The sequence below is a fragment of the Melanostigma gelatinosum genome (assembly GCF_949748355.1).
Source record: "Melanostigma gelatinosum genome assembly, chromosome: 18".
In the NCBI taxonomy this organism is placed as follows: Eukaryota; Metazoa; Chordata; class Actinopteri; order Perciformes; family Zoarcidae; genus Melanostigma; species Melanostigma gelatinosum.
In genome coordinates, this window is record NC_136651.1 from 2653596 (window position 1) to 2725075 (window position 71480).

At 44.7% G+C, this 71480-nt stretch overlaps 3 protein-coding genes across 4 annotated transcripts; 1 reads left to right on the forward strand and 2 right to left on the reverse strand.

The window, feature by feature from the left end:
- Nucleotides 1-2791: 2791 nt before the first annotated feature.
- Nucleotides 2792-48121, reverse strand: ap3b1a (adaptor related protein complex 3 subunit beta 1a). 2 transcript variants are annotated; one of them, XM_079288781.1, is made up of 27 exons: nucleotides 47864-48121; nucleotides 42380-42455; nucleotides 42173-42247; nucleotides 39712-39807; nucleotides 39419-39579; nucleotides 38126-38192; nucleotides 33292-33474; nucleotides 33000-33155; nucleotides 31897-31994; nucleotides 31713-31767; nucleotides 31555-31626; nucleotides 31067-31129; nucleotides 30836-30968; nucleotides 30601-30710; nucleotides 30313-30489; nucleotides 29167-29353; nucleotides 28249-28379; nucleotides 26711-26849; nucleotides 26051-26228; nucleotides 23729-23876; nucleotides 21962-22010; nucleotides 21197-21300; nucleotides 14155-14383; nucleotides 12310-12394; nucleotides 10790-10887; nucleotides 9445-9583; nucleotides 2792-3685 (listed from the first exon to the last, which is right to left on the reverse strand). In XM_079288781.1, the coding sequence occupies exons 1-27, from the start codon at nucleotides 47980-47982 to the stop codon at nucleotides 3532-3534; spliced, it is 3282 nt and encodes a 1093-aa protein (XP_079144907.1). In that variant the 5' UTR covers nucleotides 47983-48121; the 3' UTR covers nucleotides 2792-3531. The 2 variants fall into 2 exon arrangements, with proteins under 2 accessions (XP_079144907.1, XP_079144908.1); XM_079288782.1 differs by lacking the exons at nucleotides 21197-21300; nucleotides 21962-22010.
- Nucleotides 48122-48830: 709 nt separating this feature from the next.
- LOC306792536 (secretory carrier-associated membrane protein 1-like) lies at nucleotides 48831-58274 on the forward strand. Its single transcript, XM_079289744.1, has 9 exons — nucleotides 48831-49005; nucleotides 51666-51743; nucleotides 52249-52356; nucleotides 53099-53210; nucleotides 53682-53810; nucleotides 54505-54664; nucleotides 54756-54857; nucleotides 55455-55572; nucleotides 55687-58274. Exons 1-9 carry the CDS (start codon nucleotides 48949-48951, stop codon nucleotides 55834-55836), a joined length of 1014 nt encoding a protein of 337 aa, XP_079145870.1. The 5' UTR covers nucleotides 48831-48948; the 3' UTR covers nucleotides 55837-58274.
- Nucleotides 58275-60256: 1982 nt separating this feature from the next.
- Nucleotides 60257-70032, reverse strand: lhfpl2a (LHFPL tetraspan subfamily member 2a). The gene is made up of 3 exons (XM_079289754.1): nucleotides 69959-70032; nucleotides 65768-66549; nucleotides 60257-61319 (listed from the first exon to the last, which is right to left on the reverse strand). Exons 2-3 carry the CDS (start codon nucleotides 66186-66188, stop codon nucleotides 61063-61065), a joined length of 678 nt encoding a protein of 225 aa, XP_079145880.1. The 5' UTR covers nucleotides 66189-66549; nucleotides 69959-70032; the 3' UTR covers nucleotides 60257-61062.
- Nucleotides 70033-71480: the final 1448 nt, after the last annotated feature.

Below are 71480 nucleotides of genomic sequence, written 5' to 3' on the forward strand. Positions count from 1 at the left end.
AAAAACAAAATGCCGAACTCGAGGCTTCAAAAACCGCTTTGACGTAACCGGTTATTTTATAGCAGACAATCAGGCCTTTGATTGAATAATATGTGAACTTATCATTTTATAGTGAAGAGGAAACTTGTGCAGTATTTTCACAGGATATCTTGTTGTGTTATTTACATAATAATGTGGTTGGTTAATGTGAGATCATGTGACTAACTCGTGCAGACGGCGTTTTCTTTGCCAGACTACGTGTGACAACAGTTAAGAACGACGCTGTGGTTAAAAGCAAAGTCAAATTGCTCCGAATAAACGGAGTAAATCCATAACGTATCAGCGTGGACTGGCAGGTCTGCAGCTCGAGATGCTGATCAGAGACACGCTGGCTAATGAGAAGTTGCTCTCAGTGTTCAGGTCAGACAGGCGTTTCCTCAGCTGGGGATCCTCTGCTTTTACCCCCCCACCCCCCCTCCATCCACCCTCCTCAAACACAGACCGTGATAAGACCAACTGAACAGGCCCATCATGTCACTGTGCTGCAGCCCAGAGAGGGAAAGAAATCAAGCTGTCACTGGGAGAGGTGAAGGGGAGGAGAGGCAGCACCCTCTGCTCTCTCATTCCCTCCCCAGAGCCTATTATAGCAGGTGCCAACACGGGGAGATGGATCACACACACACACACACACACACACACACACACACACACACACACACACACACACACACACACACACACACACACACACACACACACACACACACACACACACACACACACACACACACACACACACACACACACACACACACACATCATGCATCTATCGGCATGAGGACACCTTGGGTTGAGTTTGTTGAAACTCTTTCTCTGATCTACACTTTAAAACAAGACTTACAGCCGGGCTAGAGAGGCTGTAGAGCTATATGCTAATATTAGGGGTGTAACGCTTCACAAAACTCACGGTTGGGTTGGGTACGATACAGTGGAGCCACGGTTCGGTTCAGTAGAAAACTAAATGCCAGAGAAACTTACTTGATTTTAAAATATATTTATTCATTACAACCGACATAAAGTTATTCTTTGCCTTTGAACAATGATGGAACTATACCTGAGTGACCCGTCTTCTGGGGCGTCTTCTTAGCAACTCATAAGCACATAAGCTGGTAAAACGTTTGGCTTAGGTCAGCGTGTTAGGATGCTAACATTTGCTAACAACTAAGGCTGATGGTTAGCTTTTGCTTTGTCTATGAGAAAATGACTCTACTTCTCTCTTGATTTATTACCTCAGTAAACATTGTAAACATGAGTTTATGTCTCAATCTCTAGTTTCAAGTCTTCTTCAATACAGCATGATGTTCATTTAGTACATTATGGTCCATTTAGAGTCACACAGACCATAAAGCAGGGGATGCTTTAGGGCGGGGCTACACGGTGATTGACAGGTCTCTACGTCACTCCTCAGTCCAGATATGCTCACTTCCGTTCACTGGTTGGAAAAAAGTCAAGATGGCGACGACCAAATCGCCGAACTCACGGCTTCAAAATGACCAGAGAGAGAAATAAAACTAAAAATAGGTTCTCCTACATATGGTCCTCTGCCTGCACAAATCTATTCAAACCGTTTCATGAAAACGTGTCGCAAACTGTCACAACGGTGTTTTTTGTTGTCGTTTATCCATCACACCCCCGATGTGTGAAGGCCTTAAGATGGTCAACATTATACCTGCTAAACATCAGCATCTGTAGACTCTTACTTGTGTCTTTGGCTTACTTTAATGTAGAAAATGTGGCATATATTTATTTCTGAAGAGTCCAGATGTTTTCTGTATCAAAGCCTTATAACAGTGAAACAGTGCGTGGAGCTGTTTTCTTTCTCCATTTGTGAAGTATCTTGTAAAATGTGCAAATAAGTTTGAAAACCTTCCATGTGGCAGTGGATCTGTATGATGTGTGTGTGTGTGTGTGTGTGTGTGTGTGTGTGTGTGTGTGTGTGTGTGAGATGGGAACAGCTGGCTGAGGGAATGAGTACAGAGGGAGAGGTGATGGATGCGAGTGGAGCTCCTGTGACAGATGAGCTAACAGGTGTTCACCACAGCCCTCAGAGAGACGCTATTTATGAGCCGGAAAAGACAGCCAGCCGCAAAGCACACCACGCCACCGGCCTCTCAGAGAGGCAACACATCACGGACACGTCTGCACAACTGTAGTCCACCACGAGCAGCAAAGCAGAGCCGTCTTTAGGCTCTTTAACTTTTAGCTTTGCTCAACGTTCTCGCTGCAGAAAGTCCTCATTCATCTTCTATGAACATTGAATAAAGCACAGAAAGAATCCTACTTTGCTGTTACCGCTCTTCATAGCAGCAACACGAGTCTCTTTTAAGTATGAATGTTAGTTTATAGCAGGGAACAAAGAAAACACAAACCTTTGTGTTTTCAATGCGTCTGCGTCTTTTAATTCACTGAAGAATAACTCAGGGCAGATATCATTTCCCCCATATTCCATGTACTGTAGTACTCCACATTCAAGTCTATTATTCTATTGATTCTACTTAGTTTCACCTCCAGTCTGTCTGTGGAAACTCTCTTAATGAGCCCGGATATCGAGTCTCTTCTTGCCGACAGATTCATCTCAATCACGATGTCATGAGTGCACGGCCAATTAGCAGAGCTCGTCACTAACGACGTCGTGTTTCAGCCACGTTGGTGTAAATGACGATAAATCACAGCGTGTTGGAGACGCCGTCAGGTAAAAGATATATCATAGAGACAAATATGTATTTGAATAAATTCACTCTTTATTGTTCAGGCAAAGCGGTACAAATAAAAACACCTTGTTGATTTAAGTCTAACATACATGTTTTGGTTTTTCTAAATAACATTTTCACGTAGAAGGCACTTTAACAAATGTGGTTTTTGGGGTAAAACTACATCAGGGGCAGAGAGTCTCGTTTGGCGTTTATCATGTGATGAGGTCGACATTTCACGGTGAAATCCTTCTTTTTCTAGTTTTTTCTTGGCACTAAAGTCCATCAATGCAAACCGTCTCACACATCTCAACCTGTAGAAACATCGACGAGGGTCAGACGGTCGAGTGGAGCAGCGATGTACTCTCTCACAAACATGTACGTACAGCTGCTTGTACTGAATAATGTTCGGTCAAAACCAGAGACCAGTAAATAGTAACCGCTGAGGTAAATGACCGGTTGGTCCGACACGATTGGATGGAGGGCGACGTATAAAGGAGGTTAAATGTCACATTTTAACTTCTTTGATGCCTTCTGTGCTCTTAAAGGGGGTTCACTACTTTACTCGAAGACTTTCACAAAGTTATTCCTGTGATTCAGGACAATCCTCCCAAAAACCTCGGCCCATAAAAAAAAAAAAAAGAATAGTTTCCAGTTAATTCTCCGTGAGTGACACAAGATCAAGCTCCGTATTTCGGATAAAAGTGCTTGAATTGTCCTCAATCACAGAGATAAAATACGTGAAATCTTTAATGAAGTGTGGTTCCCCTTTACCTTTACTCAAGGGAGGAGGGAGGGCTCTCTACGCCAGGGCGAGGGCTTGTTTGAGGTCTCGGAGCAACATGGACGCCATGACGCTCTTGTCTGTGTTGATGGTGAGCAGCGCGGCGGAGGACTCCTTCAGCTCCAGCGAGACCAAGACCAGGGCTCCGCTGCTCACCGTCCGCCCGGCAAACCTGCAGGCGAGGAAGAGAACGTGGGTCAGCGCCACAAAACCCAGACCACAGACTGACACTGAGCGTTAACGGGAGAGTTCACGCAACGGTTTTCAATGGAACTACTTTCTACCAAAGAAATAGTTCCCATAAAGACTGTTGACAGCATGCTCTGTGGGTCATCTGCAGGAGCAGGTTTTTCTGGACCATTAGTGTGAAACCTGGCTATTCCTATGGATTTGGTAGATACCAAAACTCCTCCAGCAGGGCCTCCAGACCGGCCCACCGTGGACAGACCCAGATCCTCCAGCAGAGACCTGGTCCACTGTGGACAGACCCAGATCCTCCAGCAGAGACCTGGTCCACCGTTCATTTCATTCATCTTATGTGTTTAGAATATCTGCATCAAATATAAATGTGAAAAACTTGTCTGGGTTCACCTCGGTTGAAGATATCAAACAGGTTTTTATATAAAATAATAAACATATTTCAACAATTGATCATCACGAGGCAGGAAGGTCGTATTTGTAGACTGAACTAAGCTCACTTCATTACTTCGATTTGATTATATTTCTATTTGATTATATTTCTATTCCTGTTATACGGACCATGAAATGAAACAAAATTCTCTTTATCGATGAAACCTTTCCACATAAAACACCTGATGGTACATCAATGAACAGTTAACGTAGAACACAAGGTGCTTTAATGAAGAGATGAATGAGTTGCCGGCCTGCACACTTAACTCACATTTCTCCCCCAAACCCGTAAATCCTCTCGTTGGAACATTCTCCAACACCTCACACCTTGTAATGACTCTAAATGAGTGAGTGAGACAAAGACGGAAAACGATGCGACAGGAAAAATAGAGAGCGGAGCAACAGACAGTCCATTATTCCAGCTGACTGAAGAGCCGTGAGGGGCGGGACACGCCCTCCATGTCACTCAAACCGTCTTTAGCCTGTTTTTTTATGGACTGTGGCCGTCTACGAGTGTGCGGGAAGCCTCTGGACCAGTATGGGGGACGCCCCCCACCCCCCCTGTCCCACCGGCTCCCTCCGGACCATCGGGAGGATTCTTGGTCCCCTGTTTCCTTGGATACTGTCCCTGCAGACCGGGGCCAAATGTGGGCACACATGGTCCCCATTGAGAGCGCTAACAAGAGGCAGACAGGGGCTATGACCCAGCGTGACCCTCTTTGAGGAGCGACGGAGCCGAGCGGCGCCCCCCCTGCATCTCCGGGGCCTCACGTGGCCGACTCTCAGCCATCTGCCTCCATTTAGCACTACATCCCCGCAACAAAGACCCCCCCCGTGGCAGCCTGCTTAGGCCTGACAAACAGCCCACAAAGAGCCCCACTTAGGCCCGACCGAAGCCCGTGAAGAGCCCCCCGCAGGACGGCCTGTGGGCAGAGCGGCGTGCTGCGCGGCAGGAGCGGCTAGCACGTCCACCAATTAGCACGCACACGTTAAAGAGGGTGGTGGTGGTGAGGGGGGGGGGGCATGCATACACAATGAAACTGGCTCACAAACCCAGTGTGTCTGGGTGCGTCTCTGGGGAGCTGCTAAATTACCATCAACAGAGGAGAGGGAGTTTATCAGGAGGCTCTCAGGGAGGAGAGAGAGTCCTCCTCGGGCTTAATTAAAATATTAGCCACTTCAGCAGGAAACACAAGCCATTCAAGAAGAGGGTTCATTTCTCTCAAAAACATCCAGCCTCTTTGCTTCTTTAAATAATTCAGGGGTTGCATGTCAATTCAAAATGACTAATTGTGGGAGAAGTAAAGACGCGTCCTCTGCCGTGCTTCGCTCCAACCTTCAGAAGGTGTTTTATTCCCGTTCGACACGAACATGAAACACGAGCGTGTAAACACGAGGAACATCCGGTTCCCTCCGCTCTGCCCCCGCTGTCAGCAGCTTAAGGTGTCTATGGGGTCCCTGTGGCTTTGCTAATGGATTTAGGATATAAATCTATCATTTACTCGGCCAGTTAACACTAGCCCGAGGCGGCTTTCATTCCGTCTCAGGAGACGCCGCTCTGGGCTGTTGTTCATGTGTCGCAATAAGAGCGAGTGAAAGAAACAACAGCGCTCCGATCGCCTTTGATTTCCGGGCGCATTTTGCTTTGAACATTCTCGCTTTTGCGTTTTCTGTGGTACGAGCAGATCTACGTCATCATCTAACACAACATGGGGGCATGTTTTGGGGGGGGGGGGGGGGGACTAGAAAGGGGGACAGATTAAGGACAAGCGAGCTTTAAACGGGTCATTGGTATTCTCCTGCACTCTTCACATGCTGGGCTAAACACTGGATTAATTGCAGTGTATGGAAAGAAAAGCAAAGCATAACCCTGGACTTAGAGCAGGCGGATTGGCATCGATCGGCGGGGCTGCGGCTAAGCATCACTCTCCAATTATCTGTGGTTCTCCTCAGTGCAGAGAGCCTGTGTGTGCCATCTGCCTCCCCTCCACCCTGCCACTGCAAACACAAAGTGGGCTTTCACCTTTACATTCGCCCTCGCATCGGAGCCGACGCAGAGGATTCTGCAACCGAGAATGCAGGACTTAACCCTGTGGTACACGCTCGACCGGCTTAGACTCCGAGCTGGTTCAGAAGAAATGATTGGTGCATGATGTCACAGGAATCAGGAGCTCAGAAAGGCTGAGGCCAAATGTGCGACGGCCGGGCATCAGTGTTCGGTCCTGGTGTTCGGCCAGGTGGACAAGTGTCCTTCAACCGAGCGGTCAGTGAGGCCAGAGCAGCAACACATGCGAGCAGACTCAGCGCAGGCAGATGGCCAGAGCCATTAGCCCCAATTAGAAGCAGGAACCCTCCACGCATCTCCAGAGCTCGGCCATACGGACGGACTGCAGCGACCGCGCTCGAAGGGCGGACGGCGAGGACGGACAGACTGCAAGGGCTGATGGGAAATAAGACGGGAGACGAGAACTTAACTCAACGAGGACTCGAGGAGAAAACGTTACCGAGCTCGACGCGTAAATTCCGTTTCCGCAAGCTCCCTCTCTGTACCGTGTGAAGATGGATCATAAGCCACACTGTCTGCTGAAGCGATCCATAATAAAGAGAGCAGACGTTTAATTAGTCAGGTTATAAATGAGAGCCAATTAAACTTTAAACAGGAACAAGAATTCAACTTCCCCAGGAAAAGGGGGAAATACAGTGTTCCAAGAAGCATCGGTTAATGATATCAGAGTGTAAAGTAAAGAGAAAGCAGAGCTTATAAATCAAGGGTTCAGCTTTTTCCCTTTCTTAAATTAGGCTCTAACCAGAGGGATTGGCAATGCATGCAAAATTCGATCAAATTTGCTTTCAAACAGACTGAAAAATAGAGCACATTTATTCTATTCCGCCTGTTTAGACATAAACAAGAACAGCGTTTTCTACATTTGCGTTGCTGCTTGATTTATTGCCATCCTCCTTTCCAGCAATCAATTTCTATGTTTCAGTGGCATCCACCCCCCCCCCCCCTCCACTCGGCCTCGACGCCTGTTTGGGAAAAGCAGTGCTGCACCCTGCTGATAAACAAGAGGAGTGCAGGGACGCAGAGGTGCACGAGGAGGCTGTTGCTTTGTCGTCTCTAACACCGAGATCTAGAACGCACAAAGTGCCGGAGGTCAGTTCAAAGCACAGGCGACGTGCGAACTGCATCATTCATGTCGAATCCGTCATTTCTACGTTAAAGCCGAACTCTCGCTCCTCTGAGGGCGGAGACACGTTGAGGGGTTTTTACCCGGATTAGAGGCGCCTTCTCCGGGGAGATCAGAGGAGAGAAAGAAGGTCACACATCACCTTTAATGCCGAGTGACCTCCACAACAAACTCTCAGTGGCTGCAGCCGATCAGATCGATCACTCTGTGTGTGTGTGTGTGTGTGTGTGTGTGTGTGTGTGTGTGCCATGACTAAAATCACCGGCGCTAAAACGATTAGTCGACTGGCAGGAATTGAATCAACAATAATTAATAGTTTCAGTCATTTATCAAACAAAAAGGCGAAACCTTCTCTGGTCGCAGCTCCTTCAATCTGAGCATTTGTTGCTCTTCTCGTTTTGTACGATTGTAGATTTAATACTTTGGACCGTTTGAAGACGTCATATTTAACTCTGGGAACCTGTGTCGGGCATTTAGTTTTTATGTTTTCTTACATTGATGATAAAATAATAAAGAGTAATCAAAGCTGAATATAATCGTAGGTTGCAGCCCTAAATATGACATCACTCTGGTTTCTCAGACTCGTTTAGGATGCAAGGAGAGTAAGATGTAGTGTACATGAATCCTAAAGTACAGTAAGGACCGTGAGTGAATGTTACATTTCATTTCTTTGGTCTGGAGTTATGTAACAAACAGAAAAGAAAGCAGTTTCCTAACAAAACAACGGTCTGATCGCCCGTCATAACAGCCTCTGGTGTCTTATTCTGTCTGACCAACTGTCCACAACTCACAGATAATCAGTTTACTGTGAGAGAAAAGTAAGAAAACAGAAATATCCACATTTGAGAAGCTGAACCCGAAGATGTTTTTGCTTTTTAAATGATTTAAAGGACTGTCTTCCTCTTTATCCGTCACAGAAGCGGGAGAGAGAGATTGATAGCGCGGCGTCGTTTGAGCCATCGTTATTCTGAATGAAGGACGGGGTTATTGGACGCAGGCCTCTCCCGCTGGCCAGCATTGATTTCCACTCGTTTCGTCTCTCCGTGTCCTCGTGCTGCCGTCTCCCCCTTTTATTCTACCTCCCCCGACTTCCTCCCCGTCCCTTACGTATTCCTACATGTTTCCTCTATTCCGAGACATGTAATAAGAGCGAGGAAATAAAAAGGACGGACGGAGAGAGGGAGGGAGGACGGAGTGAGAGACAAAGAGGAAGTGAAAGAGAGACAGCGGTGCGGAGGGAGAGACAGATGGGGGGGGGGGGTGAGAGAGACGGAGCAGGAAACAGAGGGAGAGAGGGAGGTGTAATTATCTATCAGGTGTTCGGGTGTGCGTGACAGAGGAGGAAGCTCATTAGCACACTCTGTGTACACCAATTACACAGCCAGGCTTCTCAGGGCATTCCCCTGGCTCTCACTCTGTGGCACTCACTGGAGAACACGATGCTAACGGACACGTGCACGCAGGTACAACTCACAGCATTCAGATTAAAAACGAGGACTACCACCTCACGACTCGTGTGCTTCAACCAACCAGTCGAGTAGCAGTTTACATCCATGTCTGTCCAATATGTCATCGTTTTATCTTCTCAGATGTGTGTGTGAAATTGTCATAATTTGTCATGATTTATCTGATAACCCGTTAGTAAAAGGTCTAAGATGACAAGGAAGTACAATGCATTCTGATGTCAGTGTTATAGTTCATAAAAGAACATGAAAGAAAACGTGTACATGTACCTTTTAGGACCTTTGTCTCGCTCAGAAATCACCCGTAACATAAAATTACCATTATTAATTTGGATTATTGCGAGAAGATATATTGCGATTTATTACCTTTTTTCAAATACAAATCACGCAGTTTGTCTCTTTTCCACACGGTTCATCTCACTTCAATCATTGTGTTTGCAGATAAATGAGTTCGTCAGTCGAGCAGACGGACTGACCGACACTCCATCTTTGTTTTGACCAACTTCCTGCCAAACCCGCTGACTCTACAACCACGACAGCACCAGAAGAAAACCTGCAAAGCACCGTCCAGGGCAACTAAAAGAGCGACTGTTCCCAAAAGTGTGTCAATGAAGGAGTAGGACGGTGACTGTGAGGCGAGGACGGCTCACCTGTGGAGGCTGCTTTGTCCGGATGAAACCACTCCTACGTTGGCCACAGACAGGACCTGCGTGTTGACGTTCTGGCTGGAGGCGTTGGCTGTTGCCATCGTGACGGTTGCAGAGGTCTCGTTCATGCCCAGCAGCTTACCTGACAGGACGAGAAACGTTCAGCCAATCAAACAGGAGCTTCATTCTGTCACTACTGTAGATTCAATGTGTCCGGTTTAAAGTACATACATAGCAGACATGTTTATACTATCATTATAAAGTGTTGTGGATATAAAGAAGAAGAATTTGGGACTGAACAACAAGATAAAACTGATTTTGTTGGTGACTAAAATGAGGAAAAATCTTCGATAAATGCAAAGAGATTTGGAAAAAACCTCTCAATTGAAGGCAAATGGCCGGTTCATGTGCACTTAGTAACGAACAAGAATTTTAGAGAAAGAATGGCGATAAATATGCACAAGTTAGGCAGAAATAAAAGAGGTCTTGAAGGCAAATATAATGAAAAACCTGTAAACTGAAAGAATTAATTGACTTCACTCGATTGGTTTAAAGCAGCAATTTGCGAGCGAGAGAAAAGGTTCCGGCAAAGCAAGTCGCTCCACTCTGTTTTGTGCGAGGTGTACTCAGCAGAGCTCAAAACACAGCCAATGAAGATGAATTAAGGCAGAAGCAGCATTAAGCGCGCACTCAAAAGCTGATGGCCGAGATACGAGTGTGCTCTCAGCTCTCAATGGACGCCTCGCTATGCAGCTCTACAGGTGTGTGTCTGTGGAGGGAACACCAGTAAGTGCTTCACAAGAGGCTTTCATGACAATGGTGAGGACATGTTTGTTATCAGAGGCAGCCCACTAGGATTTCATTTCACTTCATAAATATAACTTGTGAATACTGCACGCAATAGAAAAGATTGTAAACCTCTATCTTTGCCACCGAGCTGTTTATAGCTCTTTAATATTTAAATCAAGTTTAAACATGTCACAAATATAACATTGGAGTTTTCTCTGACTGCTGCTGTAAATACTCGCTAGAGTACCTTAATTCTTTTATTTCACATCCATCAGTATTGAAAATTGTATTTTCAGACCAAATAAAAGCAAAGGAATCTGTTATTGTGTCACTAATTTCACTCAAAACTAGATAAAAAAGCAACAATACACGCTTCTTTAACAAACACTGCAGCAAATCAGCCTTTTCCAGAAACATGTTAAAGTATAAACAGCCATGTGCACGTCTGGTAAATGTGATTTTATCTGAACAGGTCATTTGTATCTGGTGATCTTCACTGTGCTTTCAGCTGATAACCAGAGTTTATATTGATTGATTTAGAGAACATGACGTAGCCCACCTTGCTCCTTGCTGAAGTCTTGCTCCGTCAGGGTGCTGGGCATGAGCAGCTCTCCCACAGCGGGCTGGATGGACACACTGAACTGGTCCTCCTTGGTGCTGAGGCAGCAAAACAACAGTAAGAGAAAAGAAACTTCTTTAGTGGACATCTAACACAAAGCAGGAAGCTGGTTACAAGACATCAGACCTCAGGAAAGAGCAGGTTCTTCGTACGCTCCTCACTTCAGATAATGAACGACCGGCGTAAACATGACGAATGTGCGTTCATGAGGATTGTAAATTAGCATAAGTATCGCCCCAATAACACCACATAAGACTACACGTCATGCCCCATACGTCCTCTGCTGTCATAGATCATTTTAAGTGCATATGACTCCCACGAAGGCGATGATACAAATTCTAAATACGAGAGTTTTAAACATGTTGAATTCAGAGGGAGCACTTATTACCTGACCTTTAAACATAAACTAAAGAGAGCAAACCGATCATAGTACCGTTACATACTCATTCCTTTTCTGCTACTTTTGTATCATATCGTGTCGTATTGCGTCATTATTGTGTCGTCTTGCATCATTATTGTGTCAGTAGTGTCATTACTGTGTCATTATTGTGTCGTATTGTGTCGTATTGTGTCGTATTGTGTCGTATTGTGTCGTATTGTGTCGTATTATGTTTCATTGTGTCAGTAGTGTCATTATTGTGTCATTATTGTGTCGTATTGCGTCATTATTGTGTCGTATTGTGTCATTATTGTCATTATTGTATCGTATTGTGTCGTATTGCGTTGTATTGCGTCATACTATAGAGCTCGCTGCAGCATTGTATTGATAATAACCGATTTGTAAGAAGCCAGTAAAAGGAAGTAGAGATGAACATTGGCTCTCTTACATGGAGGTTTAAGTGAAATGTTGATGTGAACTGTAGCTGGTAAATAGAAATGAATAGAAAAGTGAAATCACTTAATAAGACTTAAGAACAGATCTATTCCTGCATGTTCTGTCGTTTAAATCCATCTCAACGTGAGTAAACGGACGATGACGTGTGACACAGTGAGTGTGTGTTTTGTGCACTTGTGTCTGTTCGAGCTTTGTTTGTGTTTTAAATGTTTCTCCTCTGATTGCCATTCGCACTGTTTGCAAGGCATTTTGGGTCGGATTGATTCCCCCCCCCCATCCTGAACAGATTTTCTGATAAGGTTATTGATCAGCTGAGCGGCGGCGCCGATGGCATTCAGCAGCTTGATTTGAGCCGGGGCTGATTACTGGCGTAATAATTGTTATCCCAGTGAACCCGGATCAATCGCGGCTGATGTCTCACCTGGGAGTGCCGGCACAGAGCCGGCAGGAAGAGGAGAATTACCACAAAACAAATGAGAGAGAGAGAGAAAGGATGCAAATGAATGGAAGAGAAAGAGGGAGGGAGGTGTGAGTCTGGAGAAAAGAGGGAGTGAACAAGATGTACAACTGAAGGTCGGAGGAGGAAAGAGAAAACGTGATATGAGCGGATGTCAGGTTGTCTCACCACAACTGGAAGTTGGCTGCTTGTGTCGAGTCGCTGAAGTCAATACCCATGGAAACCGTCACAGAGGCCTCTGGCTCCAGCCGCTCTGAGAAAAGAGAGGGAAGGAGGAGAGGAATAGTGAGTGACAAGGGCACAGTGTGCAACATGAGGAAGGATGGAGCAAAGGGGGAGGAGGGAGGGGGGGGGAGGGAGGGCAGCAGCAGAGTGGAACAGACAGGCATCCACACCACTTGTGTTTTCTACTTCACAAAGCAAGGCCACAGTGTGTGAGAAATCTATCCTTCAATCTCACCCCCCCTCCCCACACCTCCAGCCTCAGGGAGGAACACACACACACACACACACACACACACACACACACACTTTCAAAACAACAGGCTTGTCAAAGAGAGCATCAGCATCAAGAAGAGACGAGGTGAAGGAGCAAGACGGAGGAGAGCTAAGTAAAGCCACCAAAAAAATGTGCTGAAGAGAAAGTCTGGACAGCTGAATGAGAGAGGAGGAGGAGGAGGAGGAGGAGGAGGAGGAGGAGGAGGTGGTGGTGGTTCAGGATGAGAAGAACACAGATGGACAGAAACATCCTCCGTGGAGCAGAGCTATTTTACTGTATAACTCCAGAGAGAAAGCCCTCAGAAAACAGAGTCATCATAGACTCACTTCCACTCCAGCCTTCACTCTGCTCCAACAGACATGTTCTGGACTTGATTCCCATGATTATAACAGTCTAGTGGTCTGTGTTGATCTAAACCATGAGATAAACTATTGAATATAACATCTGGAGAACATTTCAAATGATGATTTAACAGACGCCACGGCTTCACGTTTGTTAAGTCGGTCGAAGTTAAAGCAGGAAGTCAGAGTGTAGTCAGCTACTTATCCTTTTCCACCAACATTGGCACGTAGATGCCGCTCTTACAAACACGGGAAAAGAAAACGGGCGATAGACTTCTTTCCTTTTTGTGTTTTACAGTGATTAGCAAGGTAAAATGATTGTTTCTGTCAACGGAGTCTGGTAGCTTTGTGAGCGCATTTAACGGCCGATTATTTCATACATATATACATATATATATATACACACACACGCTTTAGGGAGACATCAAACAGCGAGTAAATCACAAATACTATTTCATTTTAAACAGCTAAATTACGTGTTTTAAGTAAAGCAATGTGCAATATTTCGGACTAAATACAAGCCGTGTTATTTATCATCCCCTCGACAAACAAACACAAAACAGCATCATACAACGCTTCGTCTGTCATCCTCTGCAACTTATCAACACCAACTCCAGCCAGCAGCTCACAGTAGCCGGGCTTCCATCGATCCACATTACCCACTGTTTGGCTGCTCGAGTTCCTTCAATGCCCGATCAATCGCCTGCAATCGACAGCTTTAACGTGCTCCACCGCACACCGGCATGGACAAACGGGGAGAATCTTGAGGGAGCGCTGTTCTCAGTCTTATGTTATACGGAGTGCAGCAATCACGCAACGCCGTGATAAGAAATATGGAGATTGGCGCATGTTTGTTCTGCCTGATCGATACTAATGAACAGGGATTAGCCGAAGTAATATTGGCTGTTTTCAGGTTGGGGGGGGGGGGGCTATTTGCTGAGGTGATAGCAAACAGGCTTTAAAATGATCATTTAATATCTGCCTGAGAAAACAATCATGGAGCTGTAGACATTCCAGAAAGCCATCATGAATGAAGAGGCGAGACGACACATGTTGCACAGATTGTAATACATGTGGTTGTTTACATTATAGAGGGGGGGGGAGTTAAAACAAGCACTATTGGATTCCCCTGGTTTTTGATGTGTATTTTACAGGTGTGGAGCTCGTACTCACCGATGGTGTTGAAGCAGTGGATGTTGAGGCTCGCCGGGCTTCGGTCTCCGATGTGGATCTCCTCCAGGCTGTGGTCTGAGCTGTTGGTCAGTGTGACCTGTACAGCCACCATGCTGGGCTGGTACAAACACGGCTGCCTGGGGAAATGGTACTTGGCTGACAAACCTTTCCCGGTCATGTGGTGAAGCAGCTCGTAGGTTTTCACGGGGCCAAAAGACGGAGTGGTGACCTGAAGGGACGCATGGAAGACAGGAATAAACCTCAGCAAACATCCATTCCATCATCCTCTTGAGGAGAGCATATTCATTGAATGTTTTGTACGTTAACAAATTATAATAATTGCCCAAATCCCTGTTGATTTTATTGACAATATATTCACTTCCATGTTAAAGACAAAGGTCCAGTGTTAGTGGGTATTTTGTCCAGTGGGAGCGAGGCTCTAGTGGGATTTTGTGCTTCATGAAACTTCTTGATTATCAGAGAAATAAGCTGCAGTATTGCCTGGAGTGATCTACGAACAACTAAGCACTGCTGGAAACAACAGCCTGAGAGCAGGAGCAGAAAAAACAAAAACATGCAGAACATTGGCCAGAAGCCTCAGGCTCTCCACATCAACACAATATATCCAGGGACGCCTTGCACATTACAGTGCAAATGCATTCACACAAAAGCACAGATTAATGCAAGAATCTCCGGTCTTTCCATCACATGCAATTCTCCGTGTCCATTCAGCGGGAAGAATGCAGCACTTCTGAGTGAAGTGGGACCGAGGGTTGACTGGTAACTCCCCACCAACCCTCCCTTCATTACGGCGGCGGGCTAAAGACGAGCCCATTTAAGAAATGTTCTCAATCAGCCCAGTTAGAGGGAAATGGGCTGGATGCTCGGTCCGACCAGGCTGAATAAAAACAACCTCTAATGAATAGAAACACAAGTGCCCGCATGGGCCAAAACCTGCCGATCGCAGGGGCTTTTACCTTTTCAGAGGCAGGAAATCACATTACCTTTGAGGCTTACGGGAAAGAAAGGAGGCGGACGCGTCGGTGGCGGCGTTTTCTTTGTCCCGAAACATTAACATCTCGTTACTCAGAGGAACATTGTTCACACTTTCAGGTTTTACGCTCGCCGGCGGCGACTGTCAGCTCTCGTCAGAGAGCAGAGGTCGGCCCACACAAAGCACGCAACGCGTTGACCTGTCAAACATGACAACGTCCGCATGAACGAGGATTAACTTCACACCTCAAACACTCAAAATATTAAAAAGCAGCGCAAAAAGTAGGACTACGTTGAAGGTTGTTTCTTGAAGTCAAAGAGGTCCGTCTGCCTTGAGTGACGGCACTAATTAGTTCAAAACATCAGGGCGAAGGAAGCCTTTTCACACCCTCCAAAACACTTAGCACCTCAGTAGATCCATACGCTGACACAGAGGCAACAACAGCGCAAATGAGTTCAGAAACTGAAAAATGTCTATTTAACGCCTGAAAGTGAAAAATCTGACTTCTCAAGAAGTTGCAAGAGTGACAACGAGAGCAAAACAGTGAAGAACGATCAAGCACAGGGTGTGAACTAATTCAGCGAATTGAATATGACTAATAATATGATATGAAGAAACGCAGTGGAAACATGCAGGCGCTGAGTGGTGTCAGGGCACATTGTGTCGTTGAAGCCGGACACGCTGGCAGCGTGTTTCCGACTCGGGTCAGAAATGTACGAGGCATCCGACGACGAAGTGTCACGATGTGTGTGCGAGGATGAAGAATCGGTTTGACGCACGACAAGAAGCCGCGGAGACGAGTTTCAATGCGTTCGCTTCACATGGCGAGAAGTAAAACACTCACGATCAGTGAAGTGGAGCAGCAAGACACGAGAGAAACAGCAGGCTTTGATATGTTTACTACGGAATAAGACATAAAACATGAAGCTATTTCCATCAACATTGAGGTCAATTGAGCAAAAACTGCAAAATTGTAGAAAGTTGGCTTCAAAAGCCTCTTCCTCAATCCCGTTTACTCATTCTTTGACTCAATATTTACAGGACAAGTTGCTTCTTTCAGACAATATGTTTTGGGTAAAGTTCTTGTACGACTGTTCCTGTTGAAGGATAAGTATACCCATTTATAAAAAAGAAAATAGGAACGACGGGAGATCGCTGTATTCCATCTAAAGTCTTCTAGAAATCTCAGGAAGTCGGGTTCCACCGCGTATTATTTGATTTATTTGTTGAGTTCTGAAACTTCGCAGGGCTCGAACTCAAAAGTCAGGACGACTGCGGAGAGAATAAGTCAGACGTGGCTCCACAATAAAGTCTGGATCAACCTGCTGCATGTGCACGCTGATTTACAGTAACCAGGTCACTAAAGTGCATGTAAACCCGCTCTCCGATTACCCATGAAGCACCACAAACTGCGGCATCCATTAATGGATGCATTAGTGTTAGCTAAGTGCACATAATCAACTGGCAGCTGATCTTATTTGTGACTTGTTTTCCAGGTTTTAAGCCTTTTGGCACCAGAATAAAACATCTCTGAAACAATCTTCTGCAGAAGTGACAGAACAAACTGTCCAATCACCGTCCCCTTGACGGAGCAGCAGAGTCTCCTGGGCTCAGACCGGCCCGAGCGCCTGGAAGAGGAGGTCAAACAAACATTTGTTGGCGGGCCGTAACGCCGCGCCGCCTCCAGTCACGCCGCCGCCGGCCTGCATATTTATCGGGCCACTTTCTGAGCGTGTCAGAGCAGTCGCCGTGGATAAAGCCGGCTATAATGTTTGCGACGGAGATTTACCTCCCTGACAGACGCATCCTGCTTCAAGGTCCCGGCTCGTCGTCCTCGGAGGACGGGACGGAGGCTTCAAACGGCTTATTATCACCAATTTGACACAGTGGACGGTTAAAGCCTGACACGAGCCCCCCCCCCCCCCCCCCTTCACTCGTCCAGCCGTTGTTGTCCTGCTACACGAACACCTCAAGTGTAAATAAGAGAAGAAGAAGGATGTAACCTTGACTTCACTGTCAGTCTCCCTTCCTTTTCTTTTGGCTCCCCCGTCCTCCCGCCCCGGACAGGAAGGAGGGAGGTGACAACGAGGGGAGGGGAGTTGATTGAGAGGCTCTATTATGCATCAACTTAAAGGAAGCTCCCGTGATGGATGACACAGACACCAGTCACCTTCAGGGCCCCGGACGCCACGCTCCCAGCATCCTCTCTGGCAAATGACCTGAAAATCCCGCTGACATATTCAAAAAAGGAAAACGGGGGCTAACCGGGAGCCGGGCAGCCTTGTGCCGTGTGCATAAGAGGGCCAATTTAAAAAGAAAGTGGCGTGGGGAGCACAGAGATGTACCGGCACATATTGAAAATCCATTTCTGTTTCTCAGCCACCAACACCGCGGACAGGATTTCATTATGCTCTACAAGAGCTGTGAGGATTAAGGTAAGGGACATGTGTTTGACTTTAGGGCCTAATTGTTCCCCTCAGTCGGGAGATGACAATTAATTGAGGGGCGTCACGAAGACCTTGACCGCAAATTGGATTAAGTAAATGTTACTACAGCCACCGAAAACTACTTCAATGTAACACGAAGTCTCTCCGGCGCATAGAGACAGAGGTTACTTCATTTATGCCAATTTGTCAGGAAATTAGGTGTTTTAAAATGATTAATTTTTTTTTTGAAATTTTCCATTAAAGCAGATTAGGAATAACAGAGGGTTGTTGTTCAGAAACAGTATTGTCCTTCATTCAGCTCTGCTAGTATTGTTAGCAAACGGATTCTTTGTGTTAGCAGAATATTTAAAAGACGTTTTTTGTATATTAATCACAAACGATTATTGTCGACCTGGCTTATCTTTCCATCTAAAGTAGAGTAATTTCACTTGTGAATGATTAAAGTACATTATAAACACAGTAACATTACAGAACACGGAGGAAACCAGTGTACCGGTACTTTTCTGCTACTTTATACTTCTATTCTACATTTCAAAGGATAATATACTTTCAGCCCGTTCCATTATTGAATCATGAGTCTTATTTTCTAAAAGTTAGTGTAAAAAAATCCGTCGTTTATTTTAAGTGAACTGGGTTCTTCATTTTTCTAGAATTAATTTGTCTTGAGATGAAATCCATAGTGTTGTCTTATTTTAAGTAAAACTTTAAATGCAGGATCTTGTAAGTACTTTTAACGGAGTACTTTTTAAACTACCGTATTGTTTTTTACTTCCTCACAGGAAGTCACCAGCTGCATAAAACCAACGTGTTCATGTCGGTTCTTAACCATAAATAAGATGCAACATCCATATGTGGCATCACATTCATGTTCAGGACCCTAATTCACTTGCATGCAGCGGACGATGAAAACAAACGGATGATAAGTAGGATTTTTAGGGACCGCCGTCTCGACCTCCGTCACCTCGGGACATAAACACTAGGAGACAGAAAAAAGACGAAACGCCGACACACACAAATAAACACGCACTCACACAGACACACAGAGTTACTAAAACGAGGTAAAGAAATGCTGCATTAAAACAAAGCATCCAGCCGCAGTCTGCGAGGGCATTTATTCCTGTTTAAGAGGCAATCTCCTCCGTTTGAGTGGCAGCGGGAGGTTTCGGAGGGCAGGCCGCTGCTATATTCGCGGCGCTCGGGGGTCCTTCTGCCGATTCATAATTAGACGTGAACCCGCGGAGCGCCCACTACGGGGGAGGTCACAGGGGTGAGGAGGGAGGCGGGGGAGGCGGAGGCCCGCCTGATGGACACCAAATGAACAAATTATGATGGCCCCCTCTGGGCGTGATGGGGTCAAACGCCGCACGCCCCGCCGCTGACAGTTCAATTTCCCCCCAAAGCAGCCCCATTCGCCGACCGCTAATTATGAATGAAAAGTTATCAGCCTCGGCCGCCCCCGCCGCACACACGGACAGCGGTCGGAAGAGGTTTCGGGCCGCGTTAAGGGAGGGAGGGGGGGATTTAAGAGGCATTTGTGAGAGATCCTAATGTCAAAATGTTATTAGAGAGAGCGGTAGCATGCAGAAACCGGGGAGGAGGAGACAGAAGAGGAGGTGGGTCAGAGACAGTGACCAGGGTTAATCTAAATGCCTTTGATAACCATGCAGTAATTCTCTAAAAGGGCCCGAGCGCTCAGCTGAGACACACTCGCTGCCTCTGTGGGCAGATTGCTGAGAGATAGAAATGACACAGGGGCCAGTGTGTGTGTGTGTGTGTGTGTGTGTGTGTGTGTGTGAATAAAGGGGAGGTTATTTACCCTTGTCTATGAATCCCATCATGTATTTATGCATAGAATTGACTCTAAATCAGATGTTGATGTGCGAAAAAGTTCCCTGTTTTCTAATCTGCATTTCTATTCTCCATTACTCCACGGCCTTCACCTGAGGAGGGGGGGGGGGGTGACTAACAAGACTCGCGCTGCATAAACGCTGGTCTGAGAGCAGCTGTCAATCATACTGACAGACAGGCGGGCACGCTCAGAATATAGAATAACTCAACACAAAGCTAGAGTACGGGGCAGAGAGGAGGGAGACGGTGAGAACACGTCGGTCTACATGCAGCGAACTCATCGTTCACCGTAGAAAGTTAACACTGACTCACTTTTAAAGCATCTTTAACGAAAAGTCTTGACGTTTCTATCACAAACACACCAGTGTTTACCTTCGATTAGACTAAAGGAATCTGAATACGCTTTAGAGGTGCTTACAGACTAAGCTAATTATCCATATTTCTGAGAGAGCCGTATTGATCTTCTCATCTAACTCTTAGGCAAGAGAGCAAACAAGCATTGTTCCTCAAAATGTCAAACCTTTGCTCTCTGATGTAACTCTACAGAGACGTAAACGCGCACCACTCCCTGAGTCTGGTAATAACGCAAAAACTAAAGCGGGATCAAAGCCTACGACCGTCCTTGCGGAGAGTATAACCGAGGCCCGAGTGGTACAAACTTAACTTAATATATAAAATACTATAAAAGCCCTTAAAGGGACGGGTGTTCTCAATTAGCATCTCCTAGGAACACTGTGATACCGGCACCAGATGTACAAGAAAATAAACAAATAAATGTATTTAAGAAGGAAAACCCAATGTGGTCAAGTTCAGACCTGAGTATTGTAGAAGAGCACCTTTTAGGTGATTAATGGACAAGTCAGTTGGCTAAAAAAATCATGTTTATCAATTAATTATTTACTGAATTGAGGGCAAATGTAATATATTTTGGTTTTTACTCCTTGCTAAAACAAAACCTTGCGCTCTGGGCAAATCTTCAACCGATTGCATGATTAATAAAAAAAAAAGTAAATGAATCGCTACCTGCAGCCCCATTTTATAGTTATGCGTAAACTATTAACAGCAAACCAATTTAAAGTACATTTTCAAATTAAAAGCACATGTCGAACATGTAAAAACAGACACAACTGTTCTGATTCAAAACCTCCAAACAGCAGAGACACAAAACAGATAGCAGCAGCAGAAACAACGCTCTGGACATTTGTTCCTCCCGAGGGGAAGAAAAGAAAAGACAAGACAGAAAACATACAGACGTGCAGAGTCGCTCACATACTGAGGAGAGAAAGGAGCCGTCACACTAGGAAAGGTCAACCATCAGATATACACAACACCGAGACACAAGGGACACAACATCTGACAGAGAGAGATGGAAGGTGACAGAGAGGAGGAGGGAGATAAGAGAGAGGGGGGGGGAGAAACAGAGAGGGCGGACTTATAGATGAGACACAGAAATAGATTTCAACGGTGTGGGAGAGCAAGAAGACAGCGAGGGGCGAGAAAGACAGACTATAAGAGATACAGGAAACAGGAAGAGCAGTTGTGCCGTCCTCACGGGCTATAAATATAAGAAGGCAGAAAAGGTCAATGGTCGGCGTCTGGGAGCGTAAAAATGTTCCACAAGGGAGAGAAGCTCATTCCAGCAGCTCATACGGCACTCCGCTGTTTCTGTCAGTGTCAGACAGAAGAGGAACAATCGACTCTCAACACACGGGGATGGAGGAAATGTGTCACACACACACACACACACACTAACCTGCATGGTGGAGGAGGTGATGGAGAGAGAAAGGCCCTCGAGGTCGGACAGCAGGGACGAAGAGACGACCGAAGACTTCGGTGCGTTCGTGGGTGCAGGAGAAACTGAAAAGCAGAAGCTTGTTAAAGACACTACGCGTTGCCGTCTGACACAGTGTCTTGTATTGATACAGCCACTAGGGGGAGACAAAGACAAGAATCTTTACATTCTGCACGCGGGGGCTTTAAAGCTGTTTGTCAACTAACATATCAACTTAAAACAAACGTCCGCACTGCAATTAGGTTCAATTAGGTAGTTTGTGTTTTTCCGTTGAAGGGTGAGATCAGGCCCACAGGTAGCTATCCACCACTGCCGTATGAAGTTAATGTTTAACTTAATGAGTGTAAACATGATCTATTTACACATTTGGATCTGGCCACCGGACAAATTTAAAGCCCAATATTCACTCTTGTATAAACTCTCTTCAGCTCCAGAGAACGATATCTTGGTCATGTAACGGTTGACGCTCGATTTTCTTCTCTGGGAGTTTGCCAACGTTCTCCGTCTATTTGTTGTTGGGCAGGTAGAAGACATTTCATTCAGAGCTTTGTTTGCCTGTTGTCGTTGAAAACAGGGTCTTTTGTGAGCAGAATTTGCGAGCCGTGAAACCGAAACAAGCTGAGAGGAACTGCAAAGTTGATTTAATCCACTTTTTTGGTCATTAACCATAAAAACGACAGACAAAAATGGAGTAATTAACAGCGGTAAAGGTGCAGATAGACTCACAGTCATCTAGATCCAGCAAAGAGACTTCCTTCTCGGACTTCCCTTTCACCTGGAAATCAAACACAGCAACATGACGACGAGCAGCAGAGAAGAAGACCACTTCAAAACAAAAGTAATGAAATTGTGCGTTGCGAAACGTTTCAATTGTGCCGGCAGTGTCTCTGGAGACATGACACATTCATCCCCCCAAAAAACAGACACTCTGCACTTATATGCAACACGTCTGGAATCTTTTCCAATGGCCAGTCATGCACAGTGTCGTGTCACAACCGATACAGGCCGCCCCGTGCGCGTGAGGCGGGCCTGTCAGGTGTTGACTTGTGGGAATTACAGCACGCGGCGCCACAATAAAAAAGGCATTTAAACATACGAGCGCTTTTATCGCCCTTTCTGCAGACGCTCCTAACCGGCCACGGCTGCTTTCACGTCACATAAAGAACCATAAAATTCCACTCTGCGTCCTCCGGGCTGAGCCGACGGGAGGGCACAAACCAAACAGGAGGAGGAATAAGTGAGGAGAAAACAAACAGTAAAGTTAGAAGCCGCATCTTATCAGATCTTCTCTGATCGACGCTCGGTCGGCGGGAATAGAGACGGAAACCGTGTCAGCAAACGGAGGTCTGAGAGAGCAAGAGGAGCGGAAGAAAGATGCATAATTCATAGGCTGTGTCCAAATGACAAACTGTACGAAATGAGAATTTCATAGTGCAGAAGAGGAAAGTGGAGGGTGAGAAATAACGTGAGGAGCAAAGCAGGTTAGAAGAAGCCGGTGAGGGAGGAAAGAAAAGGGAGCGAATGAAACAACACGGGAGCAAAATTATATCCCGCGAAATTAATTGTGATTTTGACGCTCTCTCCACGTGTGTGTGTGTGAGTGAGAGAGAGAGTGTGTGCCTCAGGAACTACAACTCCCAGGAGAACCTGGTGTTTCTACAGTTGAACAGCAGAGAGCCAAAACAAGAGCTTCTCCATCAATCCTGTTTGTACAGATATCAGATTCTACACGGTTTAAACGTGTATAATTGTAGAATATTTGAGCCCAGGGATAAACATACATTATAGTTTGACACACGCATTAACTATAATTGCATTCAGTTTAACATAGAAGTTGAAATTCGCGTAACGATAGTAACATCTCTTACAGTGTCGTTGCTCCTCCTACAAGGATATTTCGAGAAAAAAATATAATTTCCAAGATTAGAAACCTAAATTTATGAGAAATAAAACCTGGATATTCTCTGAGATCAAAGACGTAGAGTTTCAAGAAAAGATCATGAATATTCTCTGAGTATTAAAACCAAGATTTGTGTGAAAAACCAAAATTTCCTGAGATTCAAGTCTCAAATTTACGAGAAAAACCCCCTCACACCCCCTCACAGGGTTGAGTCAACTTCATCACACATGCATGTCGTGTATTACTCCTGCACTGGATTCAGCAATAAGGAAATACTTGTGATTTTAGCCCAGAATCGCGATTCTATCACAAGAATCCAGACTTTGAAGAGACATTGCCGTGAATTGGGCCTATTCAGATGACTGAATATTACCCCCCCACTCGTCGTCCGGAACTGATCAATAAACTGGACGCAACCGTAGACTCCATCCTCATGAAGTCAGGACGGCTGAAAACATCTCGTGATTAAAGCGCGGCGCTCTGGTGAAGAGTTGTGCAACATGTTTGTAGTTTTTATAGGAACCGTTCTGTTACTCAGTTAACCCAACAGTTCATCTGAGATCCTAATGGACCCGACTAAATCCCAGCGCCACCTTGGGTTTGGACTTCACGTCGCTCTTCTTCTTCTGCTGCGTTGGGGGGGCGTCTGAATCGGAGTCGTCGGTCTCTGAGCCGGAGGAGCTGTCGGCCGATGTGCTGCCGTCTCGGGCTACGGGTCCATTTCCGTTTTCATCCGAGTCGCTGAAACACGTGGAATCAAAACAAGCAACAGATTACATGTATGAAAGGAACATCACTGCACGTTGACTTTGTTTTTATCACATCTACAGCGTCCATTTGAACAAAAAAAAACCTATAATTAGTTTGAATAACATTTTCTTTTTGTTATTTCCACCCAAACTGAGAGCTGAAGCGCGGCCCGGTCAGAACAACAGCGATCAATCTGTTGTTTTCGTTCTGTGAAGTTAATTCAATGCTGCGTTCTCCATCTTTCTCCTCTCTCTTTCACTTGCCTCCGTCCCTCTTCAATTTGTCCCGATAATGAGTGTTTACTCCGCCTGCCTGCGATTTTCAGCCGTTAAATTAATGAGGGGAATTGTGACGGTAACTGGCTTTTTAACTTGGGCGATGATGAAAAGCCAGTATTAATTTGGCCTACAGATTTCATTTGCTGCGAACAGGAAAAAGTGATATAAATCACTGTGGGCCTGATTAGGCCCCTGCCTGAAATGACTGGGCCATAATGAGGGCATTATGCCGTGTTTGTTGTGGAAGCACTGGGGTGAGCTGCTCTAATTACCCTGTGTGTGTGTGTGTCTGAGCGCCGGGGTGAGTTGCTCTAATTACACTCTCTAATGGAGAGAACAGGGTCAGCCGGCGGCCTGTCACACAGTGAAATCAGGTACAATTCCGTGTGCGTCTGTGTGTCCGCGAGCGAACCGCTCGCAGCCGAGCGCACGAGAAGCTAAATGCGCCCGTGTGTGTCACAGAGCGTACGCGAGCATATTCGGCAGTAATGACTCAAATCTCATTCATTGGCAACACCGGGCCGCTAAATGACCAATCAGAAGTCATTATCCATTAGCCATGTAAATGTGGGTTACGCTGCTGGAGGAAGATTCTCCTTGATTAGCTTGTTAATGGAACTCACGCTAACGATATTCTAGCAGCTCTGCCAGTTTGATGTATCTCTCTGTGTGTGAGGGATAGAGCGAGAAGGTGTGTATATATATGTATATATATATATAAATACATATATAAATACACATATAGAACAATAGGTGTGTACGGCTCACAGACGATACGATTTAGTCTCCTCTCTGAAAACACGGATTTGGATTCATTTTGGTGAATCTGTTACTGAGATTTGGTTATCTGGTGTTGTTAAACTCTCATTGTTCATTAAATGTTGGGACTGAATGAAGAATTCTCATTCAAAGAAGGACTGGGGGCAATATATAGATTTTATATCGATGTCGTGATATTCGACTCGATATTGTCTGAAGTTGTCTTTTTCTGATTTCAAAATCTGCATCACAGTAAAATGATGTCATATTATGAACTTACCAAACTGTTCTAGCTTCTATTATTTGACTTTAACCACATTACGGATGTCAAATATCGCTTCAATATCGTCGCAATATCTGTGTCGAGGTATTTGGTCAAAGATATCGTGATATTTGATTTTTCTTCATATATTCCAGCCTTAATTCAAAGCTTTCTTTATTTGGGTTGTTTAGCAACATCTAGTTGTGTTGTCTAACATTTCCGGGTCTTTGTCATTTTGTTTCCCAAATTCCAAATGTATTTGTTACTATATTGCGATGTACTATGGGTATTATCTTGACACATTATTTTAGACACCTAAAAAAACAATATCAGTTAAAGTGTAAGCTATTTTTGAATATTTTCACAGCTTTACTTTCTGTAAAGCCGTCTGAAGCCGTTATCGACGCTCTCTTGCCACAAGACTCCTTAAACCATCATTTTTTCCTCGCAGAACACGGGGGTTGCTGGTCGACCGCTGCCTTGATCTGTGTGTTGGCTCGTGTTGTTTTGGTAAATCTGAACAAACCCTCAAATGTCTCCTTTCTGTCGGTGTACGGACATAAAAATCCAGCAAGTATAAGAATCCAAATCCTGCAGGATGTCAGATTTCTCCTGATGAACAGAAAGAAGTAACATGACAGAAGGTGGGCTGTCATGTAGATTATCAAAACGGCTGAAGCTGTGAACAGATGGAGGTTTGAGCTTATTGATGCAGCAAAGCACTGATCACATTTGTTGTTGACTACGAGTCTCACGAGCACACGCACGCACACGTCTAATTAGTTAAAGAGGTAAGAAGGGAAAGAAACGGGTAACATCTGGACACACGGGGAAGCAAAGTGCTGCTTTCAGAAGTCACACTGTACCTGAAAGCAGCAGTCGTCTTGCCATTCTTCTTCGGTGCCTTCTTGGTCTTTTTCTTCTTCTTTTGTTCGGATTCAGACTCACTGGAGCTCTTTTCAGATCCACTGGAGCTCTTTCCAGAGTCGCTGGAGGTCTTGTCCGACTCTTCGCTGCTTTGCTCCTCACTCTCGCTGCCCGACTCTGTACAGACGTCAAACATCAGCCCGGTCAAGTTATGAGTCTCGTATTTCCACGAAATCAGACTGTTTTTTGAGCACTTTTACGGTCGGCAAAAGCCCTTAAATGTATTTACATTCTGTAATCACTTCTAGTGGTTTTCATTGGTGGTGGCGGGGTACGCCACTCTAACCCAGGATTCAAACTGCATTCACACGCACACAAACAAATTAGACATGCACACAATCCAGCATCACTGTTTGTAATCCTCAGCAAGGCAACAAACTCCCACGTGCTTTTTTGTGAAAGACTATGAATCACATCGATACAAATACAAAGTAGCTGCTCTCTGAGTGTTTGCTGCTTGGAATTCTGGGACATGTAGTGTTAAACTGCAGCTGCCGTTACCATCAGTGACCACCGGTGTCATCAAATCAAGCAGAAATCTTAAGAATTGTAACTTTAACTCACTAACAGCAGGACGTTCATCTATCTGTCAGACAAACCTTCACTGCTGCTGCTGCTGCTGCTGCCTTCACTGCTCTCTGATCTTTCCTCTTCTTTCTCCTCTTCATCGTCCGAGTAGAACTTCTCAGTGGATTTGGGTTTCTTGGTCTTCCCAACTAGCGGTGCCCCCTCTTGCACCTGATCAGAAATATTGGAGGGAAGTGAGGGTTATTCAGCGGTGTTGTCCGATTGTTTTTGCTTTGTTGTTGTTTAATGTGAAGGAAACTGATTTGCTTACAGACTCAACGATTCACACAAAGCAAAGAGTGAAGCATGTAGACGTTATAGTGGATATGAACACCTCTCAATCGCTTCACTAAGAGGTAATAGAATAAGTCAATTAACTCAATCAGGACAACACAGATTTCCCACGTTACCAGATATCGTTTCTGTTAAATTAACCTTCTATTGAAAACTAGGAATAAAGTTAAAGTTGAAGTGCTCGTTGTGTTCTGCTTTATTGTTGTTTATTGTTGTATTTGGATCCCCATTAGCTGCCACAAAGTAACGATTATAAAGCTGGTGCTCAGAGAAAAAAAAGAGAATCAATAACATCCCTCACTGAAAAACAAAGCTCTTTGGATTTATTTTAATTTTTGTTCTTAAACTTATAAAAAGGCACAAAAAGTTTGTGTCTTTGGGCCGAATGGAACGGAGGAATGACCCCCCCCCCCCCCCCCAAGCAGGTTGGAATGGTCATGTTGTCGGCCAGTGAAGGTCTTATTCAAACATAAGCAGTAATATAAGTGTGCAGAAAAGAATCGTGCATCAGGCTTCTCGTCAGTCAAACTACACACTAAAGCGTTGGTCTTCTTTTACGCTCAGTTCTTCTGAGTCTAGGCTCAACATTTCCTTCAGCTTCAGCTCCAAACCTGAAGTTATGATCTTTGGTCTAAGTTCAGACGCCGTCTCGTCTGTGAGCTAACCGACCTCACTTCATATGTGAAGTCACGAGCAAAGAAACCTCAGAGTTAAACCTCTGAACCCCAAAACCCACCGGCAGGTTTGAAAGGTTGGACTCAAGACACATCTTCATTCTCCGGCCTCTTTGGCCCACTAATCATTCGATCTGTTCATTTGTACATTTCTGTTTGTTGTTGTCATTGCTGCGTCCTCTTTGTGTATTTCCTACTGTGTGTTTTACAGTTCAATGATCTGTTATGCTGTTATTCTAGGTTTCCTCTTAACATCAACACATCCCATGAAAACCAACAATGCATTCGTCCGTCTGTGGATATTTGGTGACGTCTCTGTTTGTGTCTCTCTGCTCTGAGCCCACCGGTGCCGCCTGAAGAAGTACATCTTTAAATCTGGGTCACTAATAACTCCCTAAAACAGCTGGTCGCTTTCAGCAAAGTTACTCAAAAGCTGTCGGGCACAATTAAATCAGATGCTGAAAAGATATATTGTGAAGCCCGAGTGCCGCCTCATTAATGTGTGTCAGGCATAATGAGAGACACGGAGAGAGAACGTGGTGAGAGTCAGTGGAAGAAGTAAAACCATGAAGCGTAGTGTGTCAGGAAGGTGGACTTCTTACTGGCTCAATGACCTCCACGTTCCTCACAGACTGGTCAGGAGCAACAGCCGGCCAGTCGGAGAGCTCCTGGTACCCGGCGGCTTTACTGTTGATGCTGTGGGAGAGAGTGCCCAGCTGGAAACGGTCTCGATCTGACAAACAATGAGAGTGGTGAAAGGCAAGAGGAGGAGGTCATTTTAAAGAAATGGAAAAGAAACTAAAAGTTTCAGCAAATAGAAGATGATTCAAAGTCACCCAAGTCTGGACCCAGTGGCTTAATGTCACTGTTTACATATAGAGATCTTTAACAGAAGATGCATCCACATGATGCTAATATCAGCTCTCTGTTTTACTCTCTCTCTCTCTCTAACGCAGGAAGATAATCAGTGGCTGTGCCTTTGGGAGGTGTGCTCTAAAAACTGTGCTTTGCAAACCAAAAAGAGAAAAAACAGCGTTGAGTTGTGGATATTAAGAATGACAGGGGTGGTTAACGCTTTCCATAAACATCCAGTCGGTGCAAACCGCCTCTGAATTCTAATGTTGTGGGAGGCAGTTTCTGTCCCTTTTGTCAAGGGGGGGGGGGGGAAGGAGAGCGAGAGCGAGAGAGAGAGCTAAATGAGGGAGATATTTTTTCCCTCCGAGTGTCTGAAAAAGGTTCGCATTAGCTCAATAATTTACCCATCTCATTTGTCCAAGGTAAAGGGGTCTGACCCAACTGCCCTTCAGAGACACATACACACAGAATAATAAAACCGCCGCTGAATCAACTTTGCATACGAGTGGAAATAAATAGATAGAAATAGAGGTCCAGCTAATGTGGATTCAGTGGCTTTAGATGGATTACCAAACGGGGGAAAGGTATTCAATGTTAAATATTAAACCTATTTAGAGGATTTAATATGTGCTCGGGTAAGAACAACAGGTCGGTGGAGGAAGTACCTTTGAAGGCGGACTCGAGCACCGGGGCCGGTTTGGGGGCCAGCAGGATGCGCCGGGCGTACTTGTTGAGGGCGCCGTTCTTCTCGTTGGGCACTATGAGCTGCCTTATGAAGCGGGTTCGGTCTCTGATGTCGTAGCTCTGGTCGTATTTGCCGAGGTTCAGGATGTACTGGGTCAGCAGCTTAGTCTGGGGGGGGACGACAGCGGACAACGATAAAAGGCAAACATTTAAGAGTAAAGATCGGTTGTTTATGAAACTGAGTCAGGAGAGCAGAAAGAAAACTCTTTATAAGAAGAATAGATCGATATTTTAGGTTAGAGATTTATTTGTTTGGTTTCCGAGAGCCGTCTGCACGTCAAGTAAACACCAAGTCACTGAGGAAATACAGAAGCTGCAGCATTTAATTCCTTTCATAATTTAATAATTGGAACTTTGGATGGAGCCGGCCTGTTTCCAGTCTTTATGCTAAGCTAAGCTAACTGTCGCCAGTTCTGTACTTAGGGATCATACATGAGTGGTATCGATCTTCTCATCTAAATACGGGCAAGAACGAGAATAAGCATGTCCACTAAAATGTACAATCCTCGTCCCTATTCCCAAAGATCAATAAATCCTTCATTCACACATTTTGGTCCACTCTTCCTCTGGCCCAAAACATAAAGACGGAGGACTTGCAGTGACATACCGGTATATATTCAGGCAGACATGAAAACAGCAGCATTAGAACCCTGAATTGTCTTTTGCGTTTCCTCCGCCGACACATTACGAGGAGCAGGAGGTGTAATGATGTGCTCGTTTGAGGAGGCAGCGCCTGGGCTCATAAACCCGGCTCAGAGGCCGAAATCACCCCCATCACAGCGAATGGGCCTGTAAACAGAGCGGCGCTCGGAGATGCTCCATTACGTTAACGCTGTCTCGTTCACAGCTCTGCATTTAAACTGAGCATTTAGCTCCGAGGTTGCAGAAGTGTGAACATTTACCGCAAGACATCGCCATATTTAGAGAACAGGAATCTGAATCATCTCTCTTTTTCTAATACTTAATCATGCAACTGCTAATTGCGGACATCAGTAGCGCGACTGCAGCACCATATCTGCTCAATGTCCGGGTGAACACATGAGAATGTCTCTTGGTACTTAATGTACCTGCTTGGAGTTGGTCAGGTAGAGTTTGGCTGCTAGGTTGACCGTCTGCAGCTTGACGATGTCCTCCTCTGCCGTGAAAGTCTTTGCCATCTTACGGAGCACATCAGGGGCAATTTTTGGCACCCTGTCACAGTACTCGCCCATCAGCCACAGGATGCTGGCTCGGGCCATGGAGACCTGCAAGTTCAGGGGACAAACACAACAGTTACTCAGATTACAAGCATGACACGTTTGAGCATTTGGTCCCGTCTAAACTCTGGTGTTGAATGATCCGAGGATGAACCGCACCGTGATGTTGTCGAAGAGCTTGGCCATGTGTTTGATGATCTCACTGTGCTGGGTGGGCTGAGTCTGAAGCAACTTCTTGATCACCACCACGCTCTCCGCCACCACCGTCTCTGCAAAGACAAGACTGGAAGTTGTCATAGAAAGACAGACAATCGCAGCAAAAATCTGAACTATCGCTGTAATATACAGAGGAAGGCAAACACTGAGATATCTGTCGTCAGTGAAGGCTTTTTACCGTCTCTGTTGGAAAGCAGCAGCACCAGACCGTTGAGACAAGTGTCGGCCACGTCGGAGATGTTGGTGGCACACCGGCCGATGGCTTGAATGGTGGCTGCTGCGAACGCCTTGTCCTGGCTCTTCACGTAGGTCTGAACAAAAAGACAAGAGGAGGGTGAGGAAAGGACAACTGGTTCAAATACACACAGGAAGAGTAATGCCATTTTCTCAAGGTTGACTGAACTCAAACCTGAAACTCCCTCAGGATAGTGGAGATGTTGGCTTCATTGGCCAGGTTGGTCAGGATCTCCAGCTACAAGAACCACAGGGGAGCGTTAATAAAATGTCCAGACTCTTCCATACACGTTACTTCAGCTGTATTGCTTCCAGAAAGCTGAACTGCTCCACGTTCAGCCTCGGTTTTGTCCATTTAACTTAAATGTAAGAGTAACTTCGGTGTCACTATGGAAGAAGAGTTTCGTGCAGTTATGAATCTGTACTCTGTTCACAACAGCAGTTCTTTGTGTAACTTCACAGTTGATATAATTCATGCATTTTATTCTACCACAACCAATCTGTTGCATACAAACCTGAAATGATCCTGCAGCTTGTTTCCCCCCACAGGCTTAAAGAGGATAATACGCAACCATAAGCTGTGAAATTATTTTCTAAACACCATTTCACAAGCTCAAAGTCTTATTGACCCTCATTCATCATATGTGATGAAGCAGTATTTACCTTCAGTGTTTTGATGTGCGTAGCGTCTGTAGATCTCACATAGAAACTCTTCATGAAGGGCTCAAACATCCCCTGGAGAGAGAACTCATGTTATCAGAGGAGCCTGCGTCAGAGCATCACGGCACCGTGAGAGTCCTGCTGTCCAGCAGCAGACTTACCTTCCTCTGGATGGACATGGTGGCGATATTCTGCAGCACGATGTACTGAACCTCTCTGTGCACGAGAGAGAGAAAACATTCAGACGTCGACAACGTGAACTCTGTGTCAAACGACGGTCGGTCACAGAGCTCACTCAGGAGAAGGCAGCGTTCATAGATGTATATATTTGATGTGTTTTTTTACCTGTTGCTTCTCAGCAGTCGAACCAGTGACTTGGTGACAATGTTGACTTCATGCTGAGGAGCCAAATGCCAATAGAGCTGAGCGACGGACATCACCACCTAAAACACACCAACACAGTCAGAACACCTTCTAATCCCTCTGAAGAACATTGTACAGCTCGTAGGCAGTGGTGGAGGAAGTATTCATATCTTTTACTGATGTAAATGTACTAATACCGGTACTACTCTGTATAAATACTCCACTACCAGCAAAAGTCTGAGACGTAGTAGAGGAGAAGTATAAAGTTTCATAAAACGGAAATACGAAAGTAACTCAGAATACATGTACTTAGTTACATTCCACCGCTGCTTGTAGGTTGTGTTTTTTAGTCAACTTTACACGTTACTTTTCCTTGATTTTATGTTTTTTAGACACTCCTAAAAGTATTATTATTACTGTTATTACTGTTATTATTACACCACCATTGGTTTCTTTTCCACCCGTCTATCAGAGCTGAAATAAAATTCCTTCACATGCATTCCTCTACAAAAGGCGCCCACGACACGATGAAGGTCGTTTTTCAGAGGGCTTTAAATAGCAGGCGGACGCGTGTCCATCGTTGCAGGCAGAAGGAGAGGGTTCATCTGTATGAAGATGGAGGACGTCATCGCGTTGTCGAGTGTCACATTTTAATCAACACTTTCATTTGGGAGCATTTTTCCTGCCGCTGCTACACAACGACAGAGACCTTGAGGCTCCTGGGTGATGGAGATCTGCACTCACTAGGTTTGTTATCGCTTTTTATTTTGTGTGTGCGTGTGTGTGTGTGCATTATCCTGTTTTTATGTGTGTGTCCAGGTGTGCGCGTTGCATTTGTGTATGAAAAGGTGTCTTGTAATGCATCACTGCTGGGGAAGAGAGTTTTAAAGTGTTTATACGACCATACGGGACTAAACTAGTTTTAGTGTAGCTTTTATCTCTGAGGCAGAGCTGAGATACGAGCGGAGGCCTTGATCGATGTTCATACCTCCGGACAGCTTAAAATGCAGCACACAAACACACACACACACACACCTGCTCCTAATGGCTCTGTGTGTCTGTGTTTAAGTGTCCTGCTAACTCACAGCCGTGTTCCTGCTCTGCAGCAGAGGTTTGGTGTTCCTGAGCAGCAGCCTGTGATCTGGGTCCATGGTGTAAGGCTTTGCCTCCGTCTGGTCTTTCTTCTCCTCCGAGTCCGACTCATAGAACGTCTTCTCGCTGTTCTCGTCAAACATGGCCCCCTGACGCACAACAGAGGCACAATGCATCGCACTAAAACAGTGTTTTTCAGCAGGTTATTGTGAGCTGAAACTGCCCAAACTCTCAAATTGAATATTGAATCTTGTCACTTTATGGATCTGGGTCTGCTTTGGTCACCTCCTTCCAGGGACTGGTGAACTGCGTCCTGGCGTAGCGCGTCAGCATGGAGATGATGACCACCTGGCCCCACTCCTCCACATCCACCAGCAGGTTACACAGCTTTCTGTAGTTCTTATGGATCAGGTCGATGCGGTCCGGACACACCTCCTCAAAGGCCACCACCACACTGCCGGCCACCAGCTGCAGAGAACGAGGAAGAAGATCAGAGAGGGAAGCCGACTCGTGAGGGAAACGCTGCCGTTTCGTGTTTATTTCTCTCCACGTTAACACTTCATGGAAGTTTAAAGGATGTGAAGCAGTTCTGTTAGACAAACTGAACAAATGCATTCTTGGCTTAAAAACGCTGTAATATAAAGACTCTAGAGGAATAAAACGCTGGTTCACAGATACGACCACGGTAAAGAAAAAAACAGTTATCGCACTGAAGAAATACCAATTTACCACTTTGATTACAATACACACAGTTCAGCCTCAGAGTCGTTCGCTGATAATTAGAAGGAAGCACTTAAAGTTTGAACTCACTTATTTTACCCGATGAAAGAAATCCATCAACGAGTGGTTCTCATATTTCCCCCGTAAATGATATATATTCGTTTCCTCAGGTACAAAACACACGCACATTCCCGCGATGTTCTCCCGCTTTGGGCTATTTGTTTGTATCGTTTTGTTCAATTACGTTGCCTCTTAGTGAGCGGTGTTTGTAATATTGTGTCCAACCCATTTATATCAATGAGAGCGGGCTAAATAACAGAAATACATCTCTGTATAATGCATTATAGTTCATCAGCACCACAATCTACGTCCTCCTAAATGATCCTCCAGTTGAATCAACATGTTGAATGAACATTCATCGTTGTTCTAGACTGCATTAGTTTCAGCTAGGTGTACCTAATAAACTACAACCGAGTGCTTATCTACCGACAGCCAACACATCGCGTCAGCTACTAAGAATATTAAATAAATAATCTGATTTGTAAGTATCACCTGAATGGAGATTTGCAATTATGTACACTGGCACTGCCTCTGCATCCATTAGTAATATTAATGTGAGGACATGCAGTTCATGTCATGATGAGTACAAACATCACAGTAGCCTAAAGCTGCCTCTGACGAGTCTTCTTTATCTATTCTGTTTGTGTCTAACAGGATACGTAATGTTTCAGGGAAAGGAACAGTGCAGTCTTTCTTTAGAAAATAAACTGTATTCAGCTTCTGTAAATATCTGATCAATCGGGGAGAAATCAACTCGAGCAGAGAGACGCTGTACACGATGTTGTTTTCTGTTGCTTTGAGTAGAAAATGTGTATTACCGGTAGATGAGTTCAGCAAAATTACACAGAAATAAAAGTCAACTCTCACCTCTAGAGACATTTTTCACAGCAGACTGACAGTTTCATGGACCTGTTGAATACTATATTACTCAAACATTCAAATTAAGCTGAATCTTAAACCTGCATTCTCTCTAATGTCCACCAGGGGGCGACTCCTCTGGTTGTGTAGAAGTCTATGAGAAAATGACTCTACTTCTCTCTTGATTTATTCCCTCAGTAAACATTGTAAACATGAGTTTATGTCTCAATCTCTAGTTTCAAGTCTTCTTCAATACAGCATGATGTTCATTTTGTACATTATGGTCCATTTAGAGTCACACAGACCATAAAGCAGGGGATGCTTTAGGGGCGGGGCTACACAGTGATTGACAGGTGTATCCGGAGTCTCTACTTCACTCCTCAGTCCAAATATGCTCACTTCTGTTTACTGGTTGCAAAAAGCCAAAATGGCGACGGACAAAATGCCGAACTCGAGGCTTCAAAACCGCAGTCCACAAACCAATGGGTGACGTCACAACTACGTCCACTTCCACTCACCGTTTTTATAGGGTTCTAATAGAAAGTAGTTCCAATAAAATAGTGTTTTCAGGGACTGATGTACATATCCATGTTAAAGTAGCTTCACAGCAGCTTGAGGCTGTAGATAAATACACTCAAAGCAGTCAATTATAATACACGTACTGTATATATATATTCAGCATGTACCGGCGCCGTGTATTCTTACTCTCCCAAGGCCTCTGCTGTCTCGAAGGCTATTACAGGCAGCACTGTTTCTGAGCATGTGTATCCTGCTGCAAGGCTTTGTGCATTCTCCAACCAACTTCCCCCATTAGACACAGCTCCAAGGTAAACTACATGCACCATCAACAAAACTGACACCCCAATCTAAGGAGTTCATACGCCGCCTCCCCCTCCCCGACCATATTATCTACCCTGCGTGACAAGCTGGTAATGGAAAAATCACACGAAGCAAATGGTTCTTCTAATAACAATAAATTTCCTATAAAATTATGAAGGGGCCCAAACCGTTTCCTTGCATCTATTTTGCTATGAATTCTAATTAGGGTGGCAGAGAGGCAGAGAGTGCTGGGTCATCACGCCAGAGACAACGTGCGGCTTGTTGATTGATGGCGCGGCGTCGGCCTATCCTCCCTTCGCTCCTGCTCTCTTCCTCCTCCCTCCTTTTCCTCTTAAATTAATGGGCATCTCACCTAGCCCCCTGATCATACTACACCCCCCCCCCCGCTCCTCCTTTCTGTTCTCATTTCAATTTTGCAGAAGGTGCAGGGGGGGGTGTGGCGGTGGGAGGGATCGATCATTTATCTTGTAATGGCTGGATAATAGATCCATCACGGTAAAACAGCTGCACAAACGCCTGTGTTGTCGCCGTCATCAGGCCTTCCCATTTTCTCTTTAAACCAGCCAAATAAGCAGCACGCCGTGTGTCACAGCCATTTAACCAAACGGGCACATCTGTAAAGGTAAATGTCAGGAGGCCCGGACGGTGACACGGACGGGAACAAGAACCAGATGTTTCCTTCTTCTGCAGGCAGCATGGTGACATCAGCTAACGAGCATTTCTCTAAATAAATTCACTGCTTTGCAGTTAAAATATTCATTAGCATGCGATACGGTTGTTTTATAAAGCTAAAGGTGTCGGGTAAACTGGCAGTAAGGACGATGGCTGTGTTTGATATCGCATTTTAAAATAATATTCATTGTAAGAATGACGTGTAATGGAGTTAGTGGTGCGTTCCAGCTGCATATTATGAGGATATCGTGTATGCAAGGAATGCACGGATTAGCAAGAATTTCTGAGAATGAGACGTGAGCTTACTGGGAATACCCATACCCAAAATGCATTGCGGCTCTTAAGACTGTCCAATGGGAGACCGTGAAGCAGATGGTTTAAATAATTAACCGCTGGACAAAATAATGAGGAACGCTGGCGAGTGACTGATTGAGTAGTTAGTATGCAGCACGTAGAACGCAACTTCCAACTCAACACCGGACACTTGATGGAACTGAATATATGTTGCCTCCGCACGGCTCTCAACATGGCGGCTCACAACACTCACAGGGAGAGCGTCTTCATTCTCTTCTAATGAATCGCTAGATGTACAAGTTAATTATTACTGGCAATGTTAATTCATACAAGCATATTTTAACTTAACTTCAGTCACATGCTGTAGTTCAAAACACTTGTTAAATGTGAATATTTTCACTTTTGTGTATTTATTCATCTATTTTTTATTTATTTATTTTGTATTTAAATATTTCTATGTGTTTATGTTTTGTCTGGGTGGGTTTATTGTGCACTATTCTGTGTGATATTTCTTATTTAAACTCAAGTAGGTTTCCACATATTAGGAATTTGCCTTTGTTGTTTTGGTGCATCACGAAAAATAAAAAGCAAGTACTGCAAAAGTCAAACAAAAAAATATGTATATGTGCAAAATATTGACAAATGAATGTGCAAAAGTTAACAGTGTAATCTAACCCACAGCATCATTTAATCCACACTGCCTCCTGTTCTACATTTAAAGTCTGCAAACCCGCGCTGAGAACCCTTTAAGACGTTATAAAACCTGCTTTCCTCCGGCTGTGCAGACTCAGTGAACTGACCTTTGTTATGTGACGACAGCACTGAAGGAGCATCCTTTATAGAAATATCAGCGTTTAGAAATAAATAAATACAACGGCGACAACACTGACCATCTTCTAAATGCTACACGGTGTCGCCCCAGCATCATGTAGAAGAAATCATCGCTTTCCACCATGTTTGCTTTTTGCACCATTCATCACTGACTGATGGTGCTCTTGCGTCCGTGTGATGATAGTGCCCCCCCCCCCCCCCCCCCCCCCTCTGTGTCCTCAGCCTCACAAAGTGAGCTCCAATAGGGGGAGAAGTCATCTGTCTTCGTTAGCGTCCGGGGCTAAATATGCTATGCATCTGGTACTACCCCCCCCCCCCCCTTTGGCCTGAGCCGCTTTGTTTTGTTTGCATAATGACACGTATACGCTATGAATACATAATTGTGCATGACTCGCACGTACAAACACGGCCCACTCCGCATTCTGTCGCCTAACGTGTACATATTTGAAATGTGGCATTTAAACATGCTCAGTATTCACTGTGACCTCCTCAGATGAACGTGCTGCCTGCTGACTTCTAATCGGCTGTTTGTGGCCGAAACACAGAATCTGAGAATCCAACTCATTCACGGTCCAGTTGTGTGAGAAGGAGAAGAAAAAAAACAAGAAGTTGGCCTTTGAGAAAATTAAGCTGACACTAGCATCAGTGCGAAAAGTCCCTCCAAATGGACACTTAACAAGGAGCATCTGAAGATGTGTGGGTTTAAGTGGGTGTTAACAAACCATGGCATTGCCGAATGAGCTGTGGGATGGAGAGCCGGGAGGAGAACGGCTTGACTGCGGCGCCCTCCAGTGGCCGGCGTTCTGCAGCCGGTCGCTGACTGTGTGGTTCAGACTGTACTTACTGTGCTTTTGTCTTTCAGGAGTTTCTCTATCACTTCGATCAGCTGCTCCTTCTGGTTGGGATCCAGGCTGAGGACGAGAGAGAGAAGAATGTTTCATGTGATATTCAATACATGACAATAACAGTACAGAAAAACTGATAAACTGTACAAGTAACCCAAATAGTGAACGCAACAACTGCAAGAAGTTTGTGTGAAACAATGAATTTTGAGCAGATCATTTCATGTCAATATTGCATCAGACATGAGTTTGACATTTTTAGGACCGTTGAATACAATTCTTTGTCTGTATTTCTGCATATTTTAAATAGATTTTCAACCATCATAGATACTGAATAGTCTTTGTTTTTGTTTCCTTCTCCCTGACTCTTTATTTTTCTTAAACGTTGTACTTTGTAATGAATAAAGCTCCGGGTCCTCACCGTGACTGTGAGCTTTTTAGGAAAAATGTATACCGGCATCTAAAATAATGATCCAAACTTTTAAATACAAATATGAATAAAAAGCTGAGATATAAGCGAACTGTATGTTGTTTTAAAAGCAGTCTTAAATCTCTTACGCCTCGTGACCTCACGTGAAGCTTTAGCGACCCTTCAGGGACCCCCAGGTTGGGAACCAGTGCTTTGGTCTTTAGTGGGCTATAAATTGAGATTTCGGACATGTGGGACTCATCCAGATGTTGCATCATAACTGACAGGTGTAGTGTACAAAGGAGTAGATGAAGCAAAATGTCCGAACATTCACTGGTTTTGGTGATTTTTGCTTTTATTTCTCATATCTGATTCTAAACTGAATATTTGAGGTTTTTCGGCCTGTTTGTTTAATAAAACAAACTATTTAAAAACATCACCTATTGTTCTTTGGACGAATGTATAGTGGGAACCAATCGTTGAATCAAGAAAATAATCAGCAGTTAAATCGATGATGAAAACAATCTTTAGTTGCAAACAACTAAAATAAGAATGAATAAAACACACTACATAATAAAAAGGTGAGATTACAGACACGGCTCTCGTCCTGATATCAACCTTTTAAATCAGATATGCAACTGATCCAGTCAAGTTCAGTTTTACTGCTCAGCTCATATTTGAAGTACTCCGTCATTCTTTGATTCACGCCCGTCGGACTGAGACTCGGCTGATAAGAGCGAGATAACTGCAGGGCAGAGCCCCTTGTATCAACACGAGCCGACATTTACTGGATCAACTGCTCAGGAGTGAGCCGGTGAGGAGAGCCAGGCGAGCCGCCGGGTGCAGCTACTGTATGTGCACGTCGTCGGGCGCACCGCAGTGTTACCTGTAGAGCTTCTGGATCGCGTGGGCCGACGTCTTCCTCACATACGGGGACAGGTCGGCCGCCGCCTCCTTGATGGCCAGCATCATGATGGGGACGATGATGGAGACCCGGATACTGGACAGAACCCTCAGCGCGCTGGCCCGGATGAACTGGTTTGGCTCCTGCCGCGAAGATACAGTGTGTGTTAGTGTTGGAAAGAAGGTTTTCTGAAGCACTTCACAGTAATGTTGAGATGAGACGGAAAGAGCGTGTTGGCTGTCATGAAGAGAGAGAGGCGGATGTAGAAAGGTTACCTTGAGAGCCCGCTGGAAGGTGCTGATGGACAGCAGAGCCAGGTCCTGCTGCTCCTCTGCATACCTCACCAGGTACACATACACAAGCTTCTTCAGCTGCAGAGGACAATGACATCAAACAGCAATGAATTGAAGCAGCTGTAAAGGGAACTTAAAGCAGCACATGGGGGAGGAAAACCAGCTGTGTTCTAAAGGTTCAGCAGGTTTATGTGACAAAGAAAAGGACTAAAATGAACAATAAGGAAGGAAACAACGGGAACTTTGAGTTTATTATTTCAAGCAGTAGAGAGAAAGTAGTCCCGTCTCGGCGTCGCTAGCTGCAGACTGGACCCAGTGTTGTTTCAGGCAGCGGGTGAGGTTCTGTATTCGTGTCCCTTTTCCAGAGAGTGCCATTACATCATTTGCGTCGCCGCCCTGTGTTTCAAAGCTTCCACGCCTCTTCTTTTTCTCGCAGGAAAGCCTGAGATAATATTTGTCCGACGAGTTTAACTGGAGGCCGAAGGTTTGCTCGTCTGCTGATTCACATCAGAGATTCAGGAAGAAGAAGAAAAACAGAAGTAACAGAGCTGACTTGAGCCTGTAAGACTGCGGGCTCATAAATAATGGAGCTGGAATAAAAAGCGGTTATGAGGAATGATGATTTACTCCAGGAACTATTTATCATTTAATTTGGGAGCTGATTTGAGGTGGAGGTCAGGGGTAAGGTTACATCTCAGGTACAATCACCAGAGTTTAGTTCGTAATCAGCACCATGCTTCCTAATGCAGCGAGTATTGACCTGCAGCAGCGCACCACAGTTCTCAATCATCGTTCTGGTCATTACCGCTGGAATTAATGGCATTACTCACGATAAACAGGGAGGCACAACCCATCTGCCCACAAGGACCTGGTTCCTTTGACCACGAAGCACCCGACCGATTTCATTCTGCAGCAGGCGAGTAAGGGCTCTACAACTTGATCGGCATCAAATGAGACTTTATTTATCACGCATTCTCTCTTCTTGTCACTTTAACACGTATTCAAAAGCAGCACGACATGCACACGTATGACACGTGGCGTTAAAATGATGTGCAGCAGTGATTAAATCACGCATCGCGGTCAATAACCTGCGAGCTCTTGTGCTGTTTTCTAATTAGCGGAGATCAATGGCTGCTCGCGGTGGACAATGAGAGAAGAGAAGAGGGTGGGAGCCAGAGAAGAGGCCATTTTTAGAGAGATACACTAAAGGTGAGTAAAGTAGACGGAACCGAGAGAAACCAGCGTAGCAGCTGGTGTATACGAGGTGGGAGAGAGGAGACGTGACTGTGGGCTCTCTGCTGCCAATTACATCCACCCACCTGCTCCTCCTCCACCCAATGAGGTGCTTTCGGCTGCACGCCTTGCACACCAGCGCCGGGCTCCAGGCCCCCCCGCTCACATGCTGTCCGATTATTCTGCCGCTGCTAATCAATATTCACAGGCGCTGGGCATGGGAACCCCTGTTCAGCGGTTGCTTAGTGTTTTGGTCATTCGCTGGAAGAGTCTGAGCACGAGAGTCCGGCCATGATATTCAGTGGAGTGTTTTACACAGACACACAGCTTCTTCCTGAATCTTTGTGCTGCTGCTCTCATGTGTGATTCATAGCAAAGAAAGACGAGCTGTGCTACTGCTGATGGAAAATGGGGAAATCTTTTCTCTGATAAAAAACAAATAAGTCAAAAATGAATGAAGAATATAAATGTATCCGGTCACAGCTGGGTAGATCTGTGGAGCCGACATTATCACAACTAGAGTTACCGTTAGAGACTCTTAAGTCTATTGTCAAAGTACATTTTTACTCAAAGCCTTTTACATTTACTCAGGATTTCTGAGCTCAAATCTGGAAATGTACGAGGAAGAATATCTGATCTACGTTGAGATTATAAAATCTTAAAATCAGTGAGAAAATAGTCTCTGAATACTTGCGGTGCTCTAACATCACATTTCTTACCACTGAACTGAAATTCTGAGTTTTTCCTCTGAATATTACCCTCGTCCCCGCTCCTCATATGGTTATGACTGATCGTTTTTATGTGTTTTAGTTTTGTTTGTACCACCCAGGCTAGGAAAGAAAGGGGCATAGAAATAGAATATTTAGAAATATAGAAATAGAAAATGTCCAACAACAAGGGACGGCTTCAATCTATATGAACCTCTGACCGTTTATTTAAAATGTATCTGTAAATATATACATATATATATTCAACGTCATAACTCCTGTCTGACCATTTCTTGTAAGTTTGTAGGTTTAACTTTGAACAAAAACGTAAATGAAGACAAACTAAATTAAGAAAAAGCTTTCCACATTAGCTTACTATTGTTCTGAAAGAGGAAGTTCCCTCAGAGTACCCACGCGCTGTCACACGAGATTTAAATGAATCACAAACACCAACTGTAGTACTTATGACAACACCAATGATGCATTTCTGAATACCGTCGTACCTCGATGTTCTTACTCGCCACGTTCTTCACAACAGCAGGAAACAGCTCGGAAGCATTCTTCCCTTTGGCAATAAGCTGAAAACAAACCAAACAACAAAACAACTTCATCCAGCTGAGAGAAGACACCCACACACACACACACACACACACACACACAACAATGCTGTTTTGTAAAAGAATGCGTGTGAATTCCCATGATGCACTCACCCCAACAACCCTTTTCATGGCCTCCAGTTTGAGCGAGTCCTTGTTGCTCTCCAACATCTCTTTAAGGTCTTCATTCCTGAGGACAGAAGAAGAAGAAGAAGAAGAAGAAGAAGAAGGTGTAACTCACACTTATCATGGTCAACATTAGCACGCATGCTAAGCACCGCAGAGACGACCCAACCAATCAGTTTCAAGAGTAGGAGCTTGACCAACGCTGGTGTGAAAGCTCCGTGTGCACAACATCTGTGGCAGCTCCACAGATTACAGGGTCACATTGGCTCCCATCGACCAAACATTGTTACAGGAGCCAAACACTGGCAATGCAGCCAATCAGAGAGCAGGAATGTCATTCCTACCAATGCAACAGCAGCATCACACCAACTTCTGCCGTTTCCTGCACTCACTTTGACAATGCTCATTCCTTAGCTAATTGTACACAAGTTGTTTGTTCCAAAACACCAAAATCGGGTCAACATACTTTGGTTTATGACCAAATATCTGCAAAACTAACGGCAGTCCAATCAGCCTCAGCTGTACTTTACGCCGGCAAAACAACAGCATTAACATGGTCATTCTGAGCATGTTATCATGCTGCCGTTAGCACTCTGCTCAAAACACAGCGGCGTTTAAGTAAAGTTTCACAGAGTACGGGTTGCTGCGATCGATTGGCCACCGATCGTTATTTGTTCTACACACAGTTTGATTGTTAGTCTCTATAAAGACCGAGCAGATGGCGCAAAACAGGCGAGACAAATTTCACTACGCACCGCTAACATGGCTTCGCCGGAGTAGTGAGTTGTGTCTCTAGAGTGGAATTTAGTTCCACCAATAGATAAACATTTATCAACTCATGACACCTTCCCATCGTTTCATTTTAATACGGTGTTAGGAAGAGTATAACTATGAATAAATCAATAACGCTACACGATAAATAGAAGGCTTCAAGTAGATTGTACGATTTATTTATACTTATTGAAACTGCTTCAAGCAATACTTTTTGAGATTCGATTTCAATTTCAAGTTAAATGATTTGCAACAGTACAAATCCTTCTGAAACATGATTTTAAGGTTTGTTTTGTCTGAATGTATCTATACATAAAGCACTAAAGAGACATCGCTTTCTCTTTTTTAAGGTTTCCTTTTTAAAAGAGAAGCAACCTTTAGTATCCAGCTGAGCAACGTCATGAGGATCCAACCTGAACTATGACTTAGAGGTAAACAAAGAGAGTTTAGGCTGAGTCCCCATCACAGGGCTGTGGGAGATCGGACTACAGTACCCGGCTTTGAGTGTCTCCTTGGGGCTCCTCTTGGTGCGAGTGAGGGCCTGCTCCTCCTGACAGAGCTCAGTCTTCAGAGTGAGCTGTAAGTTCTCAGCAGACATCAGCGCCGTCCTCATGGCTCCCACCGCCTCCGAGCGGAGACAGAAACCAACATCCATACCGGCTTTCCTCCACAGCAGTCGAAGAAAAAAAAAAACTCCTCCTGTGTGTGTGTTCGCTGTCTGAAGAACAGAGTCCACAAAAGTAACTCAGGGGTGGAACAGGTCATTTCTTTCCTTCAGGCTGTGGTCGCTGTCCTCTTGGCTTTTGATTACAGTTCAACAGCTGTCACTGCTGAGGGAGAAGCAGCGCCGCTCCACTGACCTGTCATTCACAGCTCCCTTCCTCTTCTCTTGGGCAAAAAAAAAAAAAAAAAGTCACAAGATGCCCCGTCAGCTCCGCCAATGGCAAGTCATCCTCATGCTTGACGGTAGTGCCTGCTCTCTCTCTTCTTCTTCTTCTGCTGCTGCTGTAGTCCACGTTTGTTCTGAAACTACCTGCCGGTCAGATGTTGCTGCTCTTTTCTTGCTGTACGTGTAGGTTTTCCTCTGGAAAAGCGGATATCTCACCTGCCTCCCAGCTGTGATTGTGACTCTGTGTGACTGTGGTCACTTCCCTCTCGGGGGAAAGAAGGAGGGCCTTATCTACACTGGTGGGTAAACACCGAGCAACTTTTCATCACCTCCGCTGCACAATAATCCACTTTGCACACGCAGGACTCTGCCAACAGGACGGGCCGACATCAACGATAACAGCACCGGGCTGAATGTGAGGAAACACCCGTTAAGATGTGTGTGTTGCAGAATTAGCCTCCTACCCTTTCTGTGGGAGACTCCGGTCGCTTTCACAAGCTGATAAATTCATCACACGATCAATATTTCAACCCTTTTGCAGCCTAATGACAACGCAGAAGATATATTATTGTTCAAACCTGCACAAACTGATTTTTTGGGGACACGTGGATGCTACAGAAACAAGCTGAACACAACAGTGACATATTAGCATGAAGTTGATATAGCATACTTGCTAAACACTTCCCATAGACATCCAGTAGACAAAGCAGCATCATCATTTATTTGAAGATGTTTTCTGGCCATCTAACCTCTCTTTTAGCTCGGCTTTTGGTCTCCACCAACTCTAGAAGGAAATATCTGTCTCATAAGCTGCTGAATATGTTAGGTTTTTGTTGTTGTTGCAGAAAACAGCTGTCTACCATGGCTGAAAACAACAATGTAAGAGTAGTGAAAACAGCACCAAGTTAGCGACAGCAAACACCTCACTGCATCGTCTCGATCTCTAAACACAACAAAAAGCCAAACGTCTGCATCACTTCAGGTTTTTTTCCATCACTGCTGAGATTTATTATGACATCAGTTACTCATGGCAGTTTCCTAATGAATATTTATCACAAATGTGCCACTTGTGTATCCATCTCATTTAATGCCACAATGTTATATTTGTGTAGACAAAACTAAATTTGTATTTCAATGCAAATTTTTGGTTTTGAAGATTCTTTACCAATCGTATAAGAACTGTATTTTGTTTCTGCAACTAAATGTGTCCATTAAAACAGAGCTAGCGTCACTAGATATCACGCGTTTAAATCAGGTGAAGGACAGGCATCTTGGATCTCATCGTGTAGTTTTAACAGACTCACGGTACAACCAGAAACAGCTGGAGACGCCGTTCACAGCTGGATTTTATGAAACTGGTTCACAAGGTTGATCTCCAGAACTTTTTCGAAATAAACTTTTGATGAATAAACACCAGATGCAGCATCTGAGAAAAGACAACAGGGGCTGATAGTAGAACATGAAATCAGGTGTTTATAAAAGAGAAACTGTGAAACTAAAAACTGTATGCTTGATTTATGTCAGAAAGGAATAACTCACACAGATCTCCTAAATCCTCTGAAATAACAGAGAAACTGGAGTTGTGGTTTGGCCGAGCATTGCCAAGAAGCCTGGGAAAATATGCACGTCCTTGTTCAAACATTTGGATCCACCCCTCTGGAAGTTTGTTAAAGTTTGCAGTGATGGTGAGCAGTCAGAAAAAAGATTGTATACCAGAGAAAGTACATGCAGAGACAAGCTTTTCATGGATTATGATACTACAACAATGTGTTTGCTTCATGGCACATTGTTAAATGTATAATTGAATGTAACAATACAAAACATAAGCAGGGGAATAATGAAGTTATATCAAGTCAATCTGCAGCGTTTCAATGAATGTTTTCTAGCATCAAACATGAAATACGCCTCATTTCTACAAGGAGAAAGTCTCTCAGGCCAAATTAAACATAACTCACAACCCTGTCATGAAGATCAAGATCCTAACTTTTAATGCAGCTCAAATGCAACTCTTTATACAAGCAAACCACTATATCTCTTTGGTCACATGTTTCAGAGAGCTTTCAGTGAGTCAGAAGAAGCCTTTGAGACTAAAGTGCAGGAATGTTGCCGTGCTCTTCACATGTGACAACCACTCAGGAGGTCCAAATAACAAACGCTTGATTTGACTGAAGCACAACAGGCTCTCCATCCTGAAACACGCGAACTTTAATAATTAACAAATATGCAACACACAGAAACGCCGAGGAGGACTAAGCTTGTGTGAGGCATTGTGTCGGACAGACAAACAGAAGCATCATTCATGTCCTTATATTGTCAACCCAAAAACATCTGACCTCGCCATGCCTGACTGAGTAGATGCGGTCATGTGAGACAGATTAGGAGGTTCACTTCAGCATAGTCAGCAACATTTTAACACGGACTAAATCCTGCTGCAGAGATCACTGTGAATCAGAAGCTGCAGCCTGACCTCAAACACACACCTTTTATTACCAGCATTTGTTGTTAAAATTAACAAATAAAAGCCTGTATATTATGCTAAAATACTGACGGGGCACTAACAATCTACCCCTGTGGAGCTCATGTGGTGTGTTGCTTTCTATAAACCAGAGGAGCTAAGCTGCATAAAACACTGGGTTTACAGGAAATTACAAAACGCAGAGGACTGCTGCGCTGATGATTGGCTGCCCTCCAGTGGAAGGTTTCTGACATGAAACTCAAAAACATGCTGACAGTCCAGTTTCACTTTTATACAAGCGAGAAGATTAATTAAACACGGTTCTGACGAGCTAACCGTGACGTGAAGTTAATATAGAAACTAAGGAACTTCTTCTGCTCTGAAGTATTGAACAGTTTCAGCTGGAAAACACAGAGAAACGTATGTGGTGTGTTGAGTCCAAAGGGTTTCAAGTGTTTCTAGTAGCTTAAACTTTGAATATGTAAATTTAAGTGGTTTTATTATTGTGTCATGCATACGAGCGCTCGTAAAGCACCATAAATTCACATAAGACAGAGTTAAAGTGCTGCTAAACTAAAATCAATAAATCCTTACGTTCAAGAAGTTAAATGTTTTAAAGAGGTACAGATACGACATTGTACTTTGTGGTGCTGCTGAACTATATTGCTTTATACTTAGAGGAGTGCCTAAGATTTAGTTCATCCTCATTTACATGCATATTAACTGGCTAAAATATTAGAGAAACTTCTGTATTCAAAATGATCATAGTTATATCAACCTCTTTCTTCAACAAGAACAGGACCATTATAACCTTCATCAGAGTGTTATTTATTAGTTTTAGCTAGTTGTACCAAAAAAACTGGCAACAGAGTATATAACACAACACTTTATTTACCTTTATACTGAACTATCTTGTGAATTGTGGCTTTATCTTCATGGGCAAACACAGGGGTGAAATAAAGCAAAACATGTGTCCAAAAAAACATTTAAAATAAGGACATTTGTGTCAGTTGACAACATAAAAGGACCGTTATAACCTTCATAAGAGTATGATGTATTGAAGTAATGTTGTATTAGACAATTAGTTTGAGGTAGTTGTAGCAAATAAACTGGCAACTGAGAATATAAGTTATTTTAGTAACTTTACACTGAAAAGCAAAACGTGTCCAATAAAACAGTTAAAATAAGGTTATTTTTGTCAATGTTAACAGTCAGTCGCCATCACTGACTAGCTTGTTGATGATGCTGCTCGGCTTCTTCTGGAAGTCAGCTAACGACACACTCGTCAATACAGAAGTTCCCCGTTACCGTTTAAACTTCACCACAAATGGACGGAACACGTGCTACGCTGTCTTACTTTTTAAAGTCTGCGCTGAAGAGTCCAAAGGCAGCTCCGGAGGTGCTGGAGGAGGTCTCCAGTCCTTCCACGGCAGCCTCCGCTCCTCCCTGGTCGTTGTACAAGGCGACCGTCGACATACTTTTAAACAAAAAGTGCCCCTGATACGTTAAGTTATCTTCGGCTTTTAAAACTGCGCATATACGTAAAGAGACGCGAGTGTGGCGTATAAAATTCCTGCAAAAAGCCAAAACTTCTCCGAGATTTCAACCAACTTTTTTTTTTCTGCACATACACACAGTACCGGAAGTGTGAGCTGGACAAGTTGGTGTCACATGATAGGACGGGGACATAGATCTAGAGTGGCTAGAAAATAACTGTTTCGGCTAATCCCATACAGCGCCTTGTAACGGACGTCCCGTTTAGAATATAGAGATCTATGCTGGAAACGCCCCTAGAGACTTTTTGTTGCCAGGGCAACAACGGTTCTTATCAGAGAAGACAGAAAGAGAAGAATTTGCGTACCCGTCTTACGTTTTTTACGTAAAAAGTACTCAGTATGCAGAATGACTTTTGCAGCATAATGTTGTATTCTATTAAAATTCTGTATCAAGCTCTTAATCTACATTAAAACATAAATCATCAAAATACGATTATATGTGGGATTATGAATCGTCTTTCTACAAAGTAATTACATTTATAGAATTAATTTAGTAGAGTACAAAAAAAAATTCAATATGTATTTATCAATTGTTGTGGATAAAAAATAAAATAAAATCTTATTTTTTTTCTTTGCTTGCAGAAATGGGCTTCCGTAGCTTCCAGACAGCCTTCCGTTTTAGAAGAATAAAATAATGAATTAATACAATTTTAAAATTTTAAAAGCAGGTGACGTAACTTCCGTCTGGCGTTTCGTTGTATCGCACGTGATCCGCTGCTGGTGACCAATCCCGATAGTATCCCTCTCTGGTCACAGTCAACACTTCACCTCCGGACCGTGTCTGTGTGTCTGTCATCTATCTGGCGTCCACCTCAAAGAGAGTCGTGGTTCTGGTGTTGTTGGTGGGGAAGTTTTCTGTAGTTTTGAGACACTACGGAAAGTCAGAATGTCAGATTTCGACAGCAACCCGTTCGCGGACCCGGAGATCGACCACCCGTTCCAGGTATAACGTCAGCTAGCTATGTTAGCCACGTTAGCATTAGCGCGAGCCTTTATTCCACGTTAATAACAATAACGTTACTCCAGCCAAGGAACAAAGTCGGACACGTATTGTTCTGTGATGTGATGAAGCGAACGCTACTTGAGTTTAATACTAGTAATGACAGCAATTAGCAGAAACCCGTTAATTCACTTGTTGGTAGGCTTTAGTTACAGTGTTGTCACTTAGTGTTGATTCACTCTGGTGTGACATAACATGTAACATGTACAGGTACAAGTGTGTTGTGTGTTAGCTTAGCTTAAAGTCTGTGCTAGCCATCCTGCGGGGTATTTTATTTAAACCCTGTCGTGAAACCCTTTCAGTTTCAACTTTACACCCTTGTCTTTATACCCTTTATAGACCCTTTAAAGGCATCATGCATATGTTTGTTAGTTTAACTGCTGTTAAAATAACCCTGTTTTCCTGATTTAATTGGACATTAAATCGATTTTTCTTTAGATTATATTTCAATAATGTACATTCTATATGCAAAGAATGATTCTTGCATCGATGCATTTCAAATATGTGATTAAAACAGTAGTTTTGGTATTTTATCTCTCCAAAACATATAAATAAATGAGAGCAGAACATGCATGTTTCACACTCATGCCTTCGTTATGCTGTTAGCTTTAGTTAGGTGATGAACTACAGAGTGCTAACAGAGTCTTGTCATGGAAATGGAAAGCATGCATCTGATCATGTGCTCTTCAGCCACAGAGTGCCTGATACCCTCTCTATTTCCTCATCAGGTGGATTAAACATGGACACTAGGGAAGCAGCTAATTAGTATTTTTATTTGAAAATAATAAACAGATTAAGAATAGAAATAATAATTAGTTGCAGCCCTATTGTTTTAGATTTAAAAAAAAGAATGCCTATGCACTTCATAAGTTACCAGAACTGATTTGTAAAGATTGTCTTTATCACCAAACAGAACAAGGTATTTATGTTATAAAGGTGTGTGTGTGTGTGCGTGTGTGTGTGACGGTGGAAGACGTTGACGGCACAGTTTGACCGTACCGACGCGCAGAAACTGAATTATTCATGGCGCCTCATTAACATACTGACATGACGAGTGAACTGCTCTGCCATTTTTCTGCCATTTATTGGCTCCCACTTCTTTATGATTTTTTGTTGGGTTGCCTGAGGAGAAATGGAGCCTTGTTCCCTCCTCTGAGCTATCTTCAATACTGCATGAAGTCATATGGTGGCGACATGTGGTGCTAGGATCCCCTCTGGCTTCTTTCCTGATAAATTTCATCACTCTCAGTCGTGCATCCGATTGTTATCTCCGCCAGGAGACTATGTTTTCGGTCGTGTGTGCATCTCTGTGTCTGTCCACGGCTAATCTCTCACACTGCTGGACCCATCAGCCGAATATTTTTTCTATGCTCTTGTATGACTGAATGCTCCGGGACCCTATTGTGGTTGCAGTGGTTTTAAACTGTCAACACGTAGCATGAAGCTGCAGTTGAGCTGCAAGGAGCTGGTGCAGACAGCTGCATGGATTAAAACCAAAGCGTAGCTGTTGCGTCACGCTCGCGGTCTAGATTCTTGATGAATGCACTTTTCTAGTTCACTCTGTTTTGACCTATTTCTCTGGATGGCGGCGAATTTATAGAGAAATTAACAACTTTCCTGTCCAGCGATTAGTGCAACAGGTGGATCATTTGATTCTTCACCTTTTTGTAACTGTAGATTTCAAGATGAAAACGTGGTGAATATGCATGCGCTTGTTTGGCTGTGCAATAGCACAACATTAAAGTTTAAACACAACATACCCTGAAATATTCACGACCCTGGTCTGGTGACAAGTTGCAGCCTGTGTGTGTGTGTGTGTGTGTGTGTGTGTGTGTGTGTTGGGCAGCGGAAGAGATGCTCTCAGAAACGTAAGAGTCAGGGAGACAGCGAGAGGACTGCAGTGAGACAGGATAAGGACAGCACTGCAGGAAAACGTCAGATTGGATGTTAATCTTTAGCAGCAATTTGAATGAACCTCGCGTGTGACTGACGGCCGCTGATGGTAAGCTAACGATAAAAAAATAAACGTGTGATAATGTTGCTTAACTGGTGGAATGTTAGTTTTAAATAGAAGCAGGAGATACTGAACTAGATTGCAGTAGCTGGAAAACACCCCATAAGTAAACGTAGTCTCACTCGTGTGTCACTGTTAAGAGGCTGAACAATGAAGGGCTTTTCCTGAATGTCTCAGCATCATCATTGATTCCACTTGGTGTGTTTAAGGTTGTTTGACAGTGTTTCAGCAGCGCGCTAGAGGAACACAAAGTCTCTTTTTATTTCTGTCTTCAGCAGCCAGAAGCGTCCGCCTCCCCCTCTACTTCTGAAACTCGTGTACTTGGTTATTTATAGACGTCTTCCCGTGAAAATTATTGGAATCATCCCGTCTTTGCCGGTGTTGAATTATAGGCCTGTTGCATTTTGAATAAAGAGGGTTGTTTGGCCTTCAGCTGACAGAATAATGGAGGGTTTCTACATTAACGTGAGCTGTTTTACTCTGGAGACATTTCCACTGCTGTCCTCGGGGTGAAAACACAAAGATAAACATTTTGAAGAGCGATTCTCATCCCAAAAGTTTGAGTAATTTACTACTTTTCTTCTCTCAGGATCCATCAGTGACACAAGTACGAAAGGCGGCTCCTCGGGGGCTGGAGGAGTACAATCCCTTCACAGATGCCAAACCAGTGAGTCCTTTAACAACGACTTCATGCATCGAATAGATCTCAACAACATGAACAGGATTCATTTAGTTCTGAGAGATCCAGGTTATTTCTGACTTTCAAGTGATGCGATGGCCGTGAGAGTTATGTAGAATGATAAAGAAGTAAATCACTCCTCTCATCATACTGTAGGAATCACACACAAATCTTCACACGTGTGTGTTTTGTCACTGTGTTTTGTAATTACAGGAAATAAATTGTCATTTTTTTCTACTTTTTACTTTTAAATGTATTTTTAATTACAATGAAATAAGTGTTGAAGAATTAAATGAAAACGTTCCTTTTTTTCATACTTGGACTTGAATAAAACCCTCAACTAAACTTGATTTTAGCAACATTAATCAAGTCATTTTGAGGCAAACAGTGCGCATACTGTTGCAGCTCTGTTTTTGTATTGTTACTGTTTAAAAGGCCGGCAATACAAGAGACACTCACCAGTTTGAGAAAAGTAACTGTGTTTCCTCCGTAGACGCCTCCGGGTATGGCGCCCAAGGCCGCGGCGCCCACCATCAACACACAACCCGCCATCATGAAACCCACGGAGGAGCCTCCGGCCTACTCGCAGTCTCGGCCGCAGGTATTACTGACCTCACACAGCCATAAACGCTGCCTTGGTTTCTTTTGCTTCATGCTGGCCGGTCCACTGAGAAGTGACATTTCTACATCGTCACCACGCTGACGTTATTTATTTATTGGTTTGTTTGGTTCATGCCGAGTTTGTGGACAGGAAAGCAGCTCTGCAGGAGACTCCTGCTGTCTGTGTAGCTGCTCAGGGAGACACAGACTCCGAGAGAAACCCAGGCAGCTGGAGGAAACAACTTGTGATGTGATGGTGCATCTCATTTGTCGTCCGGCTCCTGGGAACAAGTTCTTGTGAAGTCTCTCCTGCTGCTGCTGCTGCTGCTGCTGCTGCTGCCGCCCCTGTAGAGAATTGGATTTATTCCAAAAGTAGAATCTGAGAATTACAAATGAGCGGAGAAAACACACGACACACACTTATGTACTTCTACCAGTGTGTTTATATCAAGCAGCAACCTCTAAAGAAGTGACTTTAACTTGCATTCTCTACACGGGGCTACACGGTGATTGACATACATAACTTTACGTCACTCCTTAGTCCAAATATGGTCCCTTCTGTTCACTGGTTGCAAAAACCAAGATGGCGACGGCCAAAATGCCGAACTCGAGGCTTCAAAACCGCAGTCCCCAAAACAATGGGTGACTAGGTACACGTATTGTCTACAGTCCGTGGTTGACATTTGTTTTATATATACAGTATATATATATACATATATATGTGTGTGTGTGTTTTTGTGTAGGATCAGTCCGGAGCTGCTGCAGAGCTGTTGAGGAGACAGGAGGAGCTGGAGAAGAAGGCTGCTGAGCTGGACCGCCGGGAGAGAGAAATGCAGTCACTCAGCGCTTCAGGAGGTCAGAATCAGAGAAATGATGATGTTTCTAAATCCAGGCTCAAAATGACAACAGCAGGTCCAGCACAGCTTATTGTGTGACGTAGATGAGAAGATCCGATCTCATGTCTGTACGGTAAACACGAAGCTGGAAGCAAGAGGCGGTTAGCTTAGCTTAGCATAAAGACTGTAAGCAGGGGGAAACAGTTAGCCCGGCACTGTTTTTAAAAGAATCTGCCTACCAGCACGTCTAACTGTCACTAATTAACACATTAACACACATTGTTGTTTTAATACATACAGAAACAGAAACATAATTTCATACCGTGATAAAGATGCATATCAGGACATTACATGTTTTATTGTTATGCAATAAATAGATTGTCTACATGAAATAACCACATGTTCTGTAGACTGTTGTGTGTATTAAAAACAGACAAATGATGAAACATGAACTCAAGTTTCTTCTTCTTCTTTGTTTTTTTTATTCCAGGCAAGAAAAACAACTGGCCCCCCCTCCCGGAGAAGTTCCCCGTGGGCCCGTGTTTCTATCACGACATCACAGTGGACATTCCTGTCGAGTTTCAGAAGACGGTCAAGATCATGTACTACCTCTGGATGTGTGAGTGGCTTTTACTTTTGTTAAATATTTCTTATGTTGACCCGCAAATATTCAGGACGTCTGCTGCATTGAAAGGAAGTGAATGTACCCAAATATAAAGTGAAGAAGAAGAAGAGCTAAACCAAGATTTGCCCAAAATAATCTGCTTACAAACATCTAGAGCTGAAATTATTATTATTAATCATAAGTACAGAGCTGTTTTGTTCCCATGTGATTTCTTCATCAAAATACTGAATTATTTTTACCAGTGAGCCTCCATTAGACCCTCTGAATAAGAGCAACTGCTTCTCCTCCTCTACCACCTTAAAACCATTTACAATGTCCATCTGGGCTTCAGGGAGCGAGCGGCTTCAGGCCCTCCTCGTCCTCATGAGGTCACGAGGTCACGCGGTGCAGTCATGTGGTCACATGGCGTGACTCGGTCAGAAGATTGCTTTAAAGGTTTCTTTAGATGCAGAATCGGAGCAGCAGACGCTCTCTTTTTAGTCTCAGATAACAGCAAAGAGTCTCACTTTCTGGTGTGTCAACGAGCAGGCTGGTGTCATATTCCACACTGAGATGTAAAGGCCTTTCACTCTCACACACTCTGTAGGTAACGTGCAATGCCTTTAACCACGCAGGCACATGTTAGGACCCCGAGTGCAGACGGTAATAATGAATTATAATCCAGCTACTTCCTGTCCTCGCGCTTCAGTTCACACGGGGACGCTGCTCGCTAACATGGTGGGCTGCCTGGCCTGGTTCTGTGTGGACGCCGCACGCGGCGTTGACTTCGGCTTGTCCATCCTGTGGTTCATCCTCTTCACGCCTTGTTCCTTCGTCTGCTGGTACAGACCGCTTTATGGAGCGTTCAGGTACACAAAAAGTATTTTGACCTCGCACGAACAGATGAAAGACTCCACCGGCGTGTTGTTGAACCCCGTTTGTCTGTTTTCTGTCCCGCAGGATCGACAGCTCGTTCCGGTTCTTCGCTTTCTTCTTCGTGTACATCTGTCAGTTTGGCGTCTACGTGCTGCAGTGTATCGGCATCACCAGTTGGGGCGCCAGGTGAGGAACCAGGGCGAGGAGGGACACAGCCATGTGTAGTTAAACGTTTAGTGCTACCACCTGGAGAAGAAAGCAGTGACATGACATTTTAACGTGGTTTTTAATTGCAATGTGTGTTTTAAGAGCTGCAACAATGATCATAATTGATTTATTGTATAAAGCCAAACGCGTGATGGCTCCTGCTTCTTAAATGTGAATATATAACGAGATATATATAATTCGATATCTTTGGGTTTTGGAAGAATCTTCTTGGGCTAGAAACAAAAACAGTGATTTGTAGCATTTTTCAAGGTTTTATGGACCAAACGATAAATCCTAATAATTGTCTGATTAATTGATTATGAAAATAGTTGTTAGCTGCAGCGCTAGTGTGTTTCATGTCAACATTTCAAGTTCAAACACGGAGCAGGAGTGACTGAAAAGACCAGAACCAACAATGTGTTGGTCTGACTTCCCGAAAACAAATATGTCAGCTTTTATTTTGAAAAAGCCTCAGTAATTACCTCAAACAGCCGTCAGCAAACGTTACTCAACCAGGATGTTTGACAGCAGGACTGAGTCGTGTTTCACTTCCTGCTTGTCATGACTCCTCTGCAGCGGGTGGATCTCGGCTCTGACCGGCCTGAATCGCAGCGTCCCAGTGGGCATCATAATGCTCCTCATCGCTGCCCTCTTTACCGCAGAGGCCGTCCTGTCCCTCATCATGTTCAAAAAGGTAATACGAACAAAAGAGGCGGCGTAACAGTAAGGAACAAAAACATTCATAACGAGCGTCACGAGTCAATCATAAGTCGTCTCTATGGAGCTGATCTCTCCTCGCCCTCCTCAGGTCCACGGGTTGTACCGGACCACCGGCGCCAGCTTCGCGAAGGCCCAGCAGGAGTTCGCCACGGGCGTCATGTCCAACAAGACGGTCCAGACGGCCGCTGCTACTGCCGCCTCCAGGGCCGCACAAGGAGGCTTCAAGGAGCAGATCTGATTGGCTCAGAGAGCTCGCTCATCTCTCCGTCCCACCCTTCCTCCTCCTTCCTCCTCCTCCTCCTCTGCTCACACCCAGCTTCCACTAGAGCCAACTGCCCTGTTTGAACACATGGAGAGCCCCCCCGCCCTCAGCCTTCTGACAATATCCAGTCAAACGCCGTGAACAGGATTCAAACAGGGCGGCGGCTCTCATCGCCCACGCTGCACTCCTGCCACTCGACCAGCGTACCCTACTTTATTTTCTCTCTGTGTGTGTGTGTGTGTGTGTGTGTGTGTGTGTGTGTGTGTGTGTGTGTGTGTGTGTGTGTGTGTGTGTGTGTGTGTGTGTGTGTGTGTGTGTGTGTGTGTGTGTGTGTGTGTGTGTGTGTGTGTGTGTGTGTGTGTGTCCGACTCTTTCCGTCGTCACCTGGGCATTTACCACCAAAATCCCTCCGCAGCGTTTATGGCTTCCTGTGAGCCTTTTCTCCTGATTCATCAGCCTAATCACTGCTTTCTATTTTTAGATGAATTCATCACGGGACAAATGGAAGTCACGTCGTACTCTCTCGTTGTCTTGTTACCGCAGGCTTGCTGCTTTCCACCAGCTCATCACGTAACACTGCTGCCCCCCGGTGGAGTGACCATGTACTGCTGAAGATGAATGCTGTGCATTCCAGTTCACTGCCTTTTGCCTTCTACTTTCTTTTATTTTGAAAGCGCGTAGTCTTACTTCCTTAAAGTGTCACCCAAAATCTGTTAAGTATATCAAACATCTCAGCCCAGGAAATGTATTCAAATTGTTCCTGAAAAAATATTCCAATCTCAACCGATGTTGAATTAATTCCCGTGAGACTTTGTGCATGTGTTCATGGTCCCCAGAGGATGAATCATGCCGACTTTGGGGATCCCCTGACTTTTCCTGTCAGCGCCTTTCCTCACTATTGGCTGTGAAGAAGGCGCGTTCGACGGTTATCGTGATAAAAGCTATACCTGCTTAGCAATAGCATGTTAGCATCGTCGCTGTGAACATGTCTGTCTCAAAGCACCACCAGCAAAAACAACGACTAAAGTAATTCATCGATTGTCAAATTAATTACGCCCGCGAGCAGTGTTTGATACACAAAATATTATTTCGGTTTTGGGGTGAACCGTCACTTTGAAGTTTACTCTCGAGTATTTTTTTCCTGCTTGAAATCTTTTGCTCATAACGGTCAAACATATCTTATTGTGAAAGGACGCCAAGTTGCACTTTAAATCTTTGTCTGCACACTGTAATCTGTGCAAATGGAAGGATATTTATAACGATGGCCGCTCGCCTTCCCGCTCATTACTCTCCATGTTTAATTCATCTCACATTCACTGGCTGAGTTCAGCCTCGTCTGCACATGAGGAGATGAATTACCGACCCGTTGACATACAGCGAGCAGGTCCTCTGTCCTGTATAGATGCATGTTTCTACAGCTTGTCTTCTGAAGAGGAAACTCGTCTCCAGCTCTTCCCGTGTGGCCGGAGACTTACCTCAGTTCTACTCAGGATGTACTCTTCACTTGCATGACGAGGTTAAAAGATGATCTGTATGAAATCGGACCCTTAACTGGCCCCCTGTTTTTAAACACGTGTGCTGTAAAACAATATATCTATAAAGATGATGGCCGGTAACGTTGATGTGGTGTTCTGATCATTGCTTGCGTATTCATAATGTGACATGTTGACGATCACTGAACTGCAGCAATCAAATCTGAAGGTGATTTGTTTTTTAGGTCTAAAGTATGTGGTCATTAAAAACAGATGAGAGCGTTTTGCTGATGAAATGTCTTTGAATGTGTCCGTTTCCATGTTCTTCATGTCTGCAAAGCGGTCTGAATGCGTCTGTTGTGTGTCATGTTTGAAACCAGTGAAGCCTTGGTGTGTATTTGATGTGTGGGAGTGTAAATAGGGGGGGTAGTCTTAATCTGCGCAGGGCAGAGTCCGGCTGTGGCTCTGGGATCCTTCTCGACTTCCTGGAGACTTTCTTTTGTTTGTTTTTTAAAGCTTCCTGCAACATGCCTTCTTTTGCTCACTTCTCCTTTTTGTATTTCACACTGGCTTCATTTGAACCAGTGCGTGTATATTCCCGAGTACAAAACGGGAGATTATTCCTTCAAAAGAATCAAACCGAGTGGCACTTCCAGTATTTAGCTGTTACTTTGTTGACTTGCTTTAAATTAAACGTGTTAAATGTGAGAAAGACGTTAGATTGCAACGTGACGTGCTGTAGATGGGCTTTAAGCTGTCGTTCATGATCAACATGTGGTAGAAATCACTGACATTTTATCCATAAGCATCTCTAACTATACAATTATTAAATTATTGGAAAATCCATAGTGAGGGATGTTTGTATATTTTGTATGATTTCCAGACGGTCGGCTATTTGCTCTGAAATGTGTGTGATTTAAAGATGCACTCTGGTTTGACTTCAGTCGCATGTTGAGTAGTTTTGAGTTTTGTATATTTATTGTATTAACACTGAATAAAACTCTTCTTCTGTATGAAGTTGAACGTGTTCTGTATGTGGTGCACACGAGGCGTCGCGCTCTGTGGAGTAAACGGTTTGAAGTGAGGCTGCACCGGCTGACGGAGGCCAGACGAGGTCAGCAGTCATCACAATACCAGATGAAATGTGATGCAGATTAATGCTGATAGTTCAGGTGACAGGGTTAGGGTCGGTTATTCAAATAGTTGCAAACCGCGAATGCTGAATGTCACGAAGCCATGACGAAAGAGGGACTGAAGGCAAATATTTATTTAAATCAAGATGATGATAAAGCCTAAAAGAGCCAAATAAACAGTGTGATTATCAGTGAAATCAGTGTTGCATGATGGGGACAATAATAATAAAGATTTGCACTGATGATGAATAACCACTTGAATATCCAGGCTGTCACATGTAACCAGCTGCTGTACGCTAACATGTGAGCCACAATCGCTTTATAAAATATGAAATAAAATATATTTCCCATGTCCGAACAGATTAAAAGATGACCACAGAAGGTTTTTGTTGAGGTCTATGATCTAAATTGACTAAACTGTAGAAGGCCGTCTGTCCTCGTTCTCTCTGACTCTTCATACGATAAGAAGGGGAAATCTTTCTTTCTTTTAAACTTCTGGCATTTCAGCTTCTGCTGCTCTCTTGCTCTCTTCAGACTGCACGATTTGTCATGTGCTTAATCTGGAAGTCATCAAGCGCTGTGTTTAGTTTTGGTGTTTTGGTGGAGGGGAGAGCAGCCACAGGGTCGGGCCAGAGGCTCCTCTGTAGTTTTAGACCACCTAAAATGTCACCATTAACTTTCATGAAGTGAAAACACAGTGAAACGGTTATAAGATGAAAGCACGGACAACTCCCACACCGGACAGCGCCGTGGTAGTGACCTGTCAATCACAAGGTAGCCCCGCCCTAAAGACATTATTATATACTGTCCGACTCTAAATGGAGCATAACTTACTCAATGAACATCGTGCTGTATTGAAGACTTGAAACTAGAGATTGAGACCATGAATCACCCCGTTCCTTTGACACATCAATCGCACCGATTGTGTATCAGTTAGTTTGGTCGAGTGGTTCTCAACCTTGGGGTCGGGCCCCTGCAAAGGGTCACCAGATGAATCTGAAGGGTCATGAGATGATTAATGGGAGAGAAGAAGAAACAAAGTTCTGATACTCTAATCTGTACTCATTTTGGGAATTTTCCTCGAACTTTTTAAAATACATTCAACAAATACACATTGTTTTTTTAAGAGGGCACAAACCAAACATAATGTGCTTCTTTGTTAAAATCTAAACGTTTAAAAGTAACTACAGCTGTCAAATAAAAGTATTCGACTTAAAAACGTTTGTACTTCAGTTTGTCCTTTGAACCCAAACGATGACCTTTTCCTGAACGAAGTATGAAACGATCTTTTTCCTAAACCTCACTAAAGTAGTTCTGTTGCCTAAAACAAACCGCTTCCTGTGAAGACGGAAGTTTATTTTGAAAGGACTGTAAGGAGCGGACATTGACACGTGTTGCTGGACTGTTGTAGGAAGACTGAGGAGTAACTTTTTAGTAAGTAAGAAAGACATAAGAACTTGTTGTGTAAGGATACTTTGACTTCGTTGAATATTAGACTTAGACACACACACGCACACACACACACACACACACACACACACACACACACACACACACACACACACACACAGAGTTCTGCATCAGTGGAAAAACTGATCACCCGCTGGCTGGAAAAAGTACCCACCCCCACCTCAAGGGCCAAACCGAGGCCTCAACACCAAGCTGGCTGCTCCACTTGCTGCATCTCCTCCCCTTCCCTCCTTCCTCCCTCCCTCCTCTTCCTCCCCCCTCCCCCCCACAGTTACTGCTTCCACAGTATAAAGAACTGAAACCTCATTTTCTTCTCCGTTCTCTTTATTCGTTTGGGCAGAAGAACACCAGCTACGACTCCACCGACTCCCTGAAACCAGACGTCACCAACAAACAGCGATACTTCACGTCCTCCTCGTGCACGTCCATGTCTTTGTGCACAGGTTACAGGACGTCCGCTGGATGAGGAGCAGACGGGGACCCTGCACGGGGTTCAGCTCACTTCATATCAGGATTTCTTGTTGCAGAAAGAGGACAAACAGAACGCACCACGGAGCTTCATCGTCCTCGTGCAAGCTGTGCGAATGCTCATTTTTTCCGTCGATACATTTCAAGAGTCTGCAAAAAACAAACGATTCAGACGACAGTACATTCTGTAAGCTTCTAAAAAGGACGTCCACTCTGAGCTGCAGCCGTTCATTCCGGGTAGTTTATTCTGACTGAGTAGTGGTTCCCTTGTTGAGCTAACGCTCACACGTGGCAGACAGCTAACAGGTCGGCTGCTCGTGGTCTGGTGGCATAAAAAAAAGGCAAGAGTGACATCATCAGCCCAGCCAATCATTCTGCGATCATCACTATGTACAAAACATACATATCATCACACTTATTTACAGAACACGCCTCTCTGGGCGTCCACACGGTTAAACACGAAGACAAACACTGAGGAAAGAAATGACTTGGCACTTGTAGATTTCTCCCACGTAAACACAAGACGGAGACAAACACAGAGTCGGTTTTTAGTGGTAAACAATGCGGCGCCCTCCATTTCACAGGCCGGCCTTATTAAAGTCAGAAGGGCAGGTGGCTCTTCTTCTCCTTCTTCTTCTACGCAAAAGCGTCTGGGCCTCTCAGAGGAGGCAGATGAGGCTCTTCCCCTCCTCGATCTCCTCCTGCACCTTGTCGCTGGAGGTGGCGATCTCGGCCTGCGCGGAGAAGACGGCGCAGACGAAGGTGAGCACGGTGCCGCCCATGGCGGTGTAGAAGGCCCAGCCCATGGAGCACAGCCCGGCCTGGTACGGAGCCGCATCGGCGCCGCAGTACAGCTGGACCTTGTCCGAACCCCAGCCGGCGGGGTACAACATCAGACCCAGGATCAGAAACAGCCCTGCGAGGAGGGAAACAAGAGAGAGGGAGCGTTTATTAAAACACCATATGCATAGAAATATTAGGGCGCCAAACATCATACAGACGTGAAAGTTCAGTCTTGACCTCATAACCTCTCCTGCTGGCTTGGTTCTACGTTTCCTCGTCCAAATTCTATATTTACAGTCCGCTGAAATCAAAGAGGTTTGGGGTCCATGTTTACTTCCTGTCAGCTGATGTCATCAGCATACACAGCAACAGGAAATAAACTGGAACAGCTGTGAAATGGTCTAGAAGCTAAACAGAACTTCCTTTGGTTAACACAGACCACCGTCCCCTCGCTCTGAACCAACGTGTCTGATTAAACATCCCCGTCTTCAGGCAAACGTGCTTGTGTTTCGTCCTCTGGTACGAAAAACATTTCCTGCCATCGCGGCGTCCACAGCATCCCGTCGGGCCGAGATGATGAGGCGCGAGTAAAGAGAACCACAGCGAGGCCTCCGGTGAGGCAGGACAGAAGAGACCCTGAGCCGGAACCTTGACCCACGTGGCTGTCGGGTCGGAGAACAACAGGAAGGAGGTCTATGAGGGGCATTCCCCCCCGCGCCGGTCTCCGGCTGACCCTCCAGGCGTCCTGGATGGAATCACTTCCTGTCTCACTTTGACCCACTTCCACTGCCGGGACCCCAGTCCAGCACCAGAGGAAAGACACTGCTTCTTTCTACTTCTTCTCCTCTAAAGTTGTTTGAGATTAATAATACAAAATATTATCAACAAATGAATGAAACTTTATTGTTTTTTGTTCGCAATAACCGCATATTTACAATACAGCCTCATTGCCCTTCTGTGCTTTCTTAAGTTAAGTATTTCATTCGTTTTTAAAACTCTTTGTCATTTGAAAAGAAAGAATTTACCAAATTATAGCCAAACAATAATGATTATTTCTATGACAATAATAATAAAGCCAACAATAGTGCATATTTCACTGTTGAACCAATAATTATTACCACATGGGAAATTCTTTCCCCGCGTCAGCACTAATCCAACTATAAAGTAATTAAACTCTTTCACACGCTGCAGCATTTAAGTGATGAGCTCATGCATCAATAAAGATACTCCAGTAATATAATATACCTTCTGCATTATCAGTACTTTTACTTTGTCCTCTTTAGTTTCTCTCTCTCTCTCTCTCTCTGCTTCCTCCCTTTCTCTCTCCCTCTTAAAAGCACCCAATATCATATTAAACAAGGAAATGAAAACTAGGTCATAAATTCTTTCCACATGTTGCGTCGATGTGTCCAGTGATGGATTGAAGGTATGGTTTTAATTCCCCCCCATTTCCGTTTCCTCATATTGCTTTATTAGTTATGAAACGGCCACACCTCATTGATATCCAGTAAAAGCTATTGAAAGGATTGGAATCCCATTTTCTTATCAGTCAGTCAGCCGTTCTGTTTCACTCTTTTGCGTCACACGTCTCATCTCGTGTCAGAATCAACATGACACAGTAACGCTGCTTAAATTCCCGTAAAACATTTAGTTTTTTGTTTACTCCTGGTCTCCCAGCCTGGAGCTGAGTCACGCTCAACGGTTAAACCTGTGACGAGCTCTGTGACTCACGGCTGGAGGGGAAAGTTTACGGCCGGTAATAAAAGCCTTCGCCACCCGAAGGCAACAAGAATCTGAGACCGTTTTACGGCCGAGTTTTGTTTGCCGTCTCGTCTCTAATCCCTTCTTGGCTGAAGTTTAACACGAGTGACGATGAGTGAGGACGGCGTTTCAATGAATGTACAGAGAATTCACTCACCGGTAGTTTACAAGAAGCCTTTAGGGGGCTCTACAAATGTGAGCCTGCAGGATACAAAGCGTGACCCTCAACTGAAGACCGTCTGTTTTAGCCATTCGATTACGTAAAGCAAAGGGAATGGCTTTACCTCCGGCAGAAATCTTAAAACCACCTGAAACAGAGTCTAGTTTAATGACATCCGAGACACTCTGGCCGGCAGAAAGCGTGTCACAGGGGACAAAAGAGCAAAAACGTACGAGTGACATCAGTGCGAGTGCAGATTAGGTTAATGGGCTGTTGGAGGCTCCAGTGCAATGACGTGACCGTCCCCTGGCAACGGCATCACAATCTTCCCATCTGAGGTCAATCACTTCCCTCCAAACATCTGCGAGTCTGGCTCCAGTTTGCTCATCAGCGGAGGGTCGGCACGAGGAGTGGAAACAGTGATTAGCGGGGAGTCGTGGCCGGTGGATATCGGCGAGAGTGATATCATTCATAGGCCTCGCGAGAAGACACGCCGAGGACTCTCCGAACACACTGAACTGATTGATGGACTACATTTACATGCACACTTCTATCCAGAATATGATGATATTCAGAATATGATACAGGGGTTTTCCCGATGTAAGACATGTAGGATTTGCTGGTATTATTCAGGTTTCAGGAGCATTCTTTGGACTTTGAAGTCCCGCCCCCAAAAAGCAGACTGGCCAATCATAGTGTAACATCTGCCAGCTCCGACTACTCATCGGCATTGCTCCGTAGACTCCGATTCAACGGTTTTAGATTTTATTCATTTTCAAGCTAATTTTGGGGATTTGGCGCTAGTCATGGTTAAATGCATTAGCACTTCGATGCTACGCTAGCTGCTGAAGGTATACTGAATGTATACACATGATTGTAACAGTGAATAAAGACCTACCCGGCTTTACAGGAACACTGTTGTTCCTTCATTTCATTGCCTTCTGTCTCAGGTGACGTGTGGTTCACTTTTACTCTGTTATCTGTAGCTTTATCGTCTATCTTTATCTTTTTAAACATGTTTCAGCTGCTGAATCAGTTTGGCATCCTGGATATATCCTTCACATTTCATAGACCCTTCTGTCAGGTAATACTTCTGTAGTTAGTGGCAGTGTGGGCTCCATAGTAACGTAGCTCTGACAGTTTGATGGAGTAGCAGCAGGGGGCGGGGCTTAGCGAAGGGTCAATTGGGGTTTACGGTCAGCTCGGTGCTCAAACCAGCTGGCCAACACTGTTGGATGAACACTGTTGGATGTCAGGTTCTCCATCTTATCTCTTCCTGCGGTTGGAATGAGTGAAAGGTTGTCGGCCTTCAGCTCCACAGGCAACGAAGGAGGCACTCCCGCCTCCTCAGCAGCTGTTTGAAGCTCCTCTCTCTCTCGCCCCCTTTCCTCTTCCTCTTCCTCATCGTCCTCACAATGAGGAGACTCAGCGGTGCATTTCCCCACTTTCACTACTGAAGCCAGACTCCCGGAGCTTCATTTAGATGGTAAATATAAATGCAGGTTATGTAACTATGCTGGGTGTGTACACTCCATTTCTACATTGGAAGCTTGACGGGTGTAAGAACAAGGGTCAAACTTATACTCCAGATAAAGAAATCTGTTAATTATTGATCGTCTGTCGACTTGAAAGGAGACTCTGAAGTCCGGCATTGCTTGCAGGAAACAGCTACTCTGCTTGGATTCGCACAGTTACAATAGAACCCAATAGAAACTCACAGCAATAAAAAAACTAAAAACATGATTCACTTCTCTGTTGGTGTTCATAGTTTCCGTGTCAAACTCCTTCGCCTCCTTATAGCTCAGAAGCTAAACCGAAAGTAGCATATTTAGCGCTCCTTTAGCGGAACAGTATGTAGAAACAATCTAAAAAGTGTAAAAAGTTTACAGCTCGGCATGTCCACCACACGCCCACCTTTTTCTGTTTGGGCCTGCACCAAATAAACAACAGTGGGGGAGGACGGCCATTTCACCACCACCACCACAGAGCTGTGGGAGACAGAGGAGGCTCAGCGAGCATGATCTCATGGCCTCCTCCCCTTCCATAACTCACCACGCTGAGTCAAAGTGGCCACAACCAAAGGACACGCACCCTTCACACACAAACACAGATACAGGCGCGTTCAACTCGGTTTGTTTTGGGATCGAGAGTCTCCAGCTGACTGGGTGGAAAGTCAATATTTGGGTGGCAGTTGCTCCGCAGGTGGAAAAAAGGAAAAAGAAAAACTTCTGACCACCTGGGGGTAAAAGTTCACAGAGGCTCTGTGAGAATCAAACATCATTCTAGCGGTGGGAGCTGTGGCGCTCGTAATGAACGTGTTCGGCTGAAAGTAGAACTTTTAATTTACCTCGATGAACGTCGGACGCCGCAGGAATGAAGAAAGACAATGAAAGGTTTGACGGACCGAGTTGGCTTCCGTGATTCCTGTTCTCTTTAAATCAGTGAAGTCGGATTGACGGATTGGACCCCCCAATTCATTTCTGGAGCGGTTTGACCATCCAACAAGCAGTTCTGATGAACTACACTGGCGCCTTCAGACTATTTGTTCAATAACACAAACCTGAGTCTGTTTCCTACCTTCTGTCCCTGAAGAACACGCTTGCTGTTTTCTAATCTAACACAGTAGAAATCCTAACGGTAGTCATGAGACCTGTGCTCACCTGCGATCCCTTGCAGCAGTCCGCACACGTTGAAGATGCTCTTCTTCATGATGCTCTGGAAGCACATGGTGAAGACCGAGATGAACGCCACGGCACACAGCAGCAGGATCCCCGCCGCCAGGAAGATGGACGTGGCCTGCCAGAACCCGCTGGCAATCTGCCCAAAGTGTATCGCGTACGGTCCGCACAGTATTCCGCGCTTCAGGTGCGGCAGTTTTATGCAGCGGCCGTAGATGCCCAGGGTGGGCCTGTAGGCCTCTCCGGCCGCCGTGGCCCCATGGGGGCCGAAGACGGCATCGGGCGTGCGGGGGAATCCCACCAGCCAGTCGGTGCTCATGAAGGCGATGAGCTCTCCGAACGCGGCCACGATACTCAGCAGAGTCCACAGCATGGAGCGGCAGGTGACAATGACATGGCACATGCTGACGGCGGCTGGAGTCTCGCAGGACGCCCCTTCAAAAGACCCGGGAGCTGAGGGTGCGATGCTTCTCCGGCGGAGATGCGAGGGCGAGTGAGCACTTGTGGCGAGCGAGTTAGGCGACGCCGCTGAAGACAAAAGGTTCCCGTCAATGATTCACAGTCTGCAGCTTCCCTCTTTTTTCTCCTTTCGCTTCTTATCTTCTGGCCGGTGTCGTTTCGTCCCACAGCTGTTCTCCCTCCTCCTTGAAGTCGCCCTCCTGTCGGCTCGGTCTTCAGACTCTTATTCTGTCTGGTTTTTGGCGTCTACATTGTATTGAGGTTGCGCTCCCTGAGCCAGCCCGCTGGCGTCACATCAGACACACCTAAGAGATAAAACAGGGACAAGAACAACAGGGGGAGGGATTTCATTGCGTGCATAAGAAAGAAATGTAATTGCATGTATAAAAAGAAACTCTAAGTCAGTCCTTTTATTTGAGGAAGCTCTCTTGTTTCTGCAAAGCAGAATGAGGAAAGTGTGGCGGAGCAGCAGAGAGAGGAGGAAGGGATCTTCAGGAGAAGGTTTAATTGTGTGGGGATGTTTTTGTTTGAACTGGGCCTCTTCTGTTTTCGCTGTGTTTACGTTAAACGACTTGTGATCAGGGCTCTCTGCTCCCAGCGGAGCTTCGCGACTGAGTTTGCAAAGATGAAAACTAGAAAAACATTATGCATGTCGTGGAGGTGAAGGTGAGTTAGGGTTTAAAATGGAGAAGCGGATGCAGAACAGACAGGAAAAACAAGCCGGAGGACTCTCATCAAGCAGCCCACTCAGCTGACCCGGGGTCAGCCGGCGGTTGATAACACGGCGGCCTGTCCGGCTGTCTGCTGATAACCTCGGTGACATCCACCCCGCTGCACTGCTGAGTCAGTGACACCGACGTACAATGAGGAAGCTGCAAATGGTGTCGGTTCATTAAAAAAAGCCAACTCCCCGGGGATCAAAACACTACTTCTATTTAAGTTATGAGATTTTATCTATGAGAGACATTTACAGATTTGAGCAGAACGTACATTGAGAAGCAGACCTTTGAAAGCCTTATACAGGCATGCGTGTGTGTGTGTTATGAATGCAGCTCCGGGCCGAAGCTGCCGGTTGGTTCTTTTCTTTCTTTTCTGCCGCCTCCTGGGACTCCGGTAGTCGTTCTCCGACCAGTGTTCAGGCAGTGCAGCAGAGGGATCCGGGGGTCCGCTGTTGACACGTGTGCCGCCCGCATTGTGAGGTTTCCATCGCTCGCGTCGTGCCCCTCAAAGCAACGGGTCACTGGAGCCACGGCCGTCCCGCCAAAGTGTGTGAGCGAGTTAGAGCGCCACACAAACTTTCATCTTTGACGCCCTGTCGAGATATCAAGAGTTCTTTTTTCCCACCCTTTCTTCTGATCTGTGGTTTCTTACAGCACAGGGCGGTGTGTGTGTGTGTGTGTGTGTGGGGGGGGGGGGGGGGGTGTGTGTGAGCTAACGTCGAGTGTGTTTGGACAGATGACATCATAAGAGCAGGCACAGGCCTCTGTGGATTTGAAACCAAAATTAATTTTATGAATCACAAACTGTTCTCGTTGCGTCACCGTGAACAGATGCAGGAACAGATGCAGGCCCACGTTCACCGGCTGGACTTTTTGAAACTCGTCCCCGCCCCCCCCCCCCCCCCCCCCCCCCCCCACTTCGCACAGAAAGGCCGATGAGTCCCAGAAGTCCTTTGATGTGACTCGTGTTTGACGTCAGGATTTAAGACAAACGCAGCTTTGGGGTCAAACATTTGCCGGCCGGTTGCGACGGCTAATTCCTCCCCGACAGGAATACTGTTGGAAAACACTTTGGAGCTGAAACAATTCGAACCAGCTGGGGAGATATGGAGCTTTGAAGACCCGGACACTTAACCTCCGACCTTGCTCGGCCGCAGTATGTTTGCGTCACGTGCCTGCTAGCGGGTCTCAGTGTGTCTAGAGCTGAATGTGGGTAAGTAGATCCACAACAAGTCTGGACAAGTCTGGTTCCATTAATGTAAGTATTATTGTTAATGTATCCCAAGATAGAGCGCAGCATGGTCGTCCACATATGTGAGGCTCGAGGTGGATTTATGATGTCCTTGATACTCCGGGAGTAACCCGGGGGGGGGGCGGGGGGAGACCAGCATTATCTGAGGCTCGGTTTACATAAACAGAAGAGTTTACAAGCTTCAGACTGCACCCACCACCCCGTTGACCCCCAATGCTGATCCACATGCATGCACACACTTATGAGACTCCCAGACACATGCTCCCCCAAAGAGTGAGCTAGGCTTTACTCATCTTGAATAACAACTAATCTGTGATCTGTTAAAGATGCCAAAAGAAGACCATTAAAACTCACACTAAAAACAAACAAGTCTACGGCTGAAGCTTTGAGCTTAACGCTGATGTCGGGATGCTAACATGCTGATGTTTGGCAGATATGTTTAGCATGTACACTGTCTTAGTTTGGCGTGTTAGCATGCTAATATCTGCTAATTAGTGCGAGACAGAAAGTACAGCAGGTCATAAACCAAAGTATTCAAAATTTGAAACGATGGGTCTGAAGAAAAGTCAGGGGATCACCAACGTTATTAGAATTTATCCGAAGGGGGAACTGAATGTCTGTTCCAAATTTCATGTAAATTCTTCTCATAGATTCCTGCAGAGATCATCTCATCTCTGGACTTTTAGCTGTGATGACCATTCACACAAAACCTCATGGAAAAGTAATAAGAAAGTCTTTAGGATTCAACCTCTGGGGATCATGAATATCTGCACCAAATTTCATGGCAATCCATCAAGTAATTGTCAAGACATGTCACTATTAGCCAAAAATGGCAACCTAATGGTGGCACAACAGGAAAGGTTTGGGGATCACCAAAGTCTTTAGGATTCAACCTCTGGGGAGCATGAATATCTGCACCAAATTCCATGCCAATCCATCAAATAGTAGTTTAGATATATTTCAGTCAGGACCAACGCTGCCATCCCCTTTCAGCTGCGACTACAGCTGCTGTTCAAAGTGTCCACTCAGCCTTTTCTCTTATCACAGCAACAACACAGCAGGAAACGCCTTTCCACGCTGCCACTGACCGGAAACAATCTACATGTCTATAGACAAGCCTCGACCGGAGCAACGCGTCACCATGGAGAGCGTCTGTTCAGAGCTGGATGAGGAGTTTACGGAGAGTTTATGATGAGCTTCTACAACGATTAAAAGCATCTACTCATTCGGATTAATATTAATCAACGGCAAACAGCTTCTTTTTTTAATTTCCCTTGCATTGTCCAGCCTCTTGCCTCGTGTGACCCAACAAGGGAAGCAATGTTAACACAAAGGGAGCGCTTATAATCTGTGAGGATCTGTTTGAATGAGAAGCCCCTGCAGCTACTGAAAGGGAATGCAGGAGACGATTGGTCACGGAGGACGACAAACACTCGTCCAGTCACACTTTCTGGTCTCATAACGGCTCAGAGAGAAACCACATGGTCGGATGTCAAACAGCAGCAACAAACACTGGTTTTGTATTATTTCGTAGCTCTTTTGCAGGCGTTAAAAGACAGATTACGTCTGTTATTTAAGGAAGATTACTCTCATAGAGATAACAGCAGTCTTTCCAAACACTTCTGCACATGTGCACAGCATCCTGGAGCTTGTGATTCAGACATTATATTTACATCCTATCACATCAGTTAGTATGAATGAGGGAATTCATGCAGGATAATGTAATTAAAACAACAGTCCAACCTGTCTCCATTTGTCTTTGGATAGTCCAGCTCTCCTGGAGATGTGGCTCCTCTGCCCTGACTCTCCTCCTCTGCTCACACTTTTAATGCTTCTCTCTCAGACTCCTGACTCCCGGACCCTCCCCTAAGTCCCTCCCCCCTGGGTGGCCACGTCTCCTCTGATTGGTTGGACCCCCGAACACTGAAGCCACATTTCTTGAGAGAGTCCACATGGTGGCCATATTTCAGTGCTGAATCTGGGTTAAAATAACAAGAGCTGGAGCTGCAGAGGGTCTCTCCTCTTCCTCGGGTTCTCTCACCTTCTCTCTCTCTCGGTTTTCATTGCTGCACACTTTCAATCAGCCAAGGCCAACATCTTATCATCAGCCTAAAGAAGAGTTACATTTTCACTTCATTTACAAAAAAAACATATGAACCTAAACTACACTAAACTTTTGTACACTTAAAACAACCTCACAGAACAGTGAACGTGCTCTATAGCCATTGTTATTTGAATACATATTACAAGTAAACAACTCGTGTCATCTTTATGTGTTGCTTTAAAGCAGTAGTGGTAAGTAACTAAGTACATTTACTCAAATACTGTACTTAAATTTGGAGGTACTCGTGCTTTCATTTTGTATTTCCATTGTATTCTACTTCTACTCCACTACTTGTTGTATTTTTTAAAGTTTTTTTTTAAATAAACAAATAACGATGTATTATTATAGATTCTTTATTGATTCTTTTGGTGAAATTCACAAGATACCTGCGAGTATTTAATGATTAAAATGAGCTCCAGCTTTACCAGCTGCACCATGAAAGTGATAAACAAATGAATTCTTCATTATTATAATCCTATCATCAAATATATATTATCCTGAAATTCTGCAAAAGTGAGTTATTTTACGTTTTGTACATGATACTCATACTTTTACTTGTATTTCTACACTGTGGAATTGCTACTTTTACTTTAGTAATATATCCGATTACTTTTTCTTGGGAGCACATTGCTAGTTCAACATCATATTAAAGTGTGTTTAAAAAAACACAAGAATACATGACTGGTGTGTACTTCTAAAGCATCTATAGTGCGCAACTAGTTTCTGTAATTCGTTTGTTAACTGACCGATGCTTCAGCAGCAAAGCGTCCCAGGACTGCTGACAGCAGCAGTGGGACGCATTCATCCAACACTGGATTTGGCTACGGCGCTCGTCCGACTGTTGTAGTCGCTCACACACGGGGAGAACAAATGAGTTCCATATGGAGGACGGAAAAAAGGGGGCCGACTCAAACAGGAAGAGAAGCCGATAGGCCGAAAGCATTTGAAAGCAGCGTGGAAAGCCCGAGGAAGAGGCCTTTCTTATCAGTTTGAATGGAAGTCAAAAGCCAAAAATAGTTCATTTTTAAACCCAGATGCATTTATCCTAACAACCTTTGACCCGTTTCCAATAACTCCTGGTGACTCATTCTCACCCTGTGGTTGCGAGTTGGATGGGAAGAGGTTAATGGACCTTTTTAAGGCCGCACTAAAATGTCTGGA

Bases quoted from the DNA above. Each gene is read 5' to 3' on its own strand.
- ap3b1a (XM_079288781.1), bottom strand. From the start codon at position 47,982: ATGTCGACGGTCGCCTTGTACAACGACCAGGGAGGAGCGGAGGCTGCC. The intron at 39,580-39,711 runs GTAACCTTTCTA...TCTTCGCGGCAG, and splicing joins CCTTCCAGCGGGCTCTCAAG to GAGCCAAACCAGTTCATCCG. The intron at 21,301-21,961 runs GTGAGTCTATCT...TCTGCTTTTCAG, and splicing joins TTTGCTGGATCTAGATGACT to TTTCTCCTGCACCCACGAAC.
- LOC306792536 (XM_079289744.1), top strand. From the start codon at position 48,949: ATGTCAGATTTCGACAGCAACCCGTTCGCGGACCCGGAGATCGACCAC. The intron at 51,744-52,248 runs GTGAGTCCTTTA...TTTCCTCCGTAG, and splicing joins CCTTCACAGATGCCAAACCA to ACGCCTCCGGGTATGGCGCC. The intron at 53,211-53,681 runs GTCAGAATCAGA...TTTTTATTCCAG, and splicing joins GTCACTCAGCGCTTCAGGAG to GCAAGAAAAACAACTGGCCC.
- lhfpl2a (XM_079289754.1), bottom strand. From the start codon at position 66,188: ATGTGCCATGTCATTGTCACCTGCCGCTCCATGCTGTGGACTCTGCTG. The intron at 61,320-65,767 runs GTGAGCACAGGT...CCCTCCTCGCAG, and splicing joins ACTGCTGCAAGGGATCGCAG to GGCTGTTTCTGATCCTGGGT.